The sequence below is a fragment of the Marmota marmota genome, unplaced genomic scaffold (genome assembly GCF_001458135.2).
Source record: "Marmota marmota marmota unplaced genomic scaffold, marMar, whole genome shotgun sequence".
Taxonomy (NCBI): domain Eukaryota; kingdom Metazoa; phylum Chordata; class Mammalia; order Rodentia; family Sciuridae; genus Marmota; species Marmota marmota.
The window spans coordinates 44,082,450-44,154,538 of NW_026000016.1; the positions used below are offsets into that span (position 1 = coordinate 44,082,450).

Genomic DNA, 72,089 nt, shown 5'->3' on the forward strand with positions numbered 1-72,089 from the left:
AATTGATCTATAAATACTAAAAAATATTTTACAGCCTCTGACATTTAATATTTGAATTAAATGATTTTAAAAAAATTACTAAAAATCTGTTGAAACTGTAACCACTGAACCAAGTACATCTTATGATAATCTTTATGACAAGCCATTGAAAAAAAGATCAAATATAATAATAAAGGAAATAGTATCCTCCTGCCTCCCATGCAAAAGTTATTAGAAGTCAAGGTTTTCTCAAGAAGAAAATCAACAAATGCCTTGGCAGTGAGTCGGGAAAGTCAAATTCAGTTAGAATGATATTATCATAGAGAGGAATTGGTCCAGTGGGCCAGTTTTCTGAAACTGTTCTGCTCATCTTGATGTACCCTCTAAAGGGAATACGATTTTTCTCTGACTTTAACCTTGATTACCTCTGGGAAAAGCCTTAAATGGGATGCTTTTCTGATGATAGATAAAACATGTGTGCTGATGCGTCACACAACATGAGCGCGATTCCCCGAGGACTCGAGTGTTTAGTCATTCTGTGGCCAACAGAGTATCATGCCCTATTTTTATGAAGCTGTGTTTATAAATACGGCTGATTGTGGAGTACTTGCTGAGACTGAATTTTTACTGCCTTTTAATCAATTAGCCATATAACACAGAACCATGACAATTCATAAAGAATTTTTTAAGAAAAAAAAGGAAAAATACAGGAGAGAGGGAAAGGTTAGCAATATTGATCAGTCTGCTTAATGTAAATAGTTTCAAGCTATTGATACTGGGGAAAACTTGGTAGAAATGTCTGAAAAAGATTGCCTAAAAGATTTGAAGGGGAAGGGGGAGAAAGTAACCAAATCATACAATGCCACAACTGGAAGACCCCTTACAGATCTTCAGACTTCGATAACCAAATATATTCCCACAACCCAGTAATAAACAATGACAAGGTACAATGATATTCCAGCTATCAGAAGGGCTTCAGCCCTCATCAGATAAATAAGTGCTGTGATTTTAATTCTTTGCAGAACCACTGTCTTTGGTCCTTTTTTTTTTTTTTTCTGTTATATTGGGATATACTATACTCCCTTGACTTTTTATTACATGTTTATTGTGATCACACCATATATCAGGTATGTTACAGGGAGACCTAGTGTCAGATTAATACAATCTTCCCAACTTTAATCTTGTGCTCTTTTATAAATCAGAGTGCAATGTGCTGAAAGAGTTCTCCATCAATTACTATAAAGCAAGAATGTTTCTCTTAGTGTGATAATTAAAGCAGAAACTGAAAATAAATATTGAGAATCATAAAATTAAATTAAAAACAGAATTAAAGGTATTAATAAGTAGTGATGTTCCATCATCATTTTTTTGTCTATTTTTTTTAAATTTGTGGCATGCATTTTTTTGTTGTTATAGATGGACACAATACCTCTATTTTATTTATTTTTATATGGTGCTGAGGATTGAACCCAGTGCCTCACACATGCAAGGCAAACATTCTACCACGGAGGTACAACCCCAGCCCTTGTCTGCTTTTTAATAACCATCTGCATTTATCTTTTATACTTTGTACTTTCACTCCCAAAATATTTGTGTGGCACTTGATTTCCAAGACTTCCAGCTCACAGGACTCAATGCACAGAAGAAATCTGGAAAGCCCGGTGGCAATTCAGCTTCTTGTTTGTTTAAAATATGTACTTTATAAAAAGCCAATGGAATTTAAAAGAAAACATAGCACTCATCAAAATGATTTTATGTAATTTAGAACTGTTTGAAAGGATGTCTACTTCTTAGGAAGCTTAGGAAAAAAAGGAAAACAAGATACAGTTCTGTTGAGATAGAAGAGGAGAAATTTCCGGTGCCTAACTTCTCACTGCGTAGAACTTGGACTATATCTAAACTTGAACCATGTCTAGAACTTGAACTATACCTAAACTTGAATTTTTAAAAAAGTAGACCCCCACCAGTTAATGAATGCAAGAGAAGACAATGTCAGGAAGTTTCTGCTTGCCCCTGAAACCTCTCCACCCAGCAATCTGAACCTATCATTCCATAAGTGGATTCTTTTAGCTCAGATTTTCATCTTCTAAATAAACCTTGGGAAGGCTGGCAATTAAGCAAAGTGTCTCTTACATTTGAGCACGAACTAGTTTATCACAATGTTTCAAGGTATTGATAAGAGTCAGAGAGAAATGAAAAATCTGGATATCTACAAAATAGAAAAAAATGTAAAATAAACAAGTAGGGTGCCAGCTCACCTTCAGCTAATTTTCTCTTTGGCTGAAGCCACAGTGATTTCTAAATTTTGAGCAATTTAGCACAGAGAAAGTGCTAGAACTTCTTCCAATAACAAGCTAGGTTTGAAGTGCTGTGGATATACCCGTGTTTGTGTACCCCAAAGCCTGGAAAGCACTCTTGGCATCTATCCCCTCTACTTCAGAGACTCCCTGACCAAGTTTGTTTTGCAAAGGTCACTTAATTAGTACCCTGGGTAATGGTTATAAGTTAACATTATCTTCTCCTAGATAATGACAGCATTTTGCATGTGCTAAGTAAAACAGGAATTAACAAAATTCCAATGGCTTACTGAGATGATAAATATGAGCCATTTTAAGGAAGAGATCTCCTGGGGTGTGCGGAAAAACCTGCCGCTGAAGGCAAGTTGGCCCGGATGTGGAACTCTGTACAGGCATAAACAGGAAATGGAGCAGTTTGTGTTAGGGCTGACAGACAGGCTTGGAATGGCTCCTCTAAAGTGGGCATAGTGCTTGACCCTTGGCAAAAGCTGAAGCTCTTGTTTTGTGACATTTTATTTTCACATTTGTATGGTCCATATTTTCAAAATCCCATCCAATTGCTCTGAGACATCTATGAAAAATACCATGCATACGAACAACCTACAAAACTACTCCCTGATCCAAATTATAGAGCTGCCTGGGATGTTTTCGCTGATTCTATGCTGCCTTCTTGACCCGGCATTTAGCAAAATAATTATCAGTAAAACGTTGTAAACTCTTAAAAGCTCCCTAAGGATGGCTGTCATATTTCTTGTATATGAGTGTCATCATGAACACAAAATATATTGTCCTAGGCTAACTTTCTTTATTCTTTCTTTCTTTCTTTTTTTTTTAAGCAGGGATTGAACCCAGGGGTACTTAACCACTGAGCCACATCCCCAACTCCTTTTTATATTTTATTTAGAAATAGAGTCTCACTGAATTGCTTAGGGCCTCATTAAGTTGCTGAGGCTGGCTTCAAAATTGTGATCCTCCTGCCTCAGCCTCCTGAGTCACTGGGATGACAGGAATATACCACCATGCCTCGCTTTGGCTGACTTTCTATATTTTTTTTTTAAACTTAAACATAGGAGTTAAAATTTTGAATCTCATGTGATAATACAAGGAAGGTCTATAACCTCATAAAAATATAGGAAATCAGGACCTGCTTCTTCCCAAATGTATTGAAACAATTCCATTTACCAAAACACTTGTGGAGTTGAAAGTCTCCCCATGCAATGGAGATAAGCCCAATTTTACTGTGCTCACAAAGAGCCCCACACCAATCTTTCTTTGAGACCATTACTCTCACTAGTAAAATTCAGTTCTGTGTCATGGCATAAGACATTGTTCAGTATTCATCCTGAGCTTAACCTAAAACTAAGGTTCTTTCTGGAGGAAATAAGGTCAACAAATCATATTCCCTTAAGCATTTGACTTTAATCATTTATGAGACCACTTATTTAATAAAAAAAATAAATTAAAAAAAAACTTCATTAAAAGTTTGAAGCATGGTAATTTAAAAATAACAGAACAAATGATGTGCAATTATTTTTAAATTCCTCCATTTTCCCTAATATGATATACAATTGTGTTTAAATTATCTGTTTTATCTATTTATATAGAAAATTATTATTTAAATTAATTACTGAGCTTGCACTTGTGAGGGTCTTTTTCTATTCTTATACTTTGAATTTTAGGGCAAACTAATAAATGATATGTTTTAGTATTTACACATCTGTTTAGGTGTGTTCTGATAAGAGAAGTTGGTAATGATTAACATACTGAACACACAGATAGTTTTTCTAGATTTTTTTTTTTCTTCAGCAAGAAATAAGCTGGACACCCTTCATATTAGCATGGTTATTAATGACAACAACAAACCCTTAACAATGCAGGCAATGCATCTGGAATTTGTAAGGAGATGCCATAAAGAGGCCAAAGGAAGAAGACAGAAAAATGTAGGTTTATCAGTCGTGTATATTAATCCGTAATAAGACAGGACCAGATATCACAACGTCTAGGAGGAAGAAAACAAAACCATTACCACGTAAACATCCCCAGTGAGGAGCCAACAAGACTCGGAGACCCTGTCTGCAGAGGCAGATAGCAGTCGTCCATCTATCCATCCACGACACACCCCCACTGGAGAAGAGGCTCTGCTTTGTGTTTACTGGGTCTGGAGCCAAGGCTGCAATCGACGATCAATAAAACAGGATGGGGGGCAAGTCACTTAACATAGCTGAACCTCCATGACTGGCTGACATTCTTCAATTTCCTAACTTGCTATTCAACTTTGCTTTCCACTGGGTGCGGAGAACATGGACACCCATGCAACAGGAGTTTATAAAAGGCTGGACAGAGCTGCGGACAGAGCTAAGCACCTCAGTAGTGACACAATATAAACTTCACTCCATGAAATCCTGGAAGTTGATGTAAACAGCTTTTAATAGCAGCGAACATTTGTTCGCTTTGTTTAGACCATCTGGATGTTCCATTGTGTTCAGTTCAACACTGACTGCCGCCGGGTGACAGTTGATATATGTTAAGTACAAGCAAAGTGCCTTGGTCCGCTCTGGGGACCTTAAAGAGAACTTTTCAGTGTTTTGTGGAATATTCTGTCAGATCACAGCCGAGTCGCCTGCATCCTTAATGGCTGCGTGCCAAAGTCCTCCGGCTTTTTTATCAAAGGAGAGTTTTGCTTTTACTGTTTGAAAGGTTAGGAAAACTATGCCAAAGTTCTTCTAGGCAGCCTGGAGAGCAACGGGCTCACAGGACTGATTTTCAATATGGAGGAAAGAATAAAGGGTTCTTGGGATCCTAAGAGGTTGCAGGCTTTGCTTGTTTAGTATGCATCATGTCTGACAAACAAGACATTAAAGACCGCAGAAGAAAGCCTCACCATAAATGTTAAGGAGGCTGGTTTTCTGAAAAGGAGAGATTATTCCTTAAAAGTACCTTCCCCTCCACCTGCCCAGACCACCATGGGAAGGGCAACTGTGCAGACGCGTGTCTACTCTCTGATGCAAAGCAGCCGCCCCGTGCTTATCCCCAGGTCACACTGAGCAGAATTATTTGAGTGAGAAATGCCACTACAAAAAGACAGAACTAAGCAAATCGGCATTACTGTGTATAAAGGTTATGCGAGCACAGTCGGTACCCTGCAGGGCAAGACTGAGGGCTTAGAAATCTGCCCTGACTCCCTCAGCAGCCAGTTGGGCTTTATTGGAACATCTGTGAGCTAGCTGCTAACCGTGCACTCTGGAGCTCTTCACATCGGGGTGAGGTGGCCACGGAACTGGGGGGGTGCTGGAGATGAAAATATAGCTCAGGTGGTTTGCTTTTGATTTTTATTCTGTCAGTTTAAAACCGACTCAAGAAACGGAATTTCACGTTACTGCAGAAGAGAGAGCAACCAGATAATGTCTATTGGAACGACTCAGTCTCATGTTTGTGTTAATGTTGGAGACATAACGATACCTCTGTTGTTTGGAGTCCTGCCAAATCTCAGTGAATCATAGAAATAAAGGCATACCTTTTATGCATAAGTGAAATCTGTGATTTATATAACCCCAGACACAGTTTACGTAACACCCAGATGTGACAAGTACCACAATTGTTGCACTATCCTTGTTTATCTTGGGTGGCATGAAACAGGTAAGAAAGAGCCTGCAGGAAACGAGGAAACCAGGGGGACCAGATAGACTTATCTGTGAAGGGGGGCTGATAGGATACCATCAGAGGTTTCTTTAAGGGTTAAACAAGATAGTTCATCCAAAGGCATCTAGTTCAACATAATATTTCAACAAGTGTTGAAATCTCTTAATTTGATTGTAGAAAGTTGTTACATCAGCAAATAAGAACTCACAACAATTCATTTTAAAATATATCTGCATTACTATGGCTGGAGTATTAGTTCAGTGATTGGTACTATGCTTGCCCAGCATGTGTGAGGCACCCGGTTAGAGTCCCAGTAGTGCAAAAAATAATAGTAAATTGCTAAATAGTGGGAGCAGTGGCCCAAGCCTGTAATCCCAGCTGCACCAGGGGCTGAGGCAGGAGTATTCCAAGTTTGAGGTTAGCCTGGGCAACTTAGCAAGATCCTAACTCAATATAAAAAAAGAAAAAGGGCTGGAGACATAGCTCAGTGGTGAAATGCCCTGGATTCAGTCCCCAGAATTGGGAAAATAAAATAGTTAATTCTTTTTTTGAGAGAGAGAGATCTCTATATTCTATTGAACAAATTATACCAAAAATTCTAAGTGCCATTTGTGGATTAATTAAGATAAATAAGCAATATAAACTTTCCAATAGTTTCTCAAAATTACCTTTATCTCATTTTTTATGATAACAAATTCACCAAAGAAACCTTGTTCAACAGTTTAAAAAAAAAGAGCACAAATAAGATTATTGGCAAAATATTCTTTATTACACCTGGTAAATAAAATTTGCATGTGTAATTTCATGCAATTGAAGGCACCACTCTGAGGATAATTTTTAAAGTCCCTAGAATGGTTCTTGGCACAATATAGAATCAGAATTAATATTCACTTAATGCATAAAAAGAACAATTAAAAGTTCCTAGATACATAATTCTACAATACAAAAATCTCAAGTTTTAGTAAACATCAAACACAAATACCACAGCAAATGACATTCTGAGTTTTTAATGTAACAATAAACAACAACAAAAACTAACTAAACTATTCTGACCATGTGGCTCTTTTTTTCCTCAGAACTTAATTGATTTTCAAAGGATGGTAAAGAAAATACGAACCAAACAGTCATTATGTTTTTTCAATCCCTCGTCTTAATTTCTTATTACATCTCACACAATAAATTACAGATCTCATGTATGATTTCTACTCATTATCTCATTTTAAATGGCCTATTTTTCTCTGAATTAAAAAGCATCTTAAAGCATATGGCTTTAAAGAATAACTATTGTTGGATTATTAGAATCAGATTTGTTTTTCCTATTTACGTCTCTCAAACTCAGCCATATACAAAATAATACACGTTGTATGAAGGGGTTGAACAATTGGCTTCCGTGGCAGGTTTTATCTTCCACAGAAAGTGACAACATGTCCCCTTCTACAAGGTCTTCTGACACTCTGACGGTGATGCTCCTCCCTTCAGATGGTTGGTCTATGTCCCCTTCCCTTGAACCCAGGTCTTTATGACTCCCTCAGGCAACATAGAAAAGGTGCTGTGTGACTTCTGAGGCTAGAGTTGTCAAATGCCATACACTTCTGCCTTACCTCCTTGGGACACTCCCTTGAGAACACTATCATCCAACTGGGAAGTGAACCAAGTCGCCTATGGGGAGACCCCCTGTGGACAGTTCCTGGCCCACAGCCCCAGCTGAGTTCCTAGATGACATTCTGCACCAACTCTCCAACCATCCAAATGTGCCACCTTGAAAGCAGGTCCTCCAGCCCCCTGTCCAGCTGCCCCATCTGATGCACCTAGGTGGAGCAGAGATGAGCCTGCTCAAACCAAAGGTTCCTGAGTGAAATTTTATGTTAGGCCACTGCTTGCAGAAGTGGATAGCAGATATATTTCTAAGATTAGAATGCTAAGATTTTACAAAGCAAGGGTATGTTTATAATTTGTAATATTCTATTTAAGTGGTTGGTAGAGCGCCAATTACTATGTGTGGGACTTAGAAATATCGAATTGATTTTAGTATTAAAAATTACATTGAGCCAGGTGCAGTGGCACATGCCTGTAATCCCAGCGGCTCAGGAGGCTGAGAGAGGAGGGAGGATCCTGAGTTCAAAGCCAGCCTCGGCCAAAGCAAGGCACTAAGCAACTCAGTGAGACCCTGTCTCTACATAAAATACAAAATAAGCTGGCGATGTGGCTCAGTGGTCAAGTGCCCCTGAGTTCAATTCCCAGTATTGAAAAAAAAATTACACTGAAGCTCTTATCTAAATTTTATATTTCACCTACAAAATACAAATAACAATTTAGGTCTCACACATTCTAATTTAGTCTAATACATTCTAGAAGGTATACATAATAGATGCCATGAAACAAAAATGTAACTTCAAATAATTAGAACATGTAATTATTACTAAGTCAGTTTAGTAAACTGAGCCAGAGGTTCGTTAAAAAAAAAATCATTTACCTGAGAAATAATTTCAGTTATTGATCAAACAAGAAACCATAAGTGGAAAAATACTTTTTAAACCATAAATCATCCTAAAAGAAGTTGAGATCTTAAAACACACACACACATATACACAAACTTATCATTTCAAAGTCTGTTAGTTCCAGTTAGATATACATGATCAGAACATTGTAAATAATACATTTATAAATTCATTAATCCTTTTTAAAATTCCAGACTAATGAAAAATAGTGCATTTTTAAACAGCTACTTTGGCAGCAGGGGATTGGATTAGATGACCTCTTAAAGTTCTTTTCAGGGACTATGAATCTGAGAAATACAAGCTGCCCTGCTATCTACAGACACCAGATCACAGAGGATTTAAAAATCTAATTTCAATTATTCAAATTCTGTGTTTTATCCAAAAATGAAAAGTTCACTTGGATGCCTATATTATTAATGAAGGAATAATTCAATCACATTTCATAATAAATAGCATCAACATAAAGATCTTTCATTTTTCAGAAACTTGAATATTATTTTTCTCTGATTTCACAAATTACCATTATTTTTAATTTTTTAAATGCAACCATCTTCTAAGAGCTACAAGAAAAAGTGAGATTATAAATCAACAAAAGGTAGTCTCCATGTTTCTAAATAATTATATTTCATGCAGGTCCCCCAAATAAGTAGTTAAACACTTTTTAAAAATCATGTTGAGGGTATCTTACTGAGGGGATTTTTAAAGTGTTAAATGGAACCATATTAATATTCATGACCTCATCTGCATAAGCATGGGAAGACCCTTATTTGATTTCTCAATTTTCTGTATAAATATGTGTTTAAATATTTGCTACCTTGGAACAAAACCAGCACCTCATTAGGCACTCAAGAAACAAAAGCAAAATATGAAGAACGCATTTTGATCAAATAGAGTGGTAGGAGCAAGCCAATGATTCAAAAGCATCTGTACCATAAAACGTAATGTCACCTAGTTTTTTAAGAAGTGAAGATGCTAATTCTGCTGATGAAGATATTGTTTTCCCCTCTTGTGCCCTATTCATTATGCAAGGCTGCAGAATATGAAGTGTAGACGTGTGATCCGGGCGATCTAATGATCCCCCACACCTGCTCATCTGGTACAATTTTAATTAACACTCCAAGGAGGTTTGTCAAGAGTAATCAAAAACATTGTCGCTTATAAAGCTGTGGCAAGAAATCAATAGTTTTCATCAGAAAAGGTAAAGTCTAGCATAACTGAACCATTTAATTGCTTCATTCCAATAAACAAAAACTGCACATTTTAATGACTTGATTCAGGAGATCAATATCTAACCACATATTGCATTAAACAGCAACATGTGGTGGGATATTCGGAGTCATTTCCATTCCGAAAGCAGCAATCCTCTTTTTTATTTCATCCCCAGTGGCAATAGGTTGCTGCGCCTATGCGGTGCTATGATTTATATCAAATGAGTGACCTCTAGGGCCGTAAGACTAGAACGGGTGACTAGTTCTCAATGGTAAGCTACTGGCACTTGACAAAGAACCTGAAGCAGAATGAATTTACTTCTCTTTTCCTCAATCATCAACAGGCTCTGCCCTGACCCCCGTTCTGACTCCTATAACAAGATCTCCTGTCGCTGCCTGAAAAATTTACTGTCGTGCCTACTTCTCATTGAGCTCAAGTAAGTACTTCTGTCACCTTCAGTGAACTGAGTCCAGAGGAGATTTAACTAAACACCAGTCCCGGGTTAAAAACTAAATAAGCGTGTTTCCTATAAAGCCGGCGGCGTTCAAAGGCGTCTGTTTCCAAATGGTATGATTTTCTGAAAAGTTAAATCTTTCTTTGTGCTACATTTAATTCAAAGCAACATTTGGGTCCCCAGACTCATTTATTCATGATGTGCCATGAACATGAAGCTCTGGTTAATACTGCAGACTTTAGGAACTGTTTATTATTGGAGGCCATTAGAAGACTGGTGTCTGTAGGGCACTTAAGTCATTTTGAAGGTTATCTGAAAATAGAAATTCTTACTAACCATTGAGAAATATCGTATGTGATATGCATAAACCAAATTCCCTCATGTTCGGCTGCAATAAATACACAGATATGCAGGAGGAAATAAAGACATCAGATTAAACAAGGTAAGCAGTCTCAGGTGTTCAGGGCCTCTCTCTTCAGAGGGATATTTTAAAATATATTGTCATAAGGGCTTTTCAACAATTACTTTTAAAAAATCCAGATATTAAGTATCGATATATAGTATACCAGTCACTACAACATTCACATAAAGCACACGCCCACATTAATGCAAGATACATGACTTTGAACCATCAACTTAAAATTATTAAACAACCAAAACAAACATTTGCAACCCTCATGTCAACAGCCAGGCAATTAAAAAACTGACGTTTGACGGTTTATTCCATCTCACTAAAGCCTTTACGCAAAATTTCCACTCCCTCTTTAATTTTCAATTCTTCTACCCTCCCTGCTTCACAGCTCCTGGCTATTGGCTTTTACAATCTGTCCCTAGGGAGTGAGGAGTTATTACCCCTGTCGATGGAAGAGAAAGGGATGTTATTCCCTTGTCACCCTCTTCGGCTCCAGCAGATTCCAAGTGCTGATGTATAGCCTTCATTGGAGAAAGGCGGCCGAGGCGCTGTTAGTCCTCAGGCCTGTCAGATCCATCTACCTGTGCCACTGGCATTACTTACTGGAGTCAGAGTGACACTCGGTGTCCCCAGAGTCGACAGAAAAACTCCAGGAGCAAATGCTGCACAGGGCATTCTGGCACCGTGGAGTAAATACCACAACAAACGTCTGCTGAGACAGAAAGGACTCCTGGGCCGCCCTCCCTTTGCACAGGGGCCACAAAGCAAACGCAAATGTGCACCTTAGACATCTGCGGAAATGCACCAAGTTTGTTTTCTAAGGCACTGAAAATGACATAAACATGGTGGTGACTGCAGGAAACGCTGAGAAAAGTTCATTTACAACATTTGGGGGTGCTGTAACATGCGTTCACACTTTTTCAAATCTGTTGATCCCTCTTGATACAGTGATCTCATTACATGATGACAGTTAAGAAATTGGAAATCTCTACCTTATTCTTAATTTGTAGGCCTCTGCTTTTGCATTCTGTCTGTCTCATACACACACACGTTCAAAATATGAATAAATGCTTCCATTAATTATCCAAAAATCACAATATTTTACATGGCTAGAATATTAATATTAATTTCTAGAACTCAGCCATGAGTCTTCCCCCTGCCCCACTAAGAAATGTCTGGTCAGCTCCAGGCCATGGGACTTTTATGACAAAATACATAAAACCTTCTATTCATTTTGTCTTTGGTTTGCACTTTTTATCTGTCCTTCTCCCTGTCTTTACCCAAGATGGGTATCAATGGCCTGGCCCAACCTGCCTAGTGAGTGAAGAGGACCAAGTCCTAACGAGGTCACTGTGAGTGTCACCAGGGTCTGGTACAGTGAGCTCCAAGAGTCTTGGATTTCATGCCTCTATCAAAAAAAAAAAAAAAACATTCTGAGCCTGCAACTTTATTTATCTAAATTATATACAACTGGGCTGGGGATGTGGCTCAAGCGGTAGCGCGCTCGCCTGGCATGCGTGCGGCCCGGGTTCGATCCTCAGCACCACATACAAACAAAGATGTTGTGTCCGCCGAGAACTAAAAAATAAATATTAAAAATTCTCTCTCTCTCTCTCCCTCCCTCCCTCTCTCACTCTATCTTTAAAAAAAAAAAATAAAATAAATAAATTATATACAACTAGGGGTCCCAAAGATTTATCCAAATGCTCAGCATCAAATATGCCTCAGACTTTTCCAATGTTAGCAAGATAATAGGGTTCATATTGTACAAGTTATGTAACACCCCCGAGGGCGGAGGGGGGAAATCTAGGATAGAAACACACAATGAAACACATTAAGACTTCGATAGAGAAATGCATGATTATTCTAATTATTTGCACTAATTTCTTTAAGTAAAGGCTATCAATAGTCACATCTCTGTTCAGGCTGGGTCATGGGAATTGTCAAATGAATTATGAAGTAGTTTCCAGTTTTCAGAGCTTTTTAGACATCAGGATTGTCAATAAGGGATTGTGGACCTTCACTTCTATGTTAGGGATGATATAAAACACGCTTTAAAAAATAGATAATAGGGGATGGGATAAAAACAGATGGAAATTCTAACGTTTTCCTTTTCTACGCCGGCAGTACACACCCTCTCTGTTTTGGAAACCTCTAGACACTAGGGCTTGTAAAAGGCTCCAAAGGGCAGCCAGATATGTACGGAGTCGCTTCCTCTCCCTACATAAAATGCAAACTGCAAACTGTCTGCAATTAAGAGCCAACAACCAGGCGGGCCCTTCCGGTCCTCTAATTCCTGGGATGCACAACACCTTCACGGGAAGACTTTGCCTTTCTCAGGAAGAAAGCCTAAGATGATCCCTTATCAACCCGAGTCTCCAATGACTAGAGAGATCCACTCATAGAGGTTACATTTTGTATTTGCCAAAATTCTTCCAAGTGTCTCGGATCGGCACCAACATTCTTTCTCTAGACTCGACCTGCCTTTGCCGTTCCTGATGGTAATGTCCTAGTACAAGTCGGTAATCTATCTCCCAGAGTAGGCCCGGTGAAAAAAGGGGAGCAGAAGTCTAATACCAAAGGACAAAGGGGCTGTTTTTGCTTGAAGTCCTCAGTTGAAGCAAATTTTAAATTGTGGGTAAAGCACTTTCCCCAAAGAGCTACCATTCATCATATGTGGCTGTCCCCCCACCCCTGGCCATACCCTCCTTCACGCTTCTTCACATTCTTTTAGATGAAAAGAATCACAAGGAGGCCACATGATGGATGATCGTGATGCCCGGGTACCTAGACTACTCCTAAGCGTTAGAATTTTCTTTTCTCTAAATTTTTCCTCTGGATTTTACTTTGCCTCCACTTAGGCCAAAAGGGCACCACTGTTCCTTCATTGATTGCTATTGCAGTGACCATCGTGGGCATCACAAGCAGAGGGTAGACCCCACCCCATCCCTCATCCTTCCTTATCGCCCTGTTCCCCCAACCCCTCCCAGCCATCAGGTAGGGCCCTATGTCTAGAGGGACAAAAAGTCTCTGTTGATTAATGCAGAAAGTCTTAGAAGTCACATCAGCTGTGTTCTTATGCACATTATCTCAGTTTGACTCTTCCATGGATGTTACCAAAGCTGTTGTAACTCTGGACTCCACACGGGCTGAGCGATCTGTTTGCATATCCGTTGTGTTCCCCGAATGTTAGCATTTATAAAAATGTTCTGAGCCTCTTCTTATTGTCAACACAAAAGGGCTCAGAATCAAATATGCCTCAGGCTTTCTATTATTAATTCTATATACCTAGAAATTATATAATAAATTCTTTATACCTAGAATTTTGAGATTCTCCCGCGGAGGCCTGATCATTCCTAGCCCCATGGACGACAGCTGCCCTAAACGTGGACTGTCCAAAGCAGCAGTGAACACAGACATTTTAAATCCTCAACTTTTCTCTTTTAAAAAAGTAAATAAATAAGTGAGATGATATCCTCTTTTCCCTCCATTGTGATCTGTATCTCTCAGCTTTCTGCATTTTTGTTTCTCACCATGTCACAGATTTGGCAAATAATAACAATAATCCCCCATGGTGTACAGACCATGTCTGACCCAAACTGCCTGGCCCAGGAGAACCAAAGGCCCCGGAACTTTTCAAGGTGTCAGGCTAATTCCAGTCACATTTCCAGGAGGTCATCCAGTTCCTACTGATGACAGGAAGATGTGCAAGTGACACATCATCCCCAGGATGGTGCCTCTCGTTCTGGGGCAGCACAGTCTAGTAGAAATGTAATGCCAGCCACCAATGTTAAATTACATGTTTTTTAAATTTATAATAAAAAGATAAAAAAAAGCAGATGAAATTTTATTAACATTTTATTTAATCTAAAATACTGACATGTGAAATTATCAATGAGATATTTTATTCATACAAAGTCTTAAAAATGGAGGATTTATTTTCTACTCACACTGCATCTCAATGTGGAATATGTATTTTCATGAGATATAGTGGATATGCACTTACAGTTCATAAAACTTTTTTTTTTTTTATTCTATATCTCTCTGAGAGTCACTTTATTTTTTTTTTTACAGTTTAACGATTTTATTTTTATTTTTATTTTTATTTTTTTAATTTTTTATTGTTGGCTGTTCAAAACATTACATAGTTCTTGATATATCATATTTCACACTTTGATTCAAGTGGGTTATGAGCTCCCATTTTTACCCCATATACAGATTTTAGAATCACATCAGTTACACATCCATTGATTTACATATTGCCATACTAGTGTCTGTTGTGTTCTGCTGCCTTTCCTATCCTCTACTATCCCCCCTCCCCTCCNTTTTGTGGATTGGTTTCTGTGTCCTCTATTCTGTACCATTGGTCCAAGGGTTCATAAAACTTAATGAAGAAAATGTAGATTCAGACCCATCTCAGTGGCGCACTCTTCCAGTGGCTCAGGAGGCTGAGGCAGGAGGACTGAGAGCTGAAAGCCAGCCTCAGCTACGGCAAGGCGCTAAGCAACTCAGTGAGACCCTGTCTCTAAATAAAATACAAAATGGGGCTGGGGATGTGACTCAGTGGTTAAGCACCCCTGAGTTCAATCCCCAGTACAGGAAGGAAGGAAGGAAGGAAGGAAGGAAGGAAGGAAGGAAGGAAGGAAGGAAATGTAGATTCACCTGAGCATGATGGGTGCCGGCCTGTAATCCCAGAAACTCTGGAGGTTGAGGCAGGAGGATCGTGAGTTCATCACCAGCCTCAGCAACTTAGAAAAGCACTTAGCAACTCAGTGAGACCCTGTCTCTAAATAAAATATACAAAAGGGCTGGGAAGGTGGCTCAGTGCTTGAGCACCCCTGGTTCAATCCTCAGTACAAAAAAAAAAGAAAATGTAGATTCACATACTCAAGTTGTTCCAAACCAGACTTAAAAGTTTCCCCCTAACAGACTCAAGTTTTATCATTAACTTTACAGTTAAATTAGTTAAAATTTAAAATTCCGTCCCCCAGTCACAACAGCGACATTTGCAATGCCAGATGGCCCCCTGGGACTTGTGAGTTCCAAACTGACAGGACAGACCGAGAGGAACACAGGTGCCGGGTCGGAGGCCAGTGGGCAGCTTCAGTCCCCTTTTGGTCCCCTTGGGGTGTCTTCAGCATGGCAGCCAGTCCAGCCTTGCTCATGTCCTTGGCTAAGAGAAAATCTGAGCTATTAGAGCTACCAAGGGAGATGAGCTCCACTGCACCGTACCATGTTCCCCCCTGAGACACGCCTGGGTCAGGGGTGGACTGGGAAGCAGAACTGTAATGAGTGTCGTGGACTAGGATTTATTATAGGCCTCGGACATTACACAGTGGAGGGAGGGAGGGAGGGAGGGAGGGAGGGGTTGAAAGATCAGAGACACCTCACTAGCCAGCATCCCAAAGCCCTGGGGTGGGGGCCAGTCGGGGCCCTGTAGACCGCCAGGCGCTTGCAGCTGCAGGCTCAAACACAGAGTCTATGGAAGGAAGTCTGTTGCAGCTGCTGCACCTGGTGACAGGCATGGGTGGCTCTTGTCACCAGGGACAGTAGTTAGATGCGGAGGAGAGGAGAGCAAACACAAGCTGGAACCCGCTGCCATTTCTGTGTCTGTCCCTCAATGACATCTAACTCTGCCAACCTACAAGAGTAAAAGCTGTGGATTCCCTTCTGCCCGCTAAAGCCTCCCCACCCGCACCCCAACACACACACCCTATTTTCTCTTTCAGCCAGTTCTACCCAGAGCCATCTAGGGGACAGCTGGGAGTCACAGTTGCCCTTAGCCAAGTTAGTGCAGTAGAAAACCACCACACAGGAGCTTTGCCCATTCTCAGGACGGAGGAAAGTGTTTTGTCTAAGAAAATAGTTTGCTCCTATCTCAGGGACAACATGAAACACATAACTACTCTTATTTCTGTCTTTGCAAGCGACTGCTCAGAAACTCAAAACCCAACTTGCAGAACCCCGTCCAGAGCAGTACAGGTGCCAAGAGGTGCGTTTGCCTGCTTCTCCCAGCTTTATTTTATTTTTCTAGGCAGCCCCCTTCTCTCGCTTATTTGTTTTACCCTGTTTTTGTTTTAGAGGTTATATTTAGCAATTTCTTATGATTTTTGATCAAGAGATTATATAAATACAAATATGGATGGATAATATAGACAGGGCAGATGAATAGATGGGTCTGGCCACAGCCAACCTCTCCAACCTTGTCTTATTGAACTCTTCTTTCCCTGCTCCAGCTAAATGGGCCTGTTTCCTAAACACACCACGTTCCTCCCACGACGGTTGCTTCTCCTCCCTGTGATGGTTTGGATAGTTCCACATGTTGGAAGCTTGGTCCCCAGGGTGGCAGTGCTGGGAGAATGGAATGAACTGCCGCAGTCGGGGTGACGAACAACTTGTGTACGTTGATACAGCAGGAGTGGGAGCCCTTTATTGTAGGACAGGAGCGGTATTTATACATTCCACACAGCTTATCTAATTAACATAAAATAGATACAGCAGTCAACCAATAAGGAATCTCCACACTTAATGGCTCGCTGGCGTTACTTCACAAACCACTCCCTCTGGCAAAATGCCAGGCGCCATCCAGACTTGTTTACAGACTCTAACAATGAACCTTTAAGAAGTGGAGCCTCCTGGGAAGATGCTCAGGGATCAAGATGGTCTCATAGGACCCCTGGCTCTTTTGTCAAGGTGCATATAACAGAACAAGCCTGTTTGACTTCTTGTCTGGCAATGTTATCACTCCCTTTTGCACACACTCCCAACCACTGTCCTGCTATCCACAATGGGGTGCTCACAAGAGCAGATGCCATGCTCTTGAATCTCCAAAACTGTGAGCTAAATAAACCTCTTTTCTTTATATAAAGTCACCCAGCCTTGGGTATTTTGTTATAGTAAAAGAGAATTAACACACTCCTCATGACAGCATGCTTATTCCTGAAGATGTTTTAGGACTGCTCGATCTACAAGTAGACACCTCAACTCACAGTCACTATGATACCATGCTATTCCTTCACCACTCGTATCACAATCAGCCATAACCTGTTCTATCTATTTCTCTCTCTCTCCCCCCACCTCGAAAAGATGTAAGCTCCATGAGGGCAGTGACCGCACATGTCTCTTGTACGGCTGAATTTTCAGAGCTAGAACAGTGCCTGGCCCTAAATCGACCCTCAATACATATGTAATGAGTGAATTAATGAGTGGACATCTCATCAATCAATCAATAGAAAGATACCTACTTTTTATTTTAAATTAATCTACAATTTGAATTTCTATCTCAAATTACTTATTACTAATAATTTTTTTAAAGGAAATAATATCGGAAGGAAGGGTTTGATAGGAGAGGGGAACATGTTCAGTCTACTGTTCAAAATAGTTTAGTCAAAAGTTAAGGACATTGTTTCCCTCCCCTCTCACCAAATAAACAGTAGTCAGGGGTCTGCATGAACACTTATCACTATTCCTTATTTCTCCCAAGTATGCAGAGCACTGTGGTAGTTTGTGTTTATTTTGGAGCTATTTTTTCTGTCCTTGTGCTATTGGCCAATCCCAGTTCCATCCAATTTTTTTTTAACAGAGAAGACAGAAGAAGGTTCTAAGGAACTTGAAAATGTTCTCACAAATATTTTTTTGCCTTTGACATCAATCCTGGTGTTTTCTCTTTATTGGGATGAGATAAGTCGGGGCCTCCTGCCAATATAGCAATCAACCCTGGAAATTCTAATGGCCCAGAGCCTTGGTGCCTATTTTCAGTTGCTCCTAACTTCCGAATTAGCTGCTGCCCTGAACCACATGGATAGCACGATGTGAATGATGAGACTACTCATGGTAGAACTATTAATTGCCAAGTGCAGTGGCTCAGGCCTCTAATCCTAGTGACTCAGGGGGCTGAGACAGGAGAATGGGAAGTTCAAGGCCAGCCTGGACAATTTAGCAGGACTCTGTCTCAAAATAAAAAATAAAAAAGGCTAGGGATGGGGATGAGTAGCTCAGTGAGAGAGTACCCATGGGCTCAATTCCAGTACCACATACCAAAAAAAAAAAATCTATAAGTTAAAAAATTCACTACAAAAATGTGTCTACTCTTCTGTGAAATGTTGGATTGTGTCAGCAGCTCATTTTTCTATGGTGCTACTTAACTTTTTCTTGATGTTTTATAGGAATTACTTATATTATGTAAAACTAAATGAATTGCCAATATTTAATCTTTTTTTTTTTTTTTTTGCTGGGGGTGGGGCACCTATAAGAATGCTAGTTTGGACTGGGCACGGTGATACACACCTGTAATGCCAGCAACTCTAAGGCAGGGTTATCACAAGTTCAAGGCCAATTTCAGCAACTTGGCAAGACCCTGCCTCAAAATAAAAAACAAAAAGGGCTGGCGATGTGATTCAGTAGTAGAGGGCCCCTGGGTTCAATTTCCAGTACCAGGGGCTGCGATTGTGACTCAGTGGTAGAGCACTTGCCTAGCACATGTGAGGCCCTGGGTTCGATACTCAGCACCACATAAAAATTTTTTTAAAAATGTATAAAACCTAAATAAATAAAATTTCCTTCAAAAAAAAATTCCAGAAGAAGAAGCCAGTTTTATACAATTCAACCTAATATATTCTGGAAATTTTTTAAAATAAATATTTTCTTCTTAGTGTATGGTTTTTAAAAAGTATCTACAAAATGATCAACACTGTGATTCCTCCTATATGAGGTACCCAGAGTAGACAAATTCATGGAGATGACAATGGAATGATGGTTGCTAGGGCCTGGAGGGAGAGAGGATTAGGAAACTACTGTTTCATGAGTTTAAGAAGATAAGAAAGCTCCAGAGATTGGTAGTGGTGATTGTTGCACAACCATGTAAATTTACTTAATGCAACTGAATTTATGCCCCAAAATGGATGGAATGGCAAATCTTACGTGTAAGTTACCACTGAGTGGGTACACAGAGTCATAACTAGCTAGCGGTATTGGACAGTATAATAAATTTACACCTTGTAGTGGGCTGAATAACAGCTTGTAAAAACATCCAGGCGAGGTGGCTCATGCCTGTAATCCCAGCAGCTCAAGAGGCTGAGGCAGGAGGATTGCAAGTTCAAAGTCAGCCTCACAACTTATCAAGGCCCTAAGCAACTCAGTGAGACCCTGTCTCTAAATAAAAAATATAAAAAAGGGTCAGGGATGTGGCTCTGCAGTTGAGGGACCCTGGGTTCAACCCCCGTTCAAAAAAAAAAAAAAAAGCTTCAAACTCCTCAGTCAGGTTAATGCACTCACAAGGATTTTATCTTAATTTGCAATTTTGCACTCATTAAGTGGTCACTTAAGCCTATCTCTCTCATTAGACTTTAAAGTCCAAGAGACTGGGGGTTGTTTTTCATCACTCTTGAATCCATGGTGCCTGACCCTTGTAAATATTTAATATGATAATTGTTGAATGAATGTGCAAAAACGGCTAGACTAATTTGTGACATACACAAAATTCACTCAGAGGAGCCCTGGAGAGGGCCATCAAAAAGATTCTTACCAGTATAATTCTGCAGAGCCACCTGCCCGAAGGCCATGTTCCTTGACACAACATCGACTGAGTTGAGGGGTGGAGGCTGAGCTCCCTAAGTCACCCCACCGAGTGCAGATCAGGGGGACTCAGATGTGGGTTGGGGAGAAGCCTGCGCCACAGGTCTCTCCCCCTGCCAGACCAATGGCTACCTGGGACAGTCAAAGCTCCATGCAGACCCTGGAGCCCAGGAGCCCAGTCCAGGGTGCAGTACACTCACGGCCCCTGCTCATGGAGCTGCTTTGATCAAAGCAAGTCATATGGTCAAGTTCAAAGTCAAAGACACAGAGCAGTAGACTATGCCTGCAGTGAGAGGGGAGGAAGAGGGAATGTTTGTAGCACGATAATTTCAGCTATCACAGATGGTCATGCTCCAGAGCAATTGCATCTAAAGGAAAATGAGAAGCCAGGGCCACCACCAGCTTGGGCAGACATACTGCAATTATGAAGTCACCGTGAATAGAGAAAACAAACAATGGTATCAAGTATAAGCCCCCAAATTCAAAGGCACAAATAAGAGCCACCACTGCAAATTGATTTACAATCGAGATACTTCTCACTTCGGCAGCTCTGTAGCGGCTCTGTAGTGTGCTCCGGGGTGAGTAACAGCTGGGATTTATTTAGCCATGCTAATGCGTGCCAAGGAAGCCTTCCACCAATGACTTCGATAGTGTAAGAAGTGAATGTGCAAGGAGGAAAAAATGGGAAAAAAAAGGAGAGATAGAAGAAATGAAATGCAGTTAGAGCAAGAGAATCATGGGTAATATTTTTATCATTATAGTTTGGAATTTTCTTTATTGTGGTTTTTATAGTCTCTCAATTCAAATAGAAAGGATTGTTTTAAAGTTTCACATGATCGCACAGTAAATATCCAATCAGTTCTCCTGCCCGCAACCAACTTGGTTATTTGAAAATGTAAATGAGATCATGACACACCCTACTGAAAACTCTTCAAAGGCTCCCTGTTGCTCTCAAGTTAAAAATTCAGCCCCCTTTCAATGGTTTCTGTCTCGACTGGCCCCAGCTGAACTCTTCCACCTCATTTCTCATCCATTCCCCTTTCCATCCTCTGAGCTCCAGACATGTTAGGCATTTTTGTGTTTAATTCAATGTCAAGGTCTCATCTCTAGGATTTTGCACATGCTGTTCCCTATTCCTGAGACACTGTTCCCCACCTTTCTTTGTCTGGCTAATTTCTACTCCTTTCCATGGGAAAACCATCACTTCCTCAGACAAGGCTTCGGTGACCTATGCTTCCACTATCCTAATAGTTGCCACATTTTCACCTGTTTTCCTACCCCAAAACAAGACCACAGGGCTGACCCACTCCCCACTATACCCTCAGTCTCCTGGTACATAGGAGGCACCCCCAAAATATTCCCTAACCGAATAAGTACATGAAATTCATGGCCAAATGGCATCTAAAATTACCAACTAATGACTACTTCCTGTTTGTCTCTATAAAAATAAGATTTGGATTCATTTTTATTAAATCAATTTTAAAATTCAGAATATTTTTAAAAATCACGGTTTCTGCCATTTTTGCCAAAATTCTCTCTTTCCCCTCTCAGAAGCTGCAAGCTCTGATACCAGAGAATTTTCACTGCTAGAGAAATACTGTTGAGTCTTTCTCTGAAAACCGTATGGACTCAGAGTACCCCGGGCACTGATAGGAGGTACCCTGCTTCCAATTTGTTCTCATTCTTCAAACTCCAGCTCAAATATCACCACTTCTAGAAGTCTTCTCAGATGCCACCAACACCTCAGCCCAACACCTCTCGTGTGCCCTCATTGATAGCTGCTCACCTTCATCCTAATACTGACCTAATCTTGCAAGTAAGCATTTGTCAAGCTTAGGGGAACTTGGCATAAGTGACAGGTGATGTATATGTGACCTTGGTCAGAATCCTTTTTATGACCAATTGATGACTAGCCTTTTTTTATTATTATTTCCAAGCAATATGCTACCTTCAAATCAATACAAGCATTAAATAATGTTCCCATACTATTACCTGCCTGACTGGGGTGCTGTAAACACACAATTCCACAGGCATTAAATATGAGATTTTTTTTTTGTACCAGTGATTAAATCCAAGAGTGCTTAACCACTGAGCCATATCCCCAGCCCTTTTTAATTTTTATTCTGAGACAGAGTCTTACTAAGCTGCTTAGGGCCTCACCAAGTTGCTGAGGCTGGCTTTGAACTTGCAAACCTCCTGCCTCAGCCTCCTAAGCCACTGGGTTTATAGCAGTGTGCCTTGGCACCCAGCGAAAAGCTTTTTAAGATAAACATAATAATAATGTTCCAGGAGTTCTACACACACTCATTATCTCATTTCCTCTCCCCTACAACAATCATCATCTTCCTGTGAGGTGGAACCTTTGCTATCATTCCCATTTTGCACACAAGGAAACTGAGGCAAAGAGAAGTTAAGTAACATCTTTGAGGTCGCACAGCTACGTGGCAGAGTTGGGTTGACACCAGCACAGTCCAGCTTGGGAGTCTGGGCTCCAAACCGCCCTGCTGATGCTGTGACTGACACAGCGCTTCTGCTTCTCTCGGCTCTCAATTTTAATAATAAATTCACTTGTTTTTTCAAGAAGGTGAGGGAAAGGTACAGTACCATTTTATAATCAATGGAAAATAAAACAAAATTCTGTTTGGAAGGTGATATAGACTGAGTTGTATCCCCCTGAAATTCATCTTTTGAAACCATGAACTTGAATGTGACTACATTGAGAGATGGGGCTTTCAGGAGATAATTAAGTTTAAATGAAGTCATAAGGGTGGGATCCTAATCTGGTAGGATCCGTGTCCTTATAAGAAAAGGAAGAGGCTCTCTGCTCCTCCCCGTTCGATAGGCAGCCGCCCCTCCCCGTCTCGTGCAGTGATGGTGAAGGTCGGAATGAAAGGATTTGGCCATATTGGGCTCCCGGTCACCAGGGCTGCTTTCACCTCTGCCAAAGTGGACATTGTCGCTATCAATGAGCCCTTCATTGACCTCAACTACACGGTCTATATGTTCCAGTATGATTCTACCCATGGTAAATTCCATGGCACAGTGAAGGCTGAGAACGGGAAGCTTGTCATCAATGGAAAGTCCATCTCCATCTTCCAGGAGCGAGATCCCGCCAACATCAAATGGGGTGATGCTGGTGCTGAGTATGTTGTGGAGCCCACCGGTGTCTTCACTGCCATGGAGAAATCCGGGGCTCGTTTGAAGGGTGGTGCCAAAAGGGTCATCGTCTCTGCCCCTTCTGCCCATGCCCCCATGTTTGTGATGGGCGTGCACCATGAGAAGTATGACAAGTCCCTCAAGATTGTCAGCAACGCCTCCTGTCCCACCAACTGCTCAGCCCCCTGGCCAAGGTCATCCATGACAACTTTGGCATTCTGGAAGGACTCATGATCACAGTCCACGCCATCACTGCTACTCAGAAGACTGCGAGTGGCCCCTCTGGGAAACTGTGTCGTGATGGCTGTGGGGCTGCCCAGAATATCATCCCTGCATCCACCGGTGCTGCCAAGGCTGTGGGCCAGATCATCCCTGAACTGAATGGGAAGCTCACTGGTATGGCTTTCCGTGTGTCCACTCCCAACGTGTCAGTTGTGGATCTGACCTGTCACCTGGAGAGAGCTGCCAAATACGATGACGTCAAGAAGGTGGTGAAGCAGGCATCAGAGGGCCCCCTCAAGGGCATCCTGGGCTACACGGAGGACCAGGTGGTCTCCTGCGACTTCAATAGTGATACCCACTCTTCCACTTTTGATGCTGGGGCCGGCATTGCCCTCAACAACCACTTTGTTAAGCTCATTTCCTGGTATGACAATGAATTTGGCTACAGCAACAGGGTGGTGGACCTTATGGTCCACATGGCCTCCAAGGACTAAGAGCCCCTGCACTACCTGCCCCAGCAAGAACACAGGAAGAGAGAGGTGCTCAGCTGCTGGGGAGTCCCTGCCCCTAACTCAGTCCCTCAACACACTGAGAATCTCCCCTCCTCCCCATTTCCATCCCAGATCCCCTGAAGAAGGGGAGGGGCTTAGGGAGCCCTACTGTCACATACCATCAATAAAGTTCACTGCACCCCCCAAAAAAAGGAAGAAACAACAGAGAACTCTCTCGGTCCATGTGTGCACAAAGAAAAGGGGACATATGAGGACACAGTAAGAACCCAGGAAGAAAACCCTCCCCAGATATTAACCCTGAGAGTCCTGACTTCCAGCCTCCAGAACCATGAGAAAATAAATGACTGTCATTAAAGCCACTCAGTCTGCTCTATCTTGCATGTCAGCCCATGCAGACCAGTACAAAAGGCAGTCACAGCTGGGTGCGGTGGCACTTGCCTGTGATCCCAGAGGCTCAGGAGGCTGAGGCAGGAGGGACCCAAGTTCAAAACCAGCCTCAGCAACTTAGCAAGACTCTGTCTCAAAATAAAAAATAAAAAGGGCTTGGCATGTGGCTCGAGAGTGAAGATCTCCTGGGTTCAATCCCCAGTACCAAATTTTAAAAAAGGCAATCAAAACAAACTTCATAGTTCCAAAGACAAGCTGAAGATTAGGAAATAAGTAGTAAAGGAAAAGATGTATCAGAAACTAATTTTGGGCCGGGATGTCACTCAGTGGCCCTAGCGCACACACACACAAGGCCCTGTGTTGGATCCCTAGTACCACCAAAAGAAAAAAGAAAAATTAAAAATACTAGTTTGATCGAATATTACAACTCATCAGGGGGTATTCCATTTTGGAATATATGAATTTCTTGTCATCAACAAGAAATGTTTGCTGCTATCTACCATCTCTTCCCCCAAGAAGTCTGTGGTTGACTTAGACATATACTGACCAGCATGTGAGTGTGGAAATGTGCCTAAGACTGCAAGACACCATGCGCCCAAAGAGGGGTGCAAGTGCTCATTTCAACAACAGTTGGGGTGGGGGGCAGGTACTTAGGAGTCTAGGTGGTTCAGAGAGGAAGAACAGTTTGCAAATAAGCAGTCACGTGGAACAGACCCTTAGAACAAGGCGAGGTGCCACGAAACCTAAGAGGTGAAATACAACTGGCAAATTCAACAGCCAGTAGGTGAGAGGTCTGCAGAACAGGGGAGGACTCGGAATGCATGCGTAGGGGGAAGTGCAAAGGCTGCTGAGTGATTCGGAAAAACTAAAAGCCCAGGTTCTTGTGTAGAATTCATCCTACACAGAGCCGGACTGATGGGGGAAATGCATGCAAAGATGTGCTTGGGAAGATTATTCTGTGCCGCAGTCTGGCTGGGCACAAAATCACGAGCCACCACACACCTTGTAGATTCAAACAGCAATTCTTTATTCCCGAACTCACACCGGCACTCTACAAACACGTTCTGGGGGAATCCACGTTCTCCGCCCAATTCACGTTCTGGGCGAAATCCCAAATACTCTCTGAATCCCGCGAGAACTCAACGGGAACTCAAGGAGCAGGCGCGCCTGAGGCAGCAGGATACGCCCTATTCCCAGCAGGGTACACCTTAAATCTGGAACCGCCCTAAACCCGATTGTCCTAAACCGGAGGCCCTAAACCCGATCCGCCCTAAACCCGGATCCGCCCTGGTCCTTGAGCAAGGTCACCTTACATGCAATGTCACTGCAAATGACCTGGGTCATGCCATGCGTCATTCTTACTTAGCAATGGCCCTCAGCAATTCTGGAATGTGAGTGTAGACTAGCAAGGGGAGAATCTGGAGAGGGGATGACTCACCCAGAAGCAGGACAGTAATCCAACCTTGCAAGCTAAGAACTAGACTAGTCTTATGGCCATGAAGACCACCACTGAGAAGGCGAAAGTGACACTCCAACAAATCCCTGCTTCTAAGTGGCACTCGAACAAATCCCCGCTTCTCTGAGGAACACTGGCATGTGGCTACCCCTTCCTCCCTGCCTCCACTGTAACCAAGGGACCACTCCTCATCTATCAGAGAGCTGCACCGTTGGCTCCCTGTCTGTCTCTAGAACTGAAACCCCACCAGTTACTACCATGAGTGGTATCCTGCAGCCAACTGGTACCGGCTCCCAAGAGGCAATAGGGAGAGTCTCAAGAATTTTGCAAGTTGGTTGTTAAAGCCAGCCATTATTAAAAATTAAATTAAATGTACTTACAATCAGATACATTATTACAGGTATTATTATAGGTAGAGTAATAATACACAAAACTTGCCAGTCTTTAATTATTCTTATCTACTTTTATCTATGATCTTGAGGTTGTTCAGGTTTGTTGTATCCATAAGGTGATGGCATCTTCTGGGAATTCAGCAACATCTGAATTGAGTTGGTAACTTGGAATCCAAGCAGCATTTACACCAGGGAAATTGGTGAACACCATAGACCAGGGCTGGATTTATTGCCTTCAATGTCTATGTTTAGGAAGTTGAAGGAGAAAAAGTTAATAAAGCAGGGCTAAAGCTGAAAGGTTGGAGTTTGATAAATACAATAAGAATGAGAATAAGAATGACAATGATTCACACAAAGAAGTAATAACAATAAATTTAGTAGAGAAAAAATTAGTGGATTGGGATACAAGTCCTGTCATCAAACCACAGGCTGGCTATGGACAGAGGAGTTTGGCAAAAACAATGAAAATATTCAGAATCAACTGGCTTTATGAAATTTATAATAAATAATATTGATATTTTATTATTATTTTAAATCATGCACTATATATCCTTCTCATTGGTAAAATTTATAATTAACTTATATACTCATATTTTTGAATATCCCTCCATCCCCCAAAACCTGTTGCTAAATATTTACCACCACATCCCTGCCTATTCTCCATGTGGATACACTGGCTTATTCTTTATTAATTGTGAAAATTTTGATACTCTTGAAGATGATTTTAGTGTCTCAAAACTACCATTTACTATGCTTTCTATTTTTTCCTAATACTTAAAATCAACTTTTTCCCGTAAGTTTTAAGAACTGTTCAATATATCTTATTATTTTATATATGATTATAAATATTAACAAACACGTTTAAAATATGGATTATAGCAACTCAAGAGGTTGACGCAAGAGCATCCAGATCCAAAGTTCAAGGCCAGCCTACTTCAACCCCCATTACCCCCCAAAAATAAAATAAAATATGGATTAAAATTTGGTTTCAGCCAGGCTCAGTGGCACATACCTGTAATCCCAGTGGCTCGGGAGGCTGAGGCAAGAGGATCTCAAGTTTAAAGCCAGCCTCAGCAACTTAGCAAGACCTCAGCAACTAAGCAATTTGGCAAGATCTTGTCTTTAAGTGAAATATAAAAAGGGCTGGGGATGTGGCTCGGTGGTACCAAAAAAAAAAAAAATTAGTTTCCAACACAAACTTTGGACATTCTTCCTTAAAACTTTTAAATTCCAGTCATAAAATTTAACATATCCTTTTTATTTATTTATTTATTTTAAAGAGAGAGAGAGAGAATCTTTTAATATTTATTTTTTAGTTTTCGGTGGATACATCTTTATTTTTTTATTTTTTATGTGGTGCTTAGGATCGAACCCAGCACCCCACACATGCCAGGTGAGCGCGCTACCTCTTGAGCCACATCCCCAGCCCAACATGTCCTTTTTATAAAAAGTATCTCAACTGCCTGGTATCAAACAAACCCCAGGTGCCTCAATAACACATAAATTTGATAAACATAACTTACACACATTGCAATAGGTTGAGAGAGCTCTATCTACACGCACAGCTCCCACATTGGCAGCTGCAGGGGGTCCAGACTTCCTGTGTCCTTACGGCACAATGTTAGGCTTTGCCTATGATTAACTAATTTTTTTTAAACATTTGAGTTAGTCTGGGTCGTCTAGAAAGTAGACACCAAGGTGGATTAGAGGTCCAGAGATTTAACTGGGAGAAAGACCAGTAAGGGAAGATAGAGATGGAGCTGGAGAAGGTTGAGAAAAAAGTGGAGGGAAGGAAAGAAGGAAGGAAGAATGAATAGGACGGGGAGAGAGGGGAGGGAAAGGAAACTGCAGCAAAAGTTTTGCAAGGTCATCTGAGAGTCCTTAGGCCAAAGCTGATCCCCAGAGGCGTCCCTCCATGTCCAGAACAGGCCTGCTCAGTATCCTCCACCCACCTCCTGGGAACAGCTCATGAGAATGTGGCTTTGACCACAGGCACTGATGGACCTCAGGGTGTAGTCACTGGGATCATCAGCCAGTGATCATGTGCACTCTGCAGAAGGAGACCTAGGAGGCACATTCTCAAGGCCACCCCCACCCCTGAGCTTTGCCTTCCACTGTTATTTTTAATTATTGTTACACACAGTACCTAAGTACTCCTGATCCATTCCCACCTGAGCTGGAACTGTTCTTCTGCAGGGTAGTTGCTGTGAACAGTTTGGCACATACCCCTCCAGACCTTTTTCTATGCCCGTTGTATTTATTTTTAGATGTAGAGAGAGATAATTTATAAAAGAGGATTTTCATTTGCTTTTTATAAATAATACATATTGTTCTGTCACTTATGCTTTTTTTTTTCGTTTTTCTTTCTTAAAATTGTTTTCAAACCCATTTCACAGCCTTAGACATCCCCTTTGGAACTTTTTAACCATATTTCTTTTGTAGTTACATGATTATGAGGCGTTTTTAAGTAAAAAAATTTTTAACTTTAATTAGGAATCATTAAAGATTATTTAAATATGTAAAGACATGTAATATATAATAAATTTGTATTTTTCCATTAGTAAGTGATATGCATAATTGACGTTAAAGTATTTTTTTTTTAAATGGGCTGGGGGCGTAGCTCAGTGGTAGAGTGCTTGTCTAGCACATCCACAAGGCCGTGAGCTTGATCCCTAGCGTGGCAAAAACAGATGGAAACAAAAATGATTTGATGTCTAACATTTTATAGTTGGTTTAGGAACAAAATGTACTAAATGTAATTAATACATCTAATATAGATTAACGCTACCTTCAAAACTAGATGTTTGGAATTCTTTTCTTTTTGGTACTGGGGATTGAACCTAGGGGCACTTAACCATTGAGTCACATCCTCAGTCTTTTTGTATTTTTGATTTTGGGACAGGGTCTCGCTAAATTGCTGAGGCTGGCTTTGAACTCTCAATCCTCCTGCCTCAGCCTCCCAAACCACTGGGATTACAGGTGTGTGTCACTGCACCCAGCTGTTTGGAATTCCTTTGCACGGAAATAGTTATCTTTATAAATTGTTTTATTTGTAAATAAGATGAAAGAGAAGGCTTCATGGGACAATTTGCAGGCTGTCTCGCGTGCCCCTGTGGACAGTCTAATTCTCTGTAAATGAAGAGCTAAATTGGACATGATCACCATTCTAGTTCCCCTTCTCAAAGATCACCGGTTTTTGAGAAACTAGAGGCATCTTGATGTGGCTTTTAGAAATCAAATCAGATTAATGCAATTTACAGACGTGATGAAGAGCATCTGGATGGAAACTGCAGTATCACCATGATTTTTGTGTTCTTCTTTACTTTCCCCGGCTCCAAACAGGACTCCTTCAGCTTCCCTCCTTGAGTGCATTGTCCACTGTGGGCTGAACTAAGCAGTGTGTGACCACAGGAATGATGGGGCGAATCCCTGCCGTGCAGCTCTGGGGCACCATGTCAGCAGTGAACTCCCCTGGTCGCCCCCAATCACTCTTACAGAATTGACATCTGGAAGCTGCTGTTCTCTCTGTACCCTTTCCTTATCAACATTGTAAAAACGATATGTAAATCAGGAGTTCTTACCATCTCAAATGTTGTAACTACAAAGAACTTAGAACTTCCCAGAAAATGCACCCCCATGCCTGGGCAGCACCTCGGCTTCCCACTGTCTGCTGCGAAGCACTCAACAGTGCAGGTGTGCCATGATTGACACACTCAAGTCTGTGGGGTCCTTTCCAACACTAACATGGTGCTATGATGCTGAGTGGAGCCTGAAACACAAGTAGTTAAGTTGGAAGTCGGCAGACTCCAGTGCCACATCCCAATACTGATTGCATTTATCACACAATTTTCTTCTTTTAAGTAAAGACCTGGGATACTGTAAAAGGCTCTATTCCCTTAAACAAACTATTCAATGTCACCGTTGTGTCCTTCTAGATAACTATGACAGAAATAATAATCCCTTCAATAGAGGATTTGCAGACAACCTTGCAGGGGTCTGCAAGACAACAGGTTGGTGATGACTTATCTCAAAAATGGATGGACAACAAACACTTCAGGCAAATCCTCCATAAATATTGTTTCTCTCTGCAGAGCTTTCAAGAGGTATTAATGGCAGTGAGTTTCAGATTATATTTCCCGATAAGAACCTGGGAAGCCACTATTCCAGGGAGCCAGTTAAAAGCAAAACCTAATCAGACGAGATCAGGACCCCAAATGTCTATGTGTGCTAAACAGGTAAAACGGTATCAGCCACCGGGAGGAAAAACCTCTCATCATCTGTATTGTAAAAAGGGCCATTACACCTGGGCTTGGGCTACACCAACCTTCCTTCCATATCCCTTGGAAGAAAGATTTCTACTTAACATTTATGGGTTTTTCCTTTTCCATATGTGTTAGTTATTTCAAAAGAGAAAAACAAAAGAGCAATTTGTCTCTGAAGAAATGAAACACTCATTCAGGTAAGCCCACAACCAACCACTACACAAATGTCAGTGAACTGCATGATCAATTCTGTGATTAGCAGAGGAGAGCTCTGCACCCACATTGATTGTAAAATGCAAATCTGAATGCAGCTAATCTTCACATAAATATAATAGGCCTCACATTGATTTTTTTTACCCTCATGATCATATGAAAAATTAACCATCTAAAGTGATAGTAAAGAAGTAATACAACATTAGTTGATGGTATTCTGTGATAAGTAAAAGATGCATATTGTAGTGTCTAGAGCAACTCTCAGGACACACACACACACACAGGAGACAGAGCTAAAAACTCAAAAAAGATAAGATGGAAGATTTTAAAATATCTGAATTACTCAAAATAAGACCAAAATTGAGGAAGAAAGTAACAAATAAGCTAGAATAAATACAAAATAAAGATGGTAGACTTGTGCCCAACCATATAAACACTCCAATTAAAGTGATGATAGAAATGTGGGAGAATGGTATTAGTCATAACATTGTCCACTATTTAACATCTTTTAAAAAATAGATTTTTTTGGTACCGGGAAAAATTATTGTTAATATATTTTAACACCCATTTGGTTCATGTGTGGTACTCAGTTTCACGTGTGCTACATGGACACAGAAGGAAAAAAATCACTAGGTAATTCTCAACCAAGATTCTGTCAGCAAAGATCCCTCAATAGAGAGCAACCTGGTGTATGTAACCATGCTGAGGCTGCTGCCATCAGTAGAAATGCTTGTTTATTTAACTGAAGCCTGCTACCTTCATCAGAGGACTAGGGTCACAGAATGGTGTGGACTGGACATATCAAAAAGTTTTCCGATCCCCAAAACTAACAGCTCTTGAAAGTTTGAAACAACACTGGGAGCCTCAAATAAATAAAATTTTAAAAAGAAAGATTGAGACATTAGTCACACACAGAGAGCTCAATGAATTTGACATTAGTAAGAAAGCTGATATGATGTATGGACATCTATAGCTAGAGATTTAAACAAACAAATAGTTTCTGGATCTCATGATCAGAACAATATATCAACATTTTTATAGCAAAGCAGGCTGAATTCCTATGAGTAAATCATTCCCACACGGCAGGAGTCTTACATCCTTAATAACAAAAGAGTTTAATTACAAAGCCCATGAGTTACGATCAGCTCTCCCAGCCTCCACCACCAGGTACCCCAGCTGCATACTCAAGTGGCTATGCTCATGTCTCCCTCTCCTTTCCAAGGCACAGGAGTGTCAGAACTGACCGAATGCCGCAGTCCGGCTGCAACAAAATAACCGGGGGGTGACGAAAAACTTGTGTAGATTGATACAGCAGGAGTGGGAGCCGTTTATTGCAGGACAGGAGCAGTATTTATACATTCCACACAGCTTATCTAATTAGCATAAACTAGATACATCAGTCAACCAATAAGGAATCTCCACACTTAATGGCTCGCTTTTGTTACTTCTCAAACCACTCCCTCTGGCATTTTGCCAGGCACCATCCAGACTTGTTTACAACTCTAACATTCCTCTGGCAAAATGCCAGGTGTTATTTTGACTTGTTTACAGACTCTAACAACCAAAGGCTGAGTTCCTCATCAATGAGCACTCCTCAAAGACAGAGCCCTCTGTTACAGTTAACAGGTAACCTAACCCTGATGTGTAAGGGATCCTTTATTAATCAGGAATATCAAAACAGATCCTTCTGAAGGAAATAGATCGATTGTGACATTGGATCATGTGAGCCACTCTGCCATCAACTGGTACCACACTTGATGAAGAAATAGGATCTGAGAATTCGATTCCAGCACCAGGACACCACCTGGTTTCACACCATCTCAACCAACTCTCAGATCCAAACCAGCACTGTCTCTCTTGGATTCTTGCCATGACCTCCTGACAGGTTTCTCTGTTATCACCCAGAATCTTACACCACATTCTTAGCACAGTGCTGGAAGAGGCTTTGCAATTGTTGGGGCGCACCATGACACCTCTCTGCACTTTGCTCAGTCTCTCAGAAGCCTGTAGGTTCCCAGGTGGGATTTCCCCCCTTCCCCACACCTGTGCTGACCTCACACACTGCGCTCCAGCCTCACCAACCTCCTTGTGCGTTTGTGAACACGAGACACAATGCAGATGGCTCTGCCTTTGTGACTTCAAGTTTCTATTTAAATGTCCCATTTAACAGACTATTTTATCTTTTTTTTTTCCATACTGGGGATCAAACCCAGAGCCCTCTTCATGCTAGGCAAGTGCTCTACCCTTGAGTGACATCACCAGCCCTTAACTACCTTTTCAAAATTGCAAAGCAGGCCTTCACCCAAGAACCCTCAGACGCTCTTCCTTGGATCTACAGTTTACCCATGTGGCAGTTAGCTTTTATTCCAGTACTGGGGATTGAACCCAGGGACTGCTCTACTACTGAGCTCCATTCCGCCCTTTTTATTTATTTATTTATTTTATTTTGAGCACTCTCTTGCTAAGATGCCCAGGCTAGCCTTGAACTTGTGATCCTGAGTTCCCAGGATTACAGGCATATACTATGGCACCCAGCTAGTTACCATCTTCTGATGGACAAGAATATCTACTATGTTACATAATTTTACTTAAACATCACTTATTTTATTTATTTATTTGTTGGGTTCCTAGTGTCTTCTCACCAGATTGTTAAGACCCACAAGAACAAAGACTTTCATTTATTTTATTTCCAGTGTCTAAAATATGATCGTATTCAATAAGTATGTCGTGAATAAATGAAAGTGGGTGTTTTCAAAAGGGGTCACGGAAAAACAGCCCTAAGTGCTGTGATAACAAGTCTGGGGCCAGGCCCAGTGGTGCATGTTTGATGGACAGCAAGATGCTTAGATGGTAGGTGCTTTTCCACTACCAGTGATACTTTTGCTTGCTAGTGTTAGAGGTGAAAATCATATTCATTCTGTACATGGAGTTATTCTGTCAGGTCATTAAAAAATTCTACTTTTGAGCTGGTGTGGTGGTTGGTGCACACCTGTAATCCCAGCTACTCAGGAGGCTAAAGCAGGAGGTTGGCAAGTGTGAGGCTAGCCTCAGCAACTTAGTGAGACCCTGTCTTAAAACACAAAATAATAACTGGGGATGTGGCTCAGGGGCAAAGCACCCCTGGGTTCAATCCCCAGTATCAAAAATGAAAGAGTCTGGATTTGATCTGAAAGGTAAAGGTGAGTCATGAAAAGATCAGTTAAAAACCCTCCCAATGGTATCAAATGATCCCACCTCATGGCACCCATGTCCTGTATGGTACCTCCCACTAGGTACCAGGATTGGTCTATGAGACCAATGAAGTGGTGGTATATCACTTCCAAGATCAGGAAGATGTTCTGCAGTTTCTATCTTGGTCAATCTCTCTCCCTCCTCCCTCACCGCCTGCCACCTGCCTCACTCACTTTAGGGAAAGCCAGCTGTCATATCACCAGCCAGCCTCATGGAAAGATCCAGTGGCAAGGAAATGAAACCTCTCGACATTGGCCATGTGAATGAGCTTCAGAACAGATCCTAGAGGCTGAGTCAAGAGAGTTCAGAGACTGTGACCCCACCAATGCCGACTCCCATCTCAGGAGGGGGCCACCCAGCTACATCACTCCACTCAACAGAGCCAAAGCCCAACTCCTGACCCCCAGAAACTCTGGATCTTAACTAGCACTTGTTCTAAGCTGCTGAATTTCAGGACAGTTTTTTACACGGAAATAAATAACTAAAGAAAGCAATCCGAGATAGGAGGTAGGATGACCAATTCACTGTGTTCCAGTTTAAAAAGCAAAGAGATCTTCACCAGGACAGAGTCGATAGCGATGAGGAAGACGGAGACACTTCAAGGACTCTCCAGGAGCAGGAGCACCAGGGCAGATACCTCATTGGATGGGGAGTGGAATGAGGCATAGGAATCTGGAAGCTGCTCAGATTTCAGAAACAGCTGTCGGAATAGTCAATGAAGCTGCTGATCAGGGGATGGGACCCCACACGGATTCCTGGTCTCCAACTCCAACCAAGCTCAAGTTGTTCTCTTGGCATTCCTCAGCTACTGCCACACAGCCACTGCTCCACCTAAGGGCCCACAGGCAGCTCGAGGGCCACCCTCTGTGTCCAGCTCTAACAGAGGTCATCCCTCTCCTTTATGCCCCAAGAATAGTCACACTTCTATAGTACTTTCCTGTGTTCTTCAATTTCTTTCTTTCCTTCCTTCCTTCCTTCCTTCCTTCCTTCCTTCCTTCCTTCCTTCCTTCCTTCCTTCCTTTCTTTCGTACTAGGGATTTAACCCAGGGATACTTTACCACTGAGCCACATCCATAGCCCTTTTTATTTTATTTTTTTTAGACAGAGTCTCAGATAAGCTGAATAAGACCTCTCTAAGTTGCTGAGTCTGGCCTGGAATTTGTGATCCTGTCTCAGCCTTCCAAGTCACTGGAATTACATGCCTTCCAATCACTGGAATTACCTCCTCACCTGACAGTGTTTTGTGATTTATTGGGGGAAAAAAATACATATATATACATAAACACAAAATAGTAAGGACTGGCAAAGCACCCCTGGGTTCAATTCCCAGTACCAAAAAAAAAAAAAGAGTCTGGATTTGATCTGAAAGGCAAAGGCAAGTCATGAAAAGATTAGTACTAACAAAAAAAAAAAAAAAACTTTAATATGTAATCTTTGTTTTCCTATGTGCATGTGTGTATATACATGTCTATATGCACATGCATATATGATACACACACAGACAAGACATAAAATAAATACATTACAATACTAAGAGGTTATAAGTATTTGAAGTTTTCCATAATAAAATGTTAAGAACTATTTTAACAGGGGTGGTGACATTATAAATGATTATAATTTTCTTTATAATTTCTGATCATCTAAAATATCTAGAATGACATGGTATAAAATGGCATTTTAAAAGATACTTAATATGAAAAGAAATATAAAATAGGTACAGCTAAAGGGAGAGAAGTAGAAATAATTAGCTTGGTTGGTTGGTTCATGGTGGACTGGGGATTGCACACAGGGTCTCGTGCATACTAGATAAGTGCTCTATCACTGAGCTACATCCCAGTCCCAATAATTAGCTATTTGCTTCCTCCTTACCTATATTTTCCTAAATTTTCTACGGTGATCACGTATTATTTTAAAACTGGAAGATGGAAACTATTGAGAAGTGAAACTAATATATAGACATTCGAGGACATTGGTATGTTCTCTGCAGTGGACCCTAGGGCACCTTTTCTCTTGAAAGATGACTGTGGACATCTCTAGTGTATTGTTCTCTCTGTATTTGAATGCTTCTTCCTACATACTAAGCAGTTCAACACTCAGGTTTAAACTTTAAAATCTCTTAGTTAGGTTGGGGACGCTCCTGCTAAGAGTATCTTCTGGGTCACTGGAAGCTCCCATATATGGGGAATGGAACCGGTCTTCCCAGGGCCAGACAAGGTCTCCCACAAAAAGATGAAAGGACAATCCAACCTACTGATTCCTCCAAAACCTGGTTACTGGTATGGGATCCCTAGACATTCTGGGTTTCTTTCCAACTCCAGCAGCAACACCCCAGCGAGTCAGCAGAAGATCTATAAGGAGTCGATAGGTCACCATGTCCTGACGCCAACTCCTTCTTATTTTTCAAAGGGTCTCAGGAGCTCCTACAATTGGTAACTTATATCTGCACCTTAGAACATGAAATTGCTATTCCTCCTTCCTGCCTTCTCAGGTTCTGCTCCCCAGGATTAGCCCACGATCCGTCACCCCATCAAGGCCACTGATGCAGTCAGTGACTCTGAGCCACTCACCTGCCAGAGGACTCCATAGGAGGTCCTTCCTCACATCCTTCACTCTCTTGTTCAGGACAGATTCTATCACCATGTGGTCACCTCCTGAAACCACTTCTTCCACTCCAGTTAGGGACTCTTCAGATCCCCTAAGATGACAGGCTTTCCCTGATGATTCATATAGAAGAGAAGAAAAACAAAAACTGTCTTCCTCCCCTCACACACTCAGCACAGATCTCAAATCCTGTAGGGTTTTCCCCACATGTTAAGCAATTCTGCAGTGGACACCAACTGGGAGTTCTACAGTTCAGCTCTCTGACATGGTCAACCTACAGTTAGAGCCAGATTCCCCAAGACTGCCCCCACTTCAGATGCTATTGTGGCTTGGATCCTAAATGTCCCCCAAAGGCTATGCATTGAAGACTTGGTCACCAGCTGATGGCACTACTCGGAGGCAGAGGAACTTTTAGGATGTGTGTCCTAAGGGAAGGAAGTGAGGTCATTAGGGGCATATCCTCAAAGGGGCTTTTGGGACCTTGACCCCCACCCTCTCTCTCTCTCTCTCTTTCCAGCCACAAGGATATAAGCAGCTTTGCTCCACCAAGCTCTCCCCACCAAGTTTGGCCTCTCTACAGGCCTAAAGCAACAGGGCCAAGCAACCATGGACTAAAACCTCTGAAATAAATATTTCCTCCTATACAGATGCCAATTGCATGTAGTAGGTCATCACCTATACTTTGACCAATCAGCTATAAATAGGGTGTTTCATGAGCCTCTCCAAGGATTGGATTAATTTACGAAGCCAGATCCCATCACTCAGAAGGATGCTTAACTTATATTTACCCATGTGTTAAAAAGGATATTACAAAGAATATTACAGATGGACAGCCAGATGAAGTGATTCACAGGGCAAAGCACATGGGAAGGGGGCAGAGTTCCATGCCCTCTCCCTGGGGGCCACCTTCCAGGAACCTCTACATGTTCAGCATCCCAGAAGCTTCCTGTTCTGCCGCAGTCTGGCTGGGCACAAAATCACGAGCCACTCAAGCAGGAACAAATTTTATTTTTGAAACTGCCGCCAATGCCCCGTACGCTCCCGGGAAGATTGCCAACCGACCCACGCAGCGTTCTCCCGGACCCCCACAGGAAGTCCCTCCTCCGGAATTCCCTTCTACCCCACTTCCCCAACCAATGGGAACTCTCCAGGAGTCCCGTAGCAGGCCAAGGTGGACAGCAGGAATCTGATATCCATAAGAATGCAGATCTTAACATAATCATATCATCTCAATAGCTTGCTGGCGTCACCTTTCAACCAAAAATGCCATGCATCATATTACTTGGCTGTGGCTCTTAGCATTGTTCTTTGGGGATTTTTATTAGACATGATCGATTATATGATTGGCCATTGGTGATCACCTCAACCTTTAGTCCTTCTCCCCTCCTAGGAGGTCAGAGGTTAGTTCCCCTGGCACCAGCCTCTCACCCTAAGGCTACCCAGGCCACCCATGCTCCCCAGCCACCAGTTACCATATTACCATCCAAAAGCACTTTGGAGATTCCAAGAGTTTTAAGAGCTCTGTGCCAGGAATCTGGGGCAGGGACCAGACATACATTTATTTTCCTGCCATAATACCATAACTTCCAAGCATGAAGCCCAGCCAGCCTACCTCTGTAGATGTCTCAGGCTGGAAGCAAACAGATTCCCCATGACCATGACCCTTTGAGAATTTGGATGAACATGAATCCTGCATGGATTCCACGAGAAACTGTCTGTGGGGCTGCCTGTCCACCCAGGCTTCTAGGAGTTCTGCGGCTAAGGCCGAGGGTTCTCGCATCCTGGTTAACCAGGTTAGCATGCCACAGAGGGAATTTCTGCACTAGAACTTCCCTGCCAACTTTTCTGCATCTATTTCCTCAGAATCACCAACCACACAACACTCCTGGAGGACTCTCCATGGCAGATGTCCTGACCCATTCAGGGTTCTTGTCCCCTTGTCTTGTCTTGAGCCTGTCCCCTCTGCAAATATTTTATAACAAACAGAGCTATTATCAACAACGATGTGAAAGAAAAAAAGGGAATTCTTCTAGTTCCTAAACATGTTTTCTTTGTATGGGACAAACATGGGACAGAGCCAACCCTCCACCCCCCACCCAAGCAACACTAAGAGCAAAGACCATGGTGGGCTCTTCACACCTGCCTGAAGCAAATTATTGTTAATACCAAGTTATAAACCCTTAAAAAAAAGAAAGAAAGAAAGAAACCTTAATGGAAAAGCTAATAGCTCATTAACTATGCAGAGTGCCACCCCATAAGACACATTCCAGAAGAGGGAGGGCAACTGCATTCATGTGGCCTTTCAGCAACCCAAAGGCTCATGACAAGGATGGTCAATAGCAAACTGTTCGACCCTGGCAGGACAAGCCACTCGCAGTTGTGTGACTTGTCCTGCTCCCTGCATTAGTTCCGGCAAAACTCAGCTTATTTACAGGACATGACTTCCACCCTGAGAGAATGCAGCGCACCTATGGGACACAGGAGGGGAGTGGGCTGCGGCCATGCGCTGGCGATGAGGGACCGTTAGCCTCAGACAGTGGGCACAAAGGCCAGGCCTGTTATCACAAATAAGCTGTTTGCTCACAGTTTGGCCCTATTTCTGCAGACTGTGTACCTAAATGAAAGTACTTATCCACTGGGGCAGAGTTCAAAGCTCAAATGATAAGTGTAGTCCGCTGCTAAAAAGAGGCAAGCTTGGGAAAATACAGGGAAAGAGCAGTTAGATTAACCCCGGGGGCAGGGGGTGGGGAGTCTCAATCCTATAGAAATTATATGGCATTCTTTTATACCTTCAAAAAAAGGGATTTGTTTTCCAGTACTAGAGACAGAACGCAGGGGCACTTTACCCCTGAGCTACATCCCTAGGCCTTTTATTCATTTATTTTATTTTGAGACAGGCAGGGTCTCCCTAAGTTGCTGAGGATGGCTTTGAACTTGCAATCTTCTTGTCTCAGCCTTCCGAGTGGATTGGATTATAAATGTAATCTCGGTGGCCATCAATTAATTTTAATTCCAAAAGTTCAAAGCCACTCTTTCAGGGAACTAATTAACGGCTAATATTGTCCCCAGAGTGTTCCCCCAGGTTTGTAAGGGCAGAGGCGCTCACCAACTACTGCGTGTTCTCTCACTGGTCATTACAGGTGGTGCCGGACTAAGTCCCTTGGGGACAGGTCTGGGAATTCCTGGGTTTAGTATCTTAACAGCACTAGTGGCCCTTCCTCAGACCCTTCCAGAGTTTTAGATATTGCATCCCTGGGGATTTGGCCCACCGAAGTCCCCTTACATTGTGCTCTATAGAAAGGTTGATCCTAAGGTCAAGGGTGTGTTTTACTATAGGTAGGTTCTAGTATTATTCTCATAAGCAATTCTAGAAAAAAGTTCTTGGGGTTTTGGTTTGTTTTTTTTTTTTTTTTTGGAACCCTATATAGTGTGGAATTCCTCATATTCTACCTCATTTTTCTTTTTCTTTTCTTTTTTTTTTTTTTGGTACTGGGGATTGAACTCAAGGGTACTTGACAACTGAGCCACATCCCCAGCCCGATTTTGTATTTTATTTAGAGAAAGGGTCTCATGGAGTTGTTTAGCACCTTGCTTTTGCTGAGGCTGGCTTTGAACTCACGATCCTTCTGCCTCAACCTCCTAAACCTCTGGGATTACAGGCATATGCCACCGTGCCAGGTCCCACCTCATCTTATGGCACAGAATAAGATGAGGTGAGAATATGACGAACAGGTCCTCATTATCACTGGTCCATACACATGATTTTTCTTCAATTTTTTTAATTTAAATTCCCTTTGACCTTCATACCCACCCTCCTCTCCACCCACCCACAAGCAGCGATCCTAAAGTTTCTGATGTTTGTATTGTTGGTTTGGATATTGCTGTTTTGTATCCATATATTTTTTGCTTTTGCTCAAAATTCTCCTACCAGCTATTTCTTTGGTGCATGTTACAATCCAGTCCTTGTCTATTCGCATTTTTATTGTTCATACATTTTAGCAATATCAGTGGTAGAATCTTTGTGTTCTCTCTTTTTTTTTCTTTTCTTTTTTTCCAGTACTGGGGATTAAACCCAGAACCTAGCAGTGATATACCATTATGCAACATCCCCAGCCCTTAAAAATTTTAAGCCTTTAAATTTTTTTATTTTGAAACAGGGTCTCACCGAGTTGGTAAGGCTAGCCTTGAACTTGCAATCCTCCTGCCTCAGTCTCCCAAAGTCCTGGAGTTACAGGGTTGCACAACTTCACCTGGCTGGTTTATTTGACATTTTTATCATGAGTTTTTTAAGGTTTTTTGTTTGTTTGTTTAGTCTTTGGTAGTCTTTTTGCTTATCTCCCTGCACCCCCAGCAGGTGACCACTGCTAACAGCATGGGGAGGGTCTATACCTTTGCAAGATCATTCGATCCATTGATCCATTAAATAGGTGGACACACATATCCATGAGTGTGAGAAAAAGAAAGATGTAGTTTAATGAATCAGGATTCCTAATCTGATCGTGACAATTTTCTTTTCTTATTTAAGAATATATCATGATCATCTTTTCAAGGCAGTAGATCCAAATCTAATGCTTTTTTTTTCTGAGGTAGGATCTCCCTGTGTTACCCAGGGTAACCCTGAATTTATGGGCTCATTTGATCTTTCTGCCTCAGTCTCCCAGTAATTGAGGCTACAGGTACACACCAGCACACCCAGCCTTAATGCTCATTCTTCATAGCTGTGTACTATTTAATGAAATAGCTGCTTAACAATTCATCCAATCATTCCCCCCTGATGGGCACTTAGGTTGTGCTTGGTTTTGTTCTGTTTTCCTCACAACAAAGCAGCAGTAAAAAGTTCTGTGCATGAATCCATAAACTCTGGTGCTTTCATTTCTGTAGGATAGATTCCCAGGACTGTTCTTAAATTTTTTTATTTTCATAAATGACATTAGGTTATATGCCACGTTGCATTTCTTTTTTTTTTCCATACACTGTGATTTGGCTATCTATCAATGTTGTCGTTTGCAGACCTCCTCTGTTGGTTCTGACAGCTATGCAGTATCCACAGTGAGCCCCAATTCACTTCACCCATCACAGCGCTAGCACAATGGCCAGGTGTCCTCAACATCTCAAAGTCGATGCACTTAAAAATAAAGCACCATCAAGTAGAAAATAAATAATTCCAGCTTCTTAAAACTCTCAACAAATTTGATTTTGGAAAATAAGATCAACTATGGAGCTGGGCACGGTGGCACACACCTGTAATCCCAGGGACTTGGGAAGCTGAGGCAGGAAGATCATGCGTTCCAGGCCAGCCTTGGACATCTAACAAGACCCTGACTCAAAATAAAAGAAAAATGGTTGGGGATGTAGCAGTTGAATGCCTCTGCATTTAATCCCCAGTGCCACCCAAAAAAACCCCAAAAAGACCAACCTCAAGAAAAAGTGGAGATGGCAGGATTTGATTATGGGGAGCTTGCATCTGTTAGAAATCTACTGTGCCAAGCACTTTATGAAAATCTTATTGATTCTCAACACAAACCTCAGGGGTAATATTTACCCCCTGACCAGATGAGGAAACAGGGACAGACAGGTTTCATGCATTCTTCAAACTAGTGATAGAGACAGGATCAAAGTCAGTCTGCCTGGTTCCAAAGACAGCCCTTCCTGCCACTCCTTATGAACTTCAAACCACATTAATATCTTACTTTTTAGAAAAAGTATCATAAGTAGCATTGAAAACCGGTAGAGAACAGCATATGAGTATCACAGGATTTTCAATCTACAGTTTCATTCAAGGATTTTGAGAACAGTAAAAATTGATATTCTACCCAACAAAAATTAAGAGTCTTAAATTAATGTTCCCAGAAGCTTTAAAAGACTAACAAACTCATAGAGCTTTTGTGGGAGATGGGAGGGCAAAAGAAGTGAGACTCAGAAGAATTCATGGTTCTGATTCCTCTAGATAGAGCTGGAGGTCAAGCCAGGCATGGTGACCCACACTCATGATTCCCATGAGCAGGGAGGCTGAGGCAGGAGGATTGAAAGTTCAAGGCCAGCCTTGAGACTCTCAGTAACTTCATAAGACCCTGTTTTGAATTAAAAAAATAAAATAAAATAAAAAGAAGGTCTTGGGACATAGCTCAGTGGTAGAGCACCCCGGGTTCAATCTCTGGTACTGAAAAAAAAAAAATCCCAGTCTGCCTTCATTCTGTGTTCGGCACTCAAACTCTCTCATCAAAACAGAAGTAAAAAGAGAAGACTCCAAGAAGCCTTTGAAAAAAGCCTTAGCAGCAAGCAGGTGCCTGGACTTTTTATGAAGATTAACCACTAGGTGGGGGTGGAGAGGGGGTAAAAAGGGAGAGGACCGGGCTGCCATGTCGGGGAGCAGGGCCCAGTGAGCCTAGAAGGAGCCAGGAACCAGGCTTGTAGGGAACAGGGCGCCAGACTAAGAAGCATCATCTTTTCTTTAAGAGCCATCATGAAGTTTTGTCATTTTTCAATTCAGGTTAAATGCACATAGCATTCAATCACTGTAGTGAACAACTCAGTGGCATTTAGTACCTTCAGGATGCTGCGCAGATCCCATCTCTCTAGTTCTAAAATACTTCCATCATCCCAACATAAAACCCCACCCTGGTTAAGCAGCTCCTCCATTACCCTACTCCCCAACCCCTGGTCATCACCAATCTGCATTCTGTCTCCATGGATTTGCTTCATCTGGGTATTTCACATAATGGAATCATACAATCTGGCCTTTTTGTGTCTGGCTTCTTTCACCTGCATGATGGTTTCCAAATTCACACAGCGTCAATCAGTGCTTTAGTCCTTTCTATGACTGAATACTATTCCATTGTATGACTGCACCATTTTTATACCCATTCGCCCACCTTTTCCATTACTACAAAGACTGCTGGTGTACCATTTATGTATATCATGAGTTTTCAAACTGAGTTGTGCTTGAGAAAGACCAGAATGGATTAGAAGAGTTAAAAAGGACAAATCAGTGGCCACTATTAAGCAATGAGGGTCAATGAAGAGGCAACTGTTTGAGGGAGACGTTAGAGGTAGACGGCAGCACGTGCTATGCGATAATTGTGACGGTGGTGCACAGGCAGCAGGTGGAGAAGAAGAGAGCAAGAGGACACTAGGATTTCTACCTTTGCTAGTCGGGTAAGGACAGAGTCGTGAAGGGAGGAGGGGTGAGCTGAGCCTAGATCCGTTAGATCAAGATGCCACTGGCCACCCAGTTGGATATGCAGTAGGCAGTCAGCAATGCCACTTGAGCTGGCACAGCCAAGAAGGAAAGGGGGGTGCAGAGTGGACGGCAGGGAGAATCCCTGGGGAAAGCCTCAAAGGAGACCACAGGATCTGGGCCATTACCTGTGCTGCCTGCTCTTCCTGGGATGCTGTTCCCTTCCTCTGAGCTCAGAGGACACCGGAGGGGAGCAGAGAGGTTTTTTTTTAAAAGATCCTTCTTACATTCCATAGGCCACAGTGTCAACATAACCGCACTGTCCTGAGAGCACAGGGAGGGAAGGGGCAGGTTTTAATATGAAATCAAAACTCACTACCAGGGCTGAGGGCACAGCTCAGTGGTAGACCGATTGCCTAGCATCGTGTAAGGCCCCGGGTTGGATTCCCAGCATTGCAAAAACTTTTTTTTTTTTTTTTTTTGTGGGGCTGGGGATAGAACCCAGGACCTTATGCATGGGAGGCAAGCACTCTACCAACTGAGCTATATCCCCAGCCCCACTGCAAAAAACATTTTTTAAATTTCAAAATCAATAACAAATTTCTTGTCCATAAGACAAACATAATTTTAAGTCTTTCAAAGTCCCTCATTTTCTAGCTCAGAAGACTTGAGGCAGGGACTGGGGATGTGGCTCAAGCGGTAGCGCGCTCGCCTGGCATGCGAGCGGCCCGGGTTCGATCCTCAGCACCACATACAAACAAAGATGTTGTGTCCGCCGAGAACTAAAAAATAAAAAAAAATAAAAGACTTGAGGCAGAGAATGGTTACTCAGTTACTAAATGGCAAATTTAAAATTAGAAATAATAGGCTTGAGCCAAACACAGTGGGGCCTGCCTATAATCCCAGCAGCTCCGGAGGCTGAGGCAGGAAGATAGGGAGTGCAAAGCTAGCCTTGGCAATTTAGCAAGGACCTAAGCAACTCTGGGAGACCCTGTCTCTAAATAAAATACAAAAAATGGGCTGGGGATGTGGCTCAGTGGTGGAGCGCCTCTAGGTTCAATCCTCAATACCAATAAATAAATAAATATTTTTAAAAACCTAGTCTTTTTCATTATATGTGCCACTTCTCAATCCCTTATTTACTTAACAAAGCAAATCATTTTATATATCTTGTATATTTAATAATACTTATTTTAATGCAATAAAGGACAAAGGAAACATACCATTTTTACCAAGAGAAAAGAAAACTAGATTTGTTCTAAGTTCAATTCCTAGACAAATAAATTTAATTAGTTCATTCAAATAGCATACATTATCTACATCCCCTAATTAAATATCTAAGCTCTGTAGGAGACAGATAAATTTCAAAAAATAATGGTTGCCCTCAACGAGCCTTGGAAAAGAAATAACATAAGTAATTACAAGACAGTACGCCATGCACACGGTAGGAATTTAAGCAAAACAGGATCTGGATACAGAGAGAAATCATGTGGGCTGGGGGCTCTGGGGCTTTGTACAGCAAGAGTCATGCTGAGCCCAGCTGTTGAGAGTGGAAAGGACTCAACAGATGGGTGTGAAGCAGATGCAGGTTTCACTGTTTGGACATAAAGCATCGGGTTTAGAGAATCTCCAGCTGAACATTTTGTGAATTCACCCCGTGAAGAAGGAAAAGGCTAGGATGATAAACTGAGACCAAAGTAAAAAGGAACTAAAATGGCAAGTTAAGAAATGTGGATTTAGTGCACATGCATTAAACCTTGCTAGATGTTTATATGCCACTATCGTCAAGAAGGTGGTTTCTCATACTTAGCAGACACTTAGAAAGCTTTCTCCCTTTTTTTTTTTTTTTGGTGGTAAGGGGATTGAACCCAGGTGGGCTCCTTCTCCCTCCCCACCTCTCTGTCTCTCTCTGAGTCACATCCCCAGCCCTTTTTATTTATTTTGATACAGAATCTTGCTAAATTGCCAAGTCTGGCCTTGAATTTGCCAACCTCCTGCCTCAGCCTCCCAAGTCTCTGAGATCACAGGTGTGTGCCATCTCACCCAGCAGCACTTAGAAATCCTAATCCCTGGATTACCACTTATTTAGAAAAGTAAGTTAGCTATTAAGGCTCTCTCATCCTCATTTAAGTAGTATAGTCCTCATCACGTCTGTGTAACTGGAAAAATGGCAGACTTACACGCACCCACTTTTAAGTATGCCCAAATCACTCACTGTGAGAATTGAGACCTGATTGTGGAAAAGTTCATCAACCTGAAATTGCCTGTGCGTAAAGCCGCAAAGTATAGCTGGGCACAAGAAAAGTGAGGGCTGAAATACCCCCAGGTTCTGTGCAGACTGCTGTGTGATCGGACGGGAGCTGGGTCAGAGCAAATGCTCATGTGTCCAACTCACCTGGGCCTGAGCGGTGGGACGTACTCAGGGGGAGCGTCTTTTCCTGCATCACTCAAAGGTGCCCTGTTTTCAGCAAAGCCCCTGCCTGCCCCTCTCCTGGTTTAAACTGGGACACCATCCTGTGTGCTGCAAGTTTCCAACATGTGCCTCTCTGCATTAGCAAAGGCCTTGTGTTAAACCATTTTTGTGTCACCGAGACCAAAATACCTGACAACAACTTAGAGGAAGAAGTTGTTTGGGGCTCATGGTTTGAGAGGACTCAGTCTGCATTGCTCTGGGCCCAGGGTGAGGCTGAGCATCATAGCAGAAGGCAGAGCAGGGGGAACTGCTTACTTCCTGGCAGGCAGGAAGCAGAGAGAGGAAAGGGCATCAGGGAAGATCCACCCTTCCAGGGCGCATCCCCGTGACCCCCCTCCTCAGCCACACCCCACCTGCCTACAGTTACCATCCAGTTAGTCCATCCAAACTAGGATGGACTGATTAGATTACAGCTCTCCAATCACTTCGCTTCCCACAGTCATGCACTAACAAGAGCTTTGGGGACACCTCATATCCAAACCATTGCAGGCCTTTTTCACCCACTGAAGGTATTCAACCACATTTTTAAAAAATATTTTTTAGTTGCCAATGGATTTTTCACTTTATTTGATTATTCATATATGGTGCTGAGAATCGAACCCAGGGCCTCACACATGCTAGGCAAGCACTCTACCACTGAGCCACAACCCCAGTCCTCAACATTTTTTTAAAATATTCTTTTAGTTGCAGTTGGTACAATACCTTTATTTATCTATTTATTTACTTATATGCGGTGCTGAGGATCAAACCCAGTACCTCACACGTGCAAGGCAAGTGCTCTACCACTGAGCCCCAGCCCCAGCAACCCCAACAATATTTTTGATTGATGGAACCAGAGGCTAGACCACAGTTAATGAGAGGGTCATTTTCATCATCTTGTACTTTTCGTTGAAGGTACCAAGAAACCCTCAACGAAAATAACACTGAACACCTGGAAGCCTCGCTTCATTTGTCCAGGGACGATTTCTCCCCCACCAGGACACCCCCCAAGCCATGATTCTTTGCATAATGAAAACATCAACACCTTTTATATGTTCAGTTTAAACAATTTATTTGTTATTATAAACTGCTTTTAATTTTTTTATTACTTAGTGAATAATAAATTTGCATCACCAACAATGAGATAAGTATTCTCAAGAAACAGCCAAGAGGAAGACTCAGTATTCAAGCACTTACACATTTTTTTAATGAGCCAATAAAAATGTAAGATGTTTATTATGATTCATGTTTACAATCAGAAAGCTTGATAATGTACCACAGGCCACTGGCTCTCATTCTTCTAGATCCTAACAGCAAGCAGCAGAGTAGAAATCAGAGGAGGGCTTGTTTCTCAGCCGTTCTGCCGATCTCAGCGTATGAACATTGCCAGTGCAATGCCATTCTGTTTTAAGGCTAGAGGTAAAAAGAGGGGCACTGAGCCCCAGTACGGGCAGAAGAAGAAAAAAGGAGGCACAGGTTGCGATGTTGTATCAGAAGCACGTAGGAACTGACCAGCCTTCACTTTGTTTCACAAGATCAACCTTATTATCTGACTAGTAAAATGACTCTGCATTCTAAATAAATTAAATCTGTGACATATTCCACTATGGGTATAAACAATGACACGGTTTGCTAAATTATTATTGATCTCTGTGGGCAGAAGAGCCCTATCAGGAGGAGGCAGGCCCTGAGCCTTACCACTCAGAACTTCAGGCAGCAGTACTTCTGTTTTCTCCACTCTCAACTCCTAGACCTGGTTAGCTAAGTCGGACCCCACTCACGGTATTTCCAGTCAAGTGGGACAATGAAGCCTGTTCTTTTTTCTGAATCATTTCCTCTGAGTTTATCCCCCTTTGCTCCATTCCATGAACTCGATTCTGTGAAACTGCTTCACCTCCTGAGTTGGACAAGACCAGGAAACATGCCTCAGCAATACCAAAGTTCCAATTTCCAAAAGTAAGCGATAGTGTAAGGGAATCCTCCGCTGAGCTTCCAAAAATAGAAGTCACAGGTCATAAGAAAAATGCTTTCACAGGTGTCCATAGTAATCAATTTACTCCCCAACTCTGTTAAAGACAAACTTCATGGCCAAAGAAAACACTCACAAATTGTTTGAAAGGCCGCATGCATTTAAAAAGTCAACAAATACGATCATCTTCAAAATCACAACATTACAAATTTAACATCTGACTGCTACCTGAAAATTATTTGGTTAGAGGTAGAGTGTCATGAATCAAAAACATTGTCAGGTTTATTTGCAAAATGAGAGGAGACTGCATTAGATGGTGTCTTAGACTGCTCAGGTGGCTATAGGAAATGTCATAGACCAAGGGACCGAAACAGACAGATGTGGAAGATGGAAGTCATGACCCTCTTCCTAGTATGCAAATGGCAGCTTTCCTGCTGCATTCTCACATGGCAGGGAGAGACATTCTCTCTCACATAAAGGACTCTACTGTCATGAAGGCTCCACCTCATGACCTAATTACCTTCCAAAGGCCACCCCCAAATACCATAACACTGAGATGAGGTCTTCCACATAAGAATTATGGGGACACACATTCCGTCTACAGCAGAGAGAAAAGCTTTACATTTTGCCACGGGCAAGTCTAGGATCAGAAGTTTGGGACTTCTAAGATCCTGATGGACTCAGATTACTAAAAACTACTACCTGTAGACTTGTTCCTCTTGGACTAAAAATATTCTCCATGCCAAGTAACTGGAAAAGAAATAAATCTTCTCAATATTACCTATAATGACGCTTCCCTTATAAATACTATATCAAACTTAGTGGCTTTGCCAAGAAGTAGGGAAAAATGGGACATTCCAGAACCTTTGAGCCATAAAAAACCCCAATACAACACATATTTGGTATGACCCCATGGTCAGTCACACACAAAGTAAAGTTATTTTGTTCTTAAAAGGTACAGAGTAAACCTGACAAAAAAAGAATGCTAAATGACACAGGAATGTAAATACACTTCTTCAAAAGGAAAGCAATAGAGATCAAGCTAGGAAATGGTCCATCTATACTTAAAACAGTACTTATTTGTTATTGTTCATTTCTTTTTTTCTTTTTTATTGGTCCATTGTAAGTATATATAATAGTGGAATTTGTGATGGCATATTTGAACAGGTACATAATATAACAATATAATTCAGTCAATTTCATTCCCCAGTAACTCCCCTTTAATAAACTACAGTATTCAATATGTTAATAAAAACACAATGAAAAACTTAGATTTCCTGGCTAGGCACAGTAGCATATGCATGTAATTTCTAGCTATTCAGAAGGCTCAGGCAGGAGGAACACAAGTTCGAGACCAGCCTGGGCAATTTAGCAAGATCCTGTCTCAAAATAAAATAAAAAAGGTCTGGGGCTTGGGGATGCACCTTAGTGATAGAGCACCCCTGGATTCAATCCCCAGTATCATCAAAAAAAACAACACCTTAGATGTCCAGCTCCTGGTTATTAACTAATAAGCGCTCTAGTTTGGACTTTGTCATAGTAAAAAAGAAAAAGGGGAGGGGCTAGAGGTGTAGCTCCATGGTAAAGCGCCTGTTTAGCATATGCAAGGTCCTGGGTTGGATCCCCAGCACCACAAAAAGAAAAGAAAGCTAAAGAATATAATTTTTTCCATAAGGACTTTTCTCTGCTGCAGCCTACAGTGCCACCATTTCTCTGGCTGCTTAAACCACCAGCCCCTTGAGCTTCATGACACCACTGAGTCCTACCTCTTTTGTCTCCCAAATTCCATCTGACATAAGAGGGTATTGACTATTAGACACTCCATTTTCTTATACACTTCCAATAAAGGAAAAGGGTCATCAAATCTAAGCCTTATCCAAATCTCAGAGATGAAAATATAAAACATGCCAGTCGAGATGGCACATGCTTGTGTTGCCAGCTATTCAGGAAGCTGAGGCAGGAAGACGGCAAGTTCAAGGCCAGCCTGGGCAACTCAGCAAGACCCTGTCTCAAAGTAAAAAGGACTAGGGATGTAGCTCAGAAGTACAGCACTTGCTTAGTATGTGTCAGGCCCTGGATTCAATCCCCAGTGCCACAAAAAAAAAGAGAAAAAAATGATATATACACAGATAGATAGATAGATAGATATAGGTATAGATAGATAGATATGGATATGGATATATGCAATATACATATGGATATATACATATATGTGAAGCACATCTATATTTCAATGTAATACAGTATATCTTAATCTTAAATCCTTCCACTCCCAGTGTCACCACCCCGTCAGACTCTCTTCATATGTCACGTAAGGCTCAGGAATCACTGTCTAACTAGTGTCCTTTACACTTGACCTCTCTATCTAGTCTCTTCTCCACTATCAAAATGACAATTTCACAACTGATGATTTTCACAACACATTTCTGATCATACAATACGAATTTGATCATTGTTGGCTTCAAAGTCTTCATTGGCTTCCTGAGGCCCTTAGAATAAAGATCTAACTACTTAGGGGGGCGTGCCAGCCCCTAAATGCACTAACTGCTGTCATCTGCTCAGTCTCATCGCTCAGCACCTTCTCAGTCAATTGCTCACCTCAGCCACAACTGACCCTTCTCAATTCTCTATTTAGAATGCTCTGGCCCACCGCTCAACCATTCTTGCCCTGCTTCCTCTAGGAGCTCACCCTGCTTTCCTTTACCTGGCTCTCTCCCCCCTATCCACCAGTCCAACTTGTATGTAAAGCCAGCCCTGCCCACCCACTCTCCCCTAGGAACAGGCATAATCCCTACTATGTGCTCCCATAGCACTCTGCACTTTGTCTGCAGGAAGTACAGAGCACTTTGCCTGCAGAGCACTTTGCAAACCTGAAATGCTTTACTTCATTATTAGCTTAACTGTTGCCTTTCCAACTGGAAGTTCTATACCAACAGGGATTAATTGTAATCAGAACTAGTTCCATTTTCTAACATAGTATTTGGCACATATACATGAAGGTACACCATAATCGTCACTGATTAAAAAAAAAGAAAGAAAGAAAAATCTTGGATGATAGCTAATGCAATTGTCCCAATGTCTGACAGAAATTAGTACTTTAAGGTGAGTGGTTCTCAAAGTGTGGTCCCTGGAATATAATTTGCTGATAGACCAAGGCCTAAATCATATGCTCCACACCCTGATTTGGGGGACTGGCATCAGAATTCACCTGAATCACATGAGTTAAGAATGGGGGGCTGGGGCTGGGGCTCAGTGGCAGAGCACTTACCTAGCATGTGTGAGGCACTGGGTTCGAGTCTCAGCACCCCCTATAAATAAACAAAATAAAATCCATTGACAACTACTATATATATATATATTTTTTTTCTTTTTTTAATGGGAGAGGGTCAGGGTACAGTGGCATACACCTGTTATGCCACTAACTGGGGAAGCTGAGAGGCAGACCACAAGTTCAAGGCCAACTTAGTAAGTTAGCAAGACCCTCAGCAATTTAGGGAGACCCTGTCTCAAAATTAAAATTAAAAAATAAAAAATAAATAGGAAACTGGGGATGTGGTCCAGTGATAAAGCATAAAAGTGCCTCTGGGTTCAATTCCCAGTATCAAAAAAAAAAAAAAAAAGGAAAGAGGGGAGTGCCCCAGAAAGAATTTGGAGTACAATTAGCAAAAGTAGTGTGAAAAAGTTCAGAACAGAAAAAACAAAGGATAATCACTTACTACATAAGCACATTGTTTTCTTACCCAGACAGAAAATAAATTCTGGGTTTGGCACACAAGAGACAACACTACCTGGATGATACACAACTGAATGTGGCGTGCTTCTTTAATGAGATTGATGGACCAAGTGATGTTTCCATACTGAACACAAATACCTTAGATCACAAATACACTGGCAAGCAGAACTTCATAACAGATTTGCATACATTTTGGAGCAAAAGCTAAAATCCCTACTAAACATGGAAGATGTCTAGCTACACAAGCATCAAAAGAATGGAGTAGCCAGGCACAGTGGTACGCACACCTATACCAGCACCACACCCCTATACCAGCAGCTTAGGAGGCTGAGAAGGAGAATGGAGTGTTCAAAGCCAGCCTCAGCAACTTGGCGAGGTCCTAAGCAACTTAGCAAGACCCTGTCTCTAAATAAAATATAAAAAGGGGCTGGGGATGTGGCTCATCGGTTAAGCACCCCTGAGTTCCATTCCTGATACCAAAAAAAACAATAAGAATTGAGTAACAAAGAAGGCAGGCTCTGAAGGCTGGCTATCTGGATTTAAATACCAGATCCAGTTCCACATACTGCTATGGAGGACTCTCAAATTATAGTGAGAAGTGAGAAAATGAAGCTGAGTATTGAATAAGAAGCACAATGTGCTACCTTGCTGTTAAAGAGGGAAAAGAAAGAATCTACATCTGCATTTATGCATTTATAAGTGTACAAAGAAACTCTGGAAACAGTAACAATGGTTACAGTACATATGTTTCAGGAGGCAGTGAATAGCTGCCAAGGTCACAGAGATTTTCTTTTTTCATTATTATTTTGATTTTGAACCTCATGAATGCATCACTTGTTCAAAAAGAGAAATTACTTTTTAAAGGAATGAGAGGTAAATAGACACTTCCCAGATATTGCTGATTATTTCAAGAATCCGTGTTTCACCTATAAAATGAGAACAATTGTACCTCCCTCCAAGGGCTGAGATAAAAATTAAGTAAGCAGTCGCATGATGCTGGGCACCCAGGAAGCGCTTAATAAAGGTCAGGTTCGATGCTGCTGATTTTGATGAGTGAGAATAATATAAGAGACAGGCTGCTGCAAATTAAGAGAACTGACAAAGAGTGTCCTTGATGGAACTTCAGACACACTCCTCGAGCCCTCTATTCTGCAGGCCTCATCCTGGGCCCTGTCTCCAGCCAGCCTTGTTCAGTTTCAGCAAAAAACCTGCTAAGTCAGTCTATTGGGAATCCTCCCACCCTGGCTCTAGGTATCTGATCACATTGGCCAGCCTTTGGCAAGAACCCTGTTAGGACTGTTTAGCAAGAATTCCTGCTCCCCACCCCCTGCCCCTTGGTAACTTTCCACCCTCTGTCCTCCTCCCCCACCTCGGAGCCTGGCTATCAGTGCCCAGCTGTCTTTCTTATTCAGTGGAGCCTGATCTCCCTCCCCTCTTGTGACAGTCGTAACACCTATCACAACAGTCCTGAATATAGCTTGCCCATTTTGTAACACGTGTCAGAATAACATTTTTTGCTTTAGCAGGATGAGCATTTAAATAAACCCCATAATTAAGCTTTCTATGGTTTTTATGCACATAAGTGTTATCTGGCCATTTGTAACAGAACAGGTGTTCTCCAGGTAAACATCCCCCAGGGCGCCAGCATTTCATGGCAGAGTCCCCAGCTGGCCCGCCTGGCTCACAATTTGAAATTCGTAATGAATTTTCCCACAGACATTATCGCCTAAGACACAGTCTCAGGAGTTGCTACCAATTGCACTATGGTCTGTTAGGATACACTGTGGATTAATAGGCTTTATGTACTCGGATAAGCTGTGAAACACTGTGGATTAAACAGGCTTTATGAGTTCACTTTAGAACCTGGAGACTTTTTTTCTAATGTGGTTCCTATGAGAAAATCAGTTCCAAAGCACAGGAAGCCCAAAAGCTAGGAAAACACAAGCCTGCATCTCCCCCTCCTCATCCCCTCACCTCCACCCACCCTCCCCAAAGCAGCCAGCATTAGAAAGGAAGCCCAGGGCCACAGAGGAACCCTGTTCTCCATCACTGTACCATGTTCCTCAGTGTTGGGGGGAACCGCAACCCCCTACCACCAACCGGCCACCCACCAGAGAGCCCAGGCGGTCATTGTCCCTGCTATTCACTTCTCACACAGTACTGCAAATCCAGTACTGCTCCTCGCCCTCATCAGATACTGGAGACCTCAGCCCCTCCACATCCCTGTGCACAGGTTCCCCCCAGGCCTCACACAGTCCCACCCACTGTGTTCCCCTCCGCAAAGGAAACGTGTTTCCCAACCCACCTTGCCCTGTCCCACCTCCAGTGCTTCCCACACGTTCTTATTCCCTTCTCCCAGGACTCTGTCCAATCTGGGCTTTCAGGAATTCCACTGATCCAAAGCCCAGCTCAGATCCTCATCTGCACTCGCCTCCTTCAGCCCTTGATCATGAAACCAATTTCCTGTCTCACTTTCTTTCCTTCTGGAGTTCCTGGAGAGCCAGGGCAAGCACCCCAGCACACACACACACACCACACACACACACACACACACCAGACATCTATCACACATACACCACAAACACAACGCAACGCTTGCACATACATACACCCACACACCCCCCACACACACACACACACACAGCTCATTATGAATGAAATAGGGATCCGTGGTCTTGTGTCTCCCTGAGTCAAATAGGAAGCAGAGGGATGTTACAGGACAATGTCTGTAACCCATTAAGAAAAAAGGGGAAGGCTGGGGGTGTAGTTCAGTGGTAGAGCACCTGCCTCACATGCACTAGGCCCTGGGCTCTCCCCAGCACTGAAGAAAAAAAAAAGTGAAACAATGTCCATACCTAAGCAAAAGTTAAATACCATAGAAAAATAAATCAAGATGTAAACAGGACACTATTAAGTCAGAATCACAACACTTCTAGAACCACCAGCATTTAAATATAGAAAAGACAGCCGGGTGTGGTGGCACATACCTGTAATCCCAGTGGCTGCAGAGGCTGAAGCAGGAGGATCTCAAGTTCAAAGCCAGTCTCAGCAACTTAGTGAGACCCTAAGCAACTCAGTGAGATCCTGTCTCTAAATAAAATGCAAAAAAGGGCTAGATGTATCTCAGTGGTTAAGCCTCCCCAGGGTTCAAGGCCTAATACTAAAAACTGCTCCAACTTTTAACATAAATAAAGGACAACAACTTTCTTTTCTTTTCTGTGATCCTCCTACCTCAGGCTCCCAAGCCACTGGATTACAGAAGTGTGCCACCACGCCTGGTTTCTTCTGAGATGGGTCTTGCTATATTGCCCAGGCTGGCCTCCAATTCAAGGGCTCAAGTGATCCTCCTGCTTCAGCCTCCCAAAGTAGCTGGGCTACATTGCTTGCCACCATGCCCACCTCCAGACAACAATTATTTTGCACTAAGTGGCATGCCCATGAAAAGTGTTTCCAAAGGATCACTTCATTTCATTCCCATAACAGCCCAATCATTATCTCCATTTTGCACACGAGGAAACTGAGGCTCAAAGCAGTAGCTTGCACAGGGTCTTGTAACAAGCAGGGCAAGAGTTAGGATTTGAACTCCAGTAGCACCTTTTCCAGATTCAACCTCAATTACTAAGTATAATTTCTAATATATCTGTAGGTTGAGGAGGGCATAGGTGGCAGCTCACGGGAGATAACACTCCCACCAACATGCATTTCTAAGACCCCCTGAGCACCACTCTTGCCTGACTCTGAGTTGCGTTACATAACACAGCAAACTCAGGAGCTAGGTATGAACAGAAACCCATACAAGTCAAATAACTTGGTCAAAGTCACTCAGCTCCAGGGAGGAAGGCTGTTTTCAAAGGTAGGCTGTTCATGCTCATGAATCCCTGCTGCAAGGCTCCCCCCTGCCCTCCAAGCTCCCGGGCAGTGCGGGATTAGAGACCTCACCCCTCTCCAGCTTAGAGACTGGTCTGAACACACTCCAAACAGCCAGCCAACTGTTAAAAAAAAAAAAAAAAGACACTGCCTTACCCAGGAAGTGGGGATAAGATCACCTACTCACTCACTGCCTGACCCAGGAGGTGGGATAAAAGTGGCAAAAAGCTAAATTAAATTAAATGAAAAAAATAGTGCCCGACATACAATAGCATTCACTGACAGCTATTAGAGACGACCTTTTCCCTTTTAATCTATTCCATTTTCTTATCAAACTGGATCACCCTTGTTCCTTTTTAAAATAACAGCGTTCTTCTGATACATGTGAGTCAGTAAAATGCAAAAAGAATAGAATGAGATGAAGTTGGGGGAATTTACTTTTTTCCCCACTGGGCATCTTCCTCCCCAAACACTTTTTTAAAGGAATTATTTAGTGCTCAAAATGCCACCACAATGCTTTATAAATAAAAAGCATACCAAACAAATAACGGAGCCCTGGCCCTGGGGAGTTCCCATCTAGGCTCCGTTCACATGTGCAAAGTGCTTCAGAGCCTAATTAACATCTTGGGTTTGTTTTCTCAAAATCCAGCCCATTGTTTCCCCAGTGAGCACGATCCGAAGCCTTAGCCCACAACGCGATACTGCCTGCATCTTCCTGCCAATAAAACCGCTTAAACCACCAGAGGTTAAAGCAATTAATATTAGATGAAACCCCACCGCGGCGCGGATCCGCGGCCCCCGCAGCCCTGCGCGCCCCGGGCTGCAGAGTTGGAGGAGGAAGGAGCCGCAGCGCGGGGCCAGGCACCCCGGGTGGAAGCGGGTTGTCTCCCCCTGCGGGGAGAGCTCTGGCAAAAGGAAACCGAAAATGAGCCAGGTTTATCTGGCACTCTCTTGCCTGCAAGAATCGCGTCTATACTGTAAAAATCCATTAAGGATCCAGCTGGGTCTTTTGCACTGCCATTGTTAGTGCGACTTCACACACTCAAAGACTGTCCTGATAACGGGACCAGTTAGAAAAGTAACGCTCTCCCCAAGGGAAGTCAGGAAGTCAGGATATTCCCGGTTCTGGGTCCTAGAAACCCATCGACAGCCAATGAATGCCCCTTCTCTCGGTTTGGAGGTGCATCTCCAAGCTCGTTCCCAGCACCCGGAGTCTAGCCTCCAGCCCTGGGCAGATTTTAACACTACACGCCCATCTCTGGGGGAGGCCACGCAGGGAAGACGGGTAGAGGAGTCAAAATTAGAACCCATGTCCTTTGTGCCTTTCGGGTAAGAATTCTTGCATTGCAGACGCACTTTGTGCCTGATTTTACTCGAAGATCTTTACAGAAGCCAGCTACAAACTCCACATCAGACCTCCCGGAGCCCCCTGTCTTACCCCAGCGGGAGCCAATGAGAAGTTGCTGCCCTTCCTTTGCTGGGCCTAGCACAGCTGAGGACTGGCCTTGCCCCGCACAGTCCTGAGGACTGGATTGCAAGACACACCCAGCACCACTCCCGGGAATTATCCTGTTCCGGATTTTCATCGCACCTTGCACTCTGGTGTGAAAGGAGAAGCGCTCTTTTCTAAGGCCACAAGAGCTATTTCTCACTGTGTGAGTACCTACTGGGATTCCCACTAAATAAAACTGCTTGATGATGACCTAATTTGTTCATTCAAGAAGATATATTTCCCCTACCCATATATTATTGTTGTTATGGTTTCCGTTGTTGAATTATACATAAAAGGGCCAAGCGGCACCAAGCCTATTTTAGAAAAGAAGCCATTTTCAGTACATGAATCTTAATGAGATCCTTATTTGAAAATTTGTGCCTGAGGAGATGCGTTATTTTACGTGCTTCTGTATGTCTTCAACTCTGTGTTATCCTAAAAGTATTGTTTTTGTTTTAATATTGTGTGGCACACACCTATCATTCCAGTGACTCTGGAAGCCGAGGCAGGAAGATCCCAAGTTTGAGGCCAGTCTGGTGGACTTAGCAAGACCCTGTCTCAAAATAAAAATTTGTAAAGGGCTGGGCATGTAGCTCAATGGTAGAGCACTTGCCTAGCGTGTGAGGTCCTGATCAATCTTCAGTAATAATATAAGACCCTGGGCAAGCTACTGCTTTGAGCCTCACTTTCCTCGTGTGCAAAATGGAGATAATGATTGGCTGTTATGGGAATGAAGATAGTATTTATTTTACAAATAAAATTTGTAAAATGTATTTTCTTGTTACATGTTCATGGTTATTCACCACTTGAGACCTGTTGGTTGTCTTTTTTGACCTTAGATTACTTTTTGGTGACCCCCACCCAAAAAAATAGTGTAATTAAAAGAAGTTCTCCAAAATGACAGAGCATGTCGTGCCATTTACCCTTCAAAACACCATGGTTTTTATTCTCTTTTGTTCTTGACTTCCTAGTCCACTTTTCCTTTATAATAATAGTCTTTTCAAACATAAGTGAATTTACAAGCAAGTACTTCTCAAGGTGTGGTCCTTAGAACAACAGACTTGCAAGATCTAATGCATTTAGGAAACAGGAGGAACATTCTCTCCTCCTGGGGTTACAAACCTCACTGAAAGTTCCCATCAAGAAACCTGCTGAATTGACTTGGTCCAGAGTTTCCTACGTTTATGTGCACATGGATTCTTTTCCAAATAAGAGTTATTAATATGCTATGGAGCTTGTATTTCTAAGTTTTGGAAATTGCTTTTTAAAATCATCTAATATGTGGAATAAAAATATTTTTAGGTCAAAGAAAACTATTAAGATGCAGCCTTGTAAGCCAATTTTTTTAGAGAATTAAGAAGATCTTACTTGCTGTTTATGAATTTCACAAATCTATTTCTGTGGTTTTTGGGTTTTGGTTTTGGTGAGGGATGTATGTGTGTTGGTGTGGTTTCTGTTTGTTTACTTTTGTTTTAATCTTTCAGGTTGTTGATTCCAAGAAACAAATCAGATGTGTGGGCACCATGTTAGAATCCTGAAATAAGAAATGGTGAAGAATAGCCCTTTTTCCCTTGTGGAAAAACTATAACCTAAAGTATGGTACATTCCACTTTTGTTGAGTCAGCCTCTCCATGAGCCCCCAACACACCTGGAGTTTTAAAAAATAGTCCCCTAGTTATAGACTCCGGCAGTGTTCTTGGAAGTGAATTCGGTGCTCAGGAGAGTGGGCCATCCAGTCTAAACCTATTCTATTGCGCTAGTCCCAGTCTTTCCCCCAAAAGACAACCCTGTAGCAGGCAGACTCCTAACTGGTCAAAGATCTGCATGGTTGACAAGTCTTCTGTGTACTTTTTTCCCCTTGTGACAGAGCTAACAGAAGGGAGGGGGGAGGCACAAACATCACCCTTGTGAATGAAACAGACAGTCAAACTAGCAGACTAAGGGCTGTTCAAACTGTGACCCATCTGGACGCATTTTTATCCAATGAAACCTTTTATAAAAGGAGCTCCAGGTGTGTCAAGCACCTGGACTAATAGGAAGAGGGGAGTAGCCAAATGAAAGAGGTGGCACTTAGTCCTACCCAAGAGACCTTGCAGAGGGTGAGACAGGATTTACTTTAAAACACCTGACAGATTGCCTTCCAATGTCCCTGCCTACCCATAACACCCCGTAGCGCACTTTCCCCCCTACCCCACAGAGTCAGGCTCAGAAGGCCACATGGATACAACTAAAGGATGACATTTGTTTCATATTGCTCTCAACACTTAGTGGAGGGAAAAAAAAAACAGATTTCTGTAAATCTGTAAATGCAAACTGATTGATTGACTGTCCAATGGTCCTTCTAAAGTTACTTATTATCTGAGAGAATCAGGACTCAAAATGCAAATACTTTGTTCCTGTTTTACCCCAGAAAATTAGTTTACATTTCAAGGGAGCCTCACATTTGGAACTGGACTGTGAAAAATGAACGAAAACAGGCTAGAACTAGTTCACAAATTCTATTCCACCCACAAAATTTGCTTCCCTTCTGTTGATCTTTGTCAAATGTCACCCGGCCCTTTTTATCCATCATCCTCTCCCACACAGAGCAACCTGAAACTGTGAAGGTGTGTGTGTGTGTGTGTGTGTGTGTGTATTTTTCTCTCAATTATCTAACAATTGAGAATTTGTGGAAATTTTTAAAAGGAAAGGAAATGAAGACAAAATATATCTCATGAAAGTCCATAGAGTGATTGTTTTTTAGAGATCTGATGCTTGCTTGTTTAAGATTTAAGCAGAGGCTTAATTTCATCACTAAAAATTACTATATCACAACATATACCATTAAAAGAGGGAGTCTATCCCAACAAATTTCATTGCCATCAGCCATATTAATACCCATAATCTGCTTCTTCAAAAGTTGATGATTAAACTGGTTATATATATTTTTTAAAAGGTATAATTATCCACTGTGCATTTAGTTAAGAATACATAGCATTCATCTACTGCCTAGGTCCTCACTCACAGAAAATGAAAGTGATACTTAACTGTCAAAATAAAACCCCTCAGAAGCCTTATGTGCAAAACAACTTCCTCTTTCTTTTGATATATTCAATCCCCTAAGGATCAGAAGAAATGAAAGAGATCTTTCAGGTTGTTGGTTCCAAGAAACGAAAATATTTTCCTGTTCAAAATAAGTAATTTCTTTATGGCAGTCTAGAAACAAGTCAAACAATGATACTGTGCAGTCAAATAAAGTACTAATCCCAGGACAGGACATACTATAAAAACTTCAATTTTATAGTATGTGAGAACCTTTGATTCAACAATAACACACTCTGTCCTTGGCTTCTCAAGGTGCTCAACTCCCTAACAATTGCAATATCAAATATCTCTCAATTTTTTTGACTTTAAAAGTCCAGGATTCTTCATTCAATCTCACTCTACTCCTACATGAAGACTTTGGACAGTTTGATGCGACAGTACATCCACAATCTATCCAAACTGAAGCCAGATTACTGAAGGGATCTCAGGTCTTCAATTTTACTGGTAAAAGTTCTCTGAGGTCAGGAAAATGGGGCTGCTGCAGGTTGGTGTTTATGCTGCCACCTGTTGGCCTTACAGGGAAATACATCACAGGTTGTAATCATATTTTATTTGTGTTAGCATCCCTAATACTTCTGATGTTGGGGGAGTGAAGCTCACAGACATTTTGGGGAATATTACGAAAGCCTGGGCTCTCTCCCTAGAAAAAAATAAAAACACTTATACAGAAGATTTTTGCAGACAAATTTGAGCAACCTGAAGCTCATCCGCACGACTATTTTCTAAACTACAAAAATCAGATCATACTCATTTTTTATGTTGTGGCAAAAATTCTGTAAAATGGGAGAAAGTGAGCATTCCTGAAGGATGATTAGACTGTGAGGTTATTCGGAAGAAAATTTTAACCTCAAATGATTTTTTTTAGTTCAAAATTGGTAGTTAACTGCAAGAGAAAAAAAAAAAAACTTTAAACTTTCTCTGTAGCCAGAAACGTTTGGATTTCATTTCAAAGTTAATCAATGGGAAAGGCTCTCTGGGAATTCTGGGTGGTATTTCCAACAGAAACATTATGCTTTTGACACCTCAGTTGTTGATATCTTAAATCCTCCCATCTTTGAGTTTTGGATCAGGTGACAGGGCCCGGTGCACATGGTCTGTTTATTTGTTTAGCTTCTAGAAATGTCTTCAGTGTTAATGTGAATATTTTTGAAGCACAGATTACACAGAGCTGTCAGCTGCCTTTAAGATGTTTTGAACATAAGCCAGTACTCTCTGAATCTGGAGGCCTCCCTACCCCACCCCCAAAATGAAGCCTTTTCTACCTATAGAAGAGAGACTGGCTGAGTCCTTGGAGCATCTGAAATACAGCTCACACTAATGTGCCCAGTCTGCCTCTCTAATGGAGTGATTGGCAGACACCTAAAGAAGTATCGATTGGTCCAGTTCATCCAACGCGCTGGTCCTTTCGCCTGTCAATGTGACCAAGGTATTAGCCCAACAGCACTTGCAGCCCTATTCGCTTCCCTTTCATAAAATTAGCCCTCCATCTGGAGCTCCCCCTGATAGGGGCTGCAGGCGTGGGGAGTCAGCAACATACAGTTTTAGAACCCAGCCCCTGAGTCTGCCTGGGGGAGCAGGGTCTCCCATCTTGCTTTTTATCCTCATTAAGTTTGAATTTTATCTTTGCCAGTACTCTCATAATTCTCAGACGGTGTGTTATTCCATCAACACACAATATTTTCTCTTGAAAAATAAATCATCGTCGTTTTATGGGAGAAAAAGATTCCCCAGCGCACCGCCAGCGTCACCACCAGCTCACAACAATTTGCCAGATTCCTGCCTGATGAAGCAGAGAGCCCTAATAGTGTGGCTGCCGCCTGGCTCTGGAAGGTTTCAGGAGGTTTGACATTTTATTAATGTAATAAAATGTAGCTTTTACAGTCATCTACACTACGTAATTACAAATGCATATTATTGATATTATCAGTGTGATGCTTGAGTTTACTTTTCCATTAAATAGAAACTCTGCATTTTACACATTCATTATACAAAGAATTAATGATGGTTTACACAAGTCTGTCCACAAGCAGACAGTGTAGAAGCAATTACACTCGTCGTAGTCCTGTCTTTAGTAACGCGCTTTGTTTCAAAAGATGATTTTAAATGCACTTGTTCATCAACATAAATGGGCGCTATCCAAAGAATGAAATGAACACATTCATACAAAACCCAGCTTTCTAAGAGAACAATGGATGTTAAACATAGCATCAGTTCTGATCCCTCTTACTTCTCGATTCTTACAAAATTTCACATAAACAATATTTACATTTTGATTTTATTCTTTGCAGCACAGAAATTGTTTATGGCTCCAAACTCAACTTATACAAAACAAAACCACCCCGGGTCTTCATCCCAGGCCTCCATCTCAGGGGAGGACACCATCAAGCCCCCAAAACAAAAAAAACCAGGATCACTGTTCAACCGCCCCTGTCTAATCCATTATGGAGCTTTGTTGATTTTTGCCTCTCAATTGTCTCTCGAATCTGTCCACCTATCCCCAAGTCCACTACCACACTCTGGTTTGAGCTACACCATTTCTTACCTGGGCCCCTGCAGTGGTCCCAAAACCCATTTCCCAGGTCCACCTCATATCTGTTTTCCATGTCATAGCAAGAGAAGTGACATGGAACTCAACTCGTGCCTCTCTCCCCCCACTGAAGACACATCCATTACTCTGTCGATCTTGAAGTCATCAGCAAACTCTTTCCCACAGCCCGCGAGTCCTCCTGCCTGGTTTGGCCTCCTCTAGCACTGAGCTTTCCCTAGGATCACAAGATCTTCTTCAAGTCCCTCAGCACTGGCTCTCCCTCTGTCATAGGGGCTTGCAGGCATGCGTTGGGCTCCCATTTGCTAGTTACCTCACTCTTCTTTCAGATCCAACCAAATCTTGTTTTCTCTAGGAAGTTTTCCCTTACTAGTCCAATTCTCCTACTGTGAGCTTTCTTAGAACCCCGTACCTCCGGTTCACATTGCAATCTTATGGTCACTTCTGTTGGTATCTGACTCTCTCCCTGATTTATCTGTAAGCTGCATGGAGGCACTGTTTGCTTTCACTCCCTGAGATCTGCTCCAGTGTCTTGCAGAGTAACTAGTGTGTAGCAAATGCTAAATTAATGAGCTGGTTGGTGGTTGGCTGGTTGGTTGGTGGAATGAATAAATGAGTAAATCACACAATAATGCTTCCAGCCAGGCTTTATGAGTCATGGACTCTGATGCCAGACTTCCTGGTTTTGAATTCCAGTTCTGCCACTTACTGACTGACCTTTGGCACGTTCTATGAGTTCTCTGTCTCAGAGAACTTATACATTTCTTCAACTGTAAAATAGAGTTAATAATTATATGTGCCTTATAGCATTGTAATGAGGTTTAAATGAGTTGACACATACAAGTCACAATGAACACTGCCTGGAACATATATATCACTATCATAATCATCATCATCTCATCAATGGTGATTAAAAGTATCCTCAATGAAATTAAAGCCCTCAAATAACTAATTAGAACAAATTGATTTCTTTTAGAAAATTATGTACAATTTTTTTAAAAAGAGGTTAAAGGCCTCTAAAATCATTATGATGTTAAATCCCTTGAGTTCTGATCCTGAACCTCATGACACATTGAATTTATGCGCAACTGGAGACTCATCCCTTAATCATGCTATGGTCTATGTCCTTGCTCACCATTAAACAAACAAACGGTTTTCTTTTCATTGGAATCATTTGCCTTCCCTTAGTAGAATGTTCAACCATCTTGCTGTTTCTTTCTTTCTTTCTTTCTTCTTCTTTTTTTTTTTTTTTTTTTTTTTGGTACTGGGGATTGAACTCAGGGACACTCAACCACTGAGCCACATCCCCAGCCCTATTTTGTATTTTATTTAGAGACAGGGTCTCGGGCTGGGGATGTGGCTCAAGCGGTAGCACGCTCGCCTGGCATGCGTGCTGCCCGGGTTCGATCCTCAGCACCACATACAAACAAAGATGTTGTGTCCGCTGAAAACTAAAAAATAAACATTAAAAAATTCTCTCTCTTTTTAAAAAAAGAGAGAGAGAGACAGAGTCTCACTGAGTTGCCTAGCACCTCGCCATTGCTGAGGCTGGCTTTGAACTTGTGATCCTCCTACCTCAGCCTCCTGAGCTGCTGGGATTACAGTCGTGCACCACCACACCTGGCTAACCATCTTGCTGTTTCTGTACTTCAAGATCCTGATGAAACTAACAATGTCCATGTGATACCTGGAAAGTTCATCCCCGCCCAGCAAACACGGCAGAGGCTGTGGCTGGGCGCATCCCCACACAGTCTCTCACCACCTGCTGATGGTGGATGTACTGGCACGCTCTCCCTGGAGGCTAGTACCCAGGACAGGTGGTCCCCTATAAGCAGAACACCCTGCCCAGCTCTCCTGATCCCTATTCACACCCCAGGTTGCTCACCTCCATCCTGGGTTTCAAATCTGGCACATTCTCAAAGATCACTGCAATGCTTCCATGAAGCCCTCCCAAATAACAGGGTCTTTCCTTCACCAAGCTTAGTCCATCTTTTCGCGGGACATGCTTTCCTTCTTAACTAGATTGTAAATTACTTAAGAGTGAGGATCTTACGGCAGTATATGGCTTTAGGAAATCTTCTTGTTCTACCCAATTAAATCTTTTCAAGAATGACCAAATGCATAAACAAATAAAGAAGAGCCCAAGGGAGAACTAATCTCCCTCTTTATTTTGTAGTAATTGCGATAGATGTCACAGTAAAGGTGTCTATGATTTTTAAAACAGTTATTTCCAGCTCAATTACCAACCGCAGTACAGATAACCTCTAAAATTCCTTGACCCTCAGGTTCTAGTCCAGATTTCTTGAAGCAAATAGTTGGAGTAACTAAAATTGGAACAAGAATTTTTGGTTAATGGAAGATGTAAAAAAAAAAAAAAGCAACTGCCTTTCACAAGAATGGAAAGACTTCATGAAATCTGAATGAAAGAAGAGGTTGACATCCTTGTATAGGAAGAAAGAAGAGGGGAAGAGGAGCAGGCCACCAGTACACCTGTGGTGACTTTGCTGTGTCAGCTGCCATGCTAGGGCACCTTCTAGTGGGTTCTGATTTAATTCACACACAAGCAGACACCTTGGTTTCATGCCCACTTTACAGACTAAAACCCTGGCTCTAAGAAGATTCACATCTTTTTTTTTTTTGAATTTTAATATTTATTTATTTTAGTTCTCGGCGGACACAACATCTTTGTTTGTATGTGGTGCTGAGGATCGAACCCGGGCCGCACGCATGCCAGGCGAGCGGGCTACCGCTTGAGCCACATCCCCAGCCCCAGATTCACATCTTTTGATGAAAGTTCTACAGCTATTAGCTGTCAAGCTTGACACTGGAGCTCCGGGCTAACCTACAGAATGCCACCATGAGAATTCCACCCCTCACCTGTTTTATTAGGTAGGCTTTACAATGGCATGACCTGCAAATCCCTGCCCTATGGCATAATTATTTTCACTTTTCTACAGATAATTCCCTCTTCCAGAATATCCTAAAATTCATCTCACCTCTAATGTTATTACCCTGCCCTACCCTTAAGACACAGTCACCTCTTTTCCTAGCCTTGTTTTCTTCCTGCCCAAGGGCACATTTCCCAGGGTGTGCTGTTCCCAGCCCTCCAGGGGGCTGCCGTATTGTCTCTGACCCCTCCCACAGTGTCCAGGGCCCTTCCTGGTGTCTGACATTTGACCAGGAAAACTGTGACCAAAACACACATGGCAACTTGGTCTGGACCGCTGATAACTGTACTGTCATTTAACAACCTTCTGTACTCAGGGGTATAAGCCTGCATCGATGATGACAAATGACACCAACCTAATGACCACAGTAATTCACTGTCCTGTTTAAAGAAATTATTTAGCAAAGTCAAGGTTAAAACCATGTAATGGAACAAATTAAGGGGTGCCATTACAGGACCTCCATCACACCTTCAGCATACACCAACTACTTAGAAACATAGCTGTATTTAATATTCATCTACATTTATTTTAAAATTTTCCCTGTTTTGTAACAGCTGTAGAATCTCAGGGGGAAATAAAAACACTCAGCAGAGACTGTTTGAGACCTTAAAGAAACTTTTTTTTTAGAACCTTTAACCAACATGATTTTTGCTTTTTTAATGACCTTTTTACATTTTTGAATATGGACATTTTAAGATTAGGACAACAGGACTGCCCTTTTCATGACTGAGAACAGGACTCCATTAGGATCTGGCCAAAGTTTTAGCCCTATGCTGACATGCCACCCACATTAGCCAGTGGGGAAAGGCATGGGAGACTTTTTTCCGTAAGGAGCCATCTTAAAGGCTCTCAGGGACAGCTGGCCCCTGAATAAGACTGCTGGGGAAGGCAAGGGCAGCCCCCTGTGACCCGAGGGGAGAATTTGCATCCGGAGTTTTGAAGGGACAGTTGTTCTGAGATGCCCAGGGAGCCCTATTTTTCCTGACCTCTTTGGAATCATTCTGCATATGAAATGAAGACACAGGGATTGAATTTTTTAAGAGCTCCACAGCCTCACAGGATAACACAGGATGTTTGCCATGCCACCTCCTGGGGGGGACTGGTTACCTACTCAGCCCGCGATCGCTGCTTTCACTTGATTAATCTGTAACCAAAGGAAGTGAAAGAAATAATTTCACAATCTGCACCATCTTGGCCATTTTCAGATTCCTTCAAGTGGAGAGCAATCCCCAGCCAGTCCCTCTCCACACTGACATATTTATTCTTCCTCTTCAGATTCAAACCAGTGCAAAAGCAAAATGCTTGTCCTCAGTATTTACATGCTTTACATACCCTCAAAATATGTGGCTTATTAATGACCGATTCTCCAGCCTCTTCAATAAGCTTTTTTTTATTAGCATGTCATCCTTTAACTTCTAAAGTGTCAAAGCATCTTGCACTGTGCGCGTCTCCTTTATGATATTTAATATAAAGATAGAACAGTATTTATATCCCTCACAATAAGAGAATGGATTGTTTTAAGGTTATACAGCCTAGATGTGATAAAGAAAGAAGGAACCTTACAAAATGATAAATATTTTCATTAAAAACTTTAAAACTAAAAGTTCAAAGATATGTTCTCCTCTCTTATTTCTTGTCAAAACATGACTTAAGACCCAAAACTAATCTACTTTCAATTTTATTCCATATTTCAGTGCTGTCATAGTACTCAGCAGAGAGTATTGGAATACGATCATTTTTTATTTTGTTGATGTTACCGACAGCTTTATTTCACAAAGCAATCTTATACTATGTCTACCAGTGGCAGGGCACAGAGGTCAAATAGTCTATCCTTACAGGTAGAGAGCTTATTAAACGGCACGTCTATTAAACCCGATGGACAACATAAAGAAACATTTCAGCAAAATACTTTTAACATAGTTCAATGAAGATATGGCTCAAAAGGGTAGTAAATAATTTAAACGGAGACCAAGAGGGAATTTGTTACATCTTTTACTAGCATCTTCAAAATTATATTTCAAACAAAGTGGTTAGAATAGAGAGAAACACAAAAGCTACAGAGAACAGCCCAAGTTTTACAATCCTTATGTTGTGGATATTTTCTCTGGCAAATCTAAAGGGTCATGGTACTTCAGCTCAAATCCAAACATGAATACATCACAGTTTTATCATCGATTCATTTAAAATCATCTAGCCATAAATACTGTGTAATTGTGATCAGAGATAACAGCTTTTTAAAAAATTATCTTCCTGGCTGCCCTTTATATGTTTGTTTTGGAAGAGAGTTAATTGCTAAATCTCATTTATGAATCAAGACAAAACTAAACTTATAAGAAAATAACACCAGAAAAATTAAATACACTGACATGGGAGATACTTGTTCACTTATTACATAATATATAGTGTGAAAATTTAAATGTGGGGTGGGGGTGTAATTCACTGGTAGTACACTTGCCTAGCGTGCTTGAGGCCCTGGGTTCAATCCCCAGTACTGGAGAAGAAAAAAAAAAATTCTAAACATGACTTACAAAAGATTAGGGGAAAAAAATGTGATCACATATAGTTGAGATTTTCTTTTCATTTCAGGTATCCCTGGTAACTCTTTTGATTATCCAAAAAATCAAATCCTATCATCCTTTTAATCACAGTTTTTTTTTTTTCCTATATAGGTTTAACCATTTTGACAAAAACAAAATAATGCAATCCATGAAAGAAAACTGGGTTTCTCATCCTTATAGGATAACAGAATATGCAAGCTGTGGTTTTGGACCAAAATGGCAAACTAAATCTGTAACTTTTATTAAGTTCATCACAAATACTCTCTCTTAATCATGGAATTGGGGGTCTGGTCTCTTACCAAGAATATAAACTACCTGATGGAGGGTTTTCGGTAGATTCACCTGGTGGGATAATTAATAAGACACAGAAACATAAAACATGAGTTGTTAAAGTTTACAATTACCTTCCCTCGAGGCATCCCTCCAAAAGCACTGTCCTTGCTTCAGCACACAGTAAATCATCTACCTAAATGTATTTGCACCCAATCATTTTTTAAAGTCACAATCTTTGTAGTGTCAACTTGTCAAGGGTCAAAGGGAAGAACAGGCAAGATTCCCAAATCAATCTGCTTGTAGAAACTGTCTCATTTCATTTCAAATTACCTGCTGTGGTTGGAGCGGGGTATGGACAAACTGCCTTCCTCCATAAACCATGACAGCACAGGTCGAACTTACGTGATCATTCATAAGGGGCAAGTCCTGCCGGCGCTGTCATTAACTACTTTTAAACGGCTGTGCAGGGTTAAGTGATCTTGCAGGGCAACCGCAGATATAAATACTGTTTGGACAGTTTAATGTCAAGAGACAACTCCTCTGGGATTAAAACTGTGTAACCCAATAGGATGGTTGTCGATACAAGGATTAAGGTACTTTGGTATTGTTACTTGAAGTCATGCCTTTACAGATGTTTTGAGCAAGTGACCCCATAGGAAGCTGAGTGTCATCCGTCTACATCATGCAACTCCCAGATGGTATTCTGAGGACATTAAAAATAACTGCGGTCATTCAAGTTCCACCCTTGTAGACAGTGTTCTTCTAGTGTTTACATTTGTCCTTGTGAGGCTGACCAGAAAATGAGCGCAGATGTGAGTCTTGGGCTTCCAGAACTTCATGAGAATATCAACGACCTAATGCTGTCCATAGATTCACAGTAGTTGGGTACAATAACTGTACACAGTAGAGTCACGATAGAAGAAATAAGACTGAAAAAATTATTACATCAACTTTCTAGTGCTCATTCCTGAAGGTAAACACTGTAGCAATAGCAACTGATATTTATTGTTTAGTAACTGTTAGACACTGTATTAAGTGCATTGTATGGGACGTTATTTAACTCTCACAACCTAATGAGGAATCTATCTTTAGTCCTTGTTTATAGGTGAGAAAATTGTGGATCAGAGCAGCAATAACGTGTCTCAGATCACACAGCTGGTGGTAATGAAGAATAGGAACAAATCTTGTGACTCTAGAACAAGCACTTTCAACCATGATGCCATGTCACATCCATTACAATTATTCCTCCTATGAGGAATCCTACTTGCTTGACTTATAAAGTATTTGTGATGTAGACTGGCTTTGTTTTCTTTAACATAACATCAGCTGTGTGCAAAAGCCTTCTGAATCGTTAAAAGCAAAGAGTTGCTTAGTTACTTAGAGAGCTAAAGTGAATCATATCAAGCTGGTACACAAACACTGCTATGGGAACATGAAGATTTTCCAGAAGGTATGTGGGCACGGGGAGTTTTAAGGAAGTCCATCAAAATCCTCAGTGGCCATATGTTTTCTTTCCTAAAAGCAATCATCCTGAGAAAATAGAGTGATCATTCTTATTTTCTACCCCCTTTCACAATGAATGAACCTTATTTCTTTCTCTTTTTTTAAAATTTTTTTTATTTTATTTATCTATCTTCACGTGGTGCTGAGGATCAAACCCAGTACCTCACATGTGCGAGGCAAGCGCTCTGCCACTGAGCCGCAACCCGAGCTCCCAACCTTATTTCAAAAGGCACAGAGGCGCACACCTGTAATCCTGAAGCTGAGGCAGGAGGATCAAAAGTTCAAGGCCAGCATGGGCAATTTAGCAAGACTGTGTATCAAAACAAAAAGGACTGCAGATTTTTCTCAGTGAGAAAGCACCTCTGTGTTCATTCCCTAGTACCAAAAAGAAAAGGCACACTCCCTTCCACCCTGACCACCCCCTCCCAGCACCCTGCCCCAAGGGTGAGAACCTCCTCCTCTCCACACTACCTAACAGGCTACCAAATGCTCTGCCCAATGCATCCCACTGAAGAGATATATTTTGACCAAAAGCTTTCTCTGTGTTAAGAACTCATACGTCAAATGTAATATATTTATGATGGTTTTAATCAATTTCTAAAGGTACCTCAAAATGAAAGAAAATGTTAACCTTTAGGACTTTCTAGTGATGAGATATTTGAGAATATTGTTTTAATTTATATACGCAGTATTGTAGCCGAGAATTAAATGGTAATTGATAAGACTTTTAAGCATAAAGATATATTTTGCTATGATAAAATCTATAAAGAAAAGAGAACAGAAATATAATTCCAAGGAGAAAAAGGAACAAGGCTGTCGAAGAGTTTGTGTATCTTGCTGAATACAAAAACCACCATCAAATTCATGTTCCTTTGGAAACATTCAAATTAAAAGTTCTCAGCCTCACCACTGGACTGTTTGGGCTGAATAGTTCCCTGTAATTTGCCAGCTAATGCACTACAAGATTTTTTTGTGGGGGACAGGTACTGGGAATTGACCCTGGGGTGCTCTACCACTGAGCTGCAGCTTTAGCCCTTATTTTCACTTTTTTAAACAGGGACTTGCTATGTTGCCCAGGCTGGCCTTGAACTTGTGATCCTCCTGCCTCATCCTCCTGAGTTCTGGGATTATTGGCATGCACCACCAGGCCCAGTTGTATCATAGGGTACTGAGCAGCACCCCTGATCTCCACACAACTGTAACCACTAAAAATGTCTCCAGACATTGCACAACATGGAGAAGGAAGAAATTACCCTTATCTGAGGAACCTCAAACAAGGGATATAATAAATTTATTGCATATATATATATATATATATATATATATATGCAATAAATTTATTATATATATATTCCCCCCCCCAGGGCTGAGGATCAAAACCCCACACAAGCTAGGCAAGCACATTTTCAAAATTTGATATTTAAATTTATTTAAAATATCATATGTCCACTAAAAAGTATGCAAAAGGCTCATAATTTTTAAAAATTATTTTTAGAAGTATATAGGGGTAAAAACATCCCAAGACCACAGATTGTAAGAGGAACAATTGGTAACCAGGTGGTACATGCAGAAGGAAGCTCTGCTGAGGCTGGATCACTCAATCTCCACTGCTAAAATGATTCAGGCCCCCGAACTTGAAGGAAGTAGCAGAAGCATCATACAGGCAGTGTTGCTGTGATATGTGAACATGGAGACTTGGAATAATTTCCAGCTTAACAGAAGCAGAGGCCAGAGGTGCAGCTCAGGGTTAGAGCATATGCTCAGCATTCACAAGGCCTAGGTTCCATCCCCAGCACCAAAGAAAGATGCAGATATAACTACTAATATGTGTTATTCCTCAATAATTTTAAAGCCATGTGCTTTGGGGAACGAGGATAATTTGAGGAGGCTGAATTAAGGAGAACCTAAGAATTCTCTGGAAGGGTTAAGCATGTTGGGTCACAGATCACATCTTATTTCTTTTGAATCTGTTGTAGTCACGTGGAGCATATTTAT

At 41.8% G+C, this 72,089-nt stretch overlaps 1 protein-coding gene and 1 long non-coding RNA gene across 2 annotated transcripts; one reads left to right on the forward strand and one right to left on the reverse strand.

Moving 5' to 3' along the window:
• Positions 1 to 17,945: 17,945 nt before the first annotated feature.
• On the reverse strand, positions 17,946 to 43,850 carry LOC125618524. Its single transcript, XR_007349862.1, has 5 exons — positions 43,657 to 43,850; positions 29,691 to 29,699; positions 23,763 to 23,981; positions 23,350 to 23,355; positions 17,946 to 17,956 (listed from the first exon to the last, which is right to left on the reverse strand). It is a non-coding gene; the product is annotated as an uncharacterized LOC125618524 (long non-coding RNA).
• Positions 22,881 to 43,675, forward strand: LOC107140384 (glyceraldehyde-3-phosphate dehydrogenase-like). Its single transcript, XM_015483392.2, is given in 3 exon segments — positions 22,881 to 23,392; positions 23,395 to 23,978; positions 43,645 to 43,675. Coding segments are annotated over 2 exon segments (999 nt in total). The 5' UTR covers positions 22,881 to 22,932; the 3' UTR covers positions 23,934 to 23,978; positions 43,645 to 43,675.
• Positions 43,851 to 72,089: the final 28,239 nt, after the last annotated feature.